At 33.3% G+C, this 55,888-nt stretch overlaps 3 protein-coding genes across 3 annotated transcripts; 1 reads left to right on the top strand and 2 right to left on the bottom strand.

The window, feature by feature from the left end:
- The first annotated feature begins 18,222 nt into the window (after nt 1-18,222).
- On the top strand, nt 18,223-31,699 carry LOC112521754. The gene is made up of 17 exons (XM_025130750.1): nt 18,223-18,514; nt 18,619-18,831; nt 18,934-19,134; nt 21,008-21,097; nt 21,197-21,361; nt 21,473-21,757; nt 21,842-22,190; nt 22,269-22,343; nt 22,628-22,911; nt 23,978-24,029; nt 24,283-24,421; nt 26,537-26,902; nt 27,744-27,898; nt 28,347-28,564; nt 29,130-29,739; nt 30,160-30,681; nt 31,226-31,699. The coding sequence occupies exons 1-17, from the start codon at nt 18,311-18,313 to the stop codon at nt 31,321-31,323; spliced, it is 4,026 nt and encodes a 1,341-aa protein (XP_024986518.1). The 5' UTR covers nt 18,223-18,310; the 3' UTR covers nt 31,324-31,699.
- A 622-nt stretch (nt 31,700-32,321) lies between these two features.
- Nucleotides 32,322-45,335, bottom strand: LOC112521459 (long chain acyl-CoA synthetase 4-like). The gene is made up of 19 exons (XM_025130335.1): nt 45,184-45,335; nt 43,470-43,533; nt 43,270-43,359; nt 42,523-42,579; nt 42,125-42,173; nt 41,911-41,987; nt 41,651-41,690; nt 41,489-41,583; nt 37,490-37,657; nt 37,232-37,342; nt 37,073-37,160; nt 36,195-36,261; nt 35,728-35,803; nt 35,520-35,637; nt 34,904-35,149; nt 34,682-34,821; nt 34,007-34,189; nt 33,339-33,458; nt 32,322-32,577 (listed from the first exon to the last, which is right to left on the bottom strand). Exons 1-19 carry the CDS (start codon nt 45,333-45,335, stop codon nt 32,539-32,541), a joined length of 1,980 nt encoding a protein of 659 aa, XP_024986103.1. The 3' UTR covers nt 32,322-32,538.
- Nucleotides 45,336-53,393: 8,058 nt separating this feature from the next.
- On the bottom strand, nt 53,394-55,519 carry LOC112521885 (RING-H2 finger protein ATL22-like). Its single transcript, XM_025130881.1, has 3 exons — nt 55,233-55,519; nt 54,760-55,159; nt 53,394-53,922 (listed from the first exon to the last, which is right to left on the bottom strand). The coding sequence occupies exons 1-3, from the start codon at nt 55,494-55,496 to the stop codon at nt 53,468-53,470; spliced, it is 1,119 nt and encodes a 372-aa protein (XP_024986649.1). The 5' UTR covers nt 55,497-55,519; the 3' UTR covers nt 53,394-53,467.
- Nucleotides 55,520-55,888: the final 369 nt, after the last annotated feature.

Genomic DNA, 55,888 nt, shown 5'->3' with positions numbered 1-55,888 from the left:
TATATTTTAGATTTTTTATATTTAAAATAAGATGTTTATCCTGTATTTGATTCTGTTTATATGCAGTTAGTTACACGAATTCAGTTATGGGATGAAATCAGATAGGGATGAACGGGTTTAAGAGTTTTAAGAGTTTAAGAGTTTTTAAGAGTTTTAGTCAAATGTATTATAATATAGTATAGATATATATATATATATAAAGGTAGAAATAAAATAAGGGTAAAGATGTCATTTGGTTAATAAAAAAATAATAATAACTATGCATGTCTAAAACTGTGTGAGATTTTGACTGTGGATACTTATTTTGAGACAAAGAGAGAATATAAAAAACTATGGTAACTGGATAGTGTACTCTTTGAATTCTGCTACATTGTCTATTTTTTAACCATGGGTGTCCGAACGACTGGACCAACTTGTGTGCACCTGGGTTAATCCTATGGCTTTGAAGAACAAACACATTAATATATCCAGTGGTTTTGCGAGACTGGAACCAGTGACCTTCTAATAGAATCACCATAGGTCCATAATTTTGTATTAAAGATTTATTGTTTATTGTAACACCCCTAAAATTATAAAATATGAGACAAACTAAAACTTCCAAAAAATCCTTTAAATAAACAACTTTAATAATAAAATACTTGAGTTTACAAAGGAAGGAAGACAAAAAAGTGTATCAAAGTTCTAACAGACAATCTAATCCTTCACATAATTAGAATAGTTCGGGGGTTATTACAACCATCAAGTCTACTATCTGGAAAACCGGATGATACCTCTAAAAAGCCATCCTATTAGAAACTCTATACAACTCTTGACACCACTCAGATCCCACTAAGACCTTATATACATATTGATAAGAAATAATGTTAAGCTTAACGCCTAATGTAATGAGTTCATGCAGCTTTATTATATAAAATATAAAATGGTTATAAGAATATTTTTCTTTAAACCACGACCAATCCTTTAGAACATAAATTATAAAAATGACATACTTACAAATCTCATTGCTTCCAAATCTTCGTTTTTGATAAATATTCAATATCCAGCTCACCTGAAATGTGTGTAAGGCGTAAACTCCAAAACATCAATTGTATAGATAAAACCATATATTCAAAACACTGAAAGCATGGGTAACGAGGTACCTTAAAACATCTTATTGGTGATGGGGAAGACCTGATTCTATCGAATGTGGCAGGAACACAAAGTTAAGCCACCTATCAATATTCTCGAGTTCCACCTCAAGTCATGGATCCTTGTGTATGGCTCCAATGAGTACCATCGCAAGTTTCCCCACAATGATCCTAGTGTCTACTCAACCTCCAAGATGCATCTCACCACAAAGTTACCGGTCTTTGTATACGGCTCCAATGAACACCACCGCAAGAACTAGCCCCATATACGACTCAACCGCAAGCTAATTGCTTCGTATACGACCCAATAAAGTATCACCGCAAGCTCATTACCCATGACTTGGGACCACTCACTAGACTTAAGCGTGGAACTCAAAACCCCATGCTTAACAACAAACAGACTGCTATACTTATGAATTCAATGCATTACAGTCTAAAATTACATTATTTCAATTAAATGACCAATGCACCCAAAGCGTGTAATATCAACAAATATGCAATAAACGCGTTATATGTCTAAACCTCCACATTGAGCTATTAAAACCCAAAGCTCATTTGGGTTAAAATCAAGTAAAAAAAACCTCGTAAAACATTTGACTATTTTAATAAAGCCAATGTAAACTACATAAGCCGAAAAGTCATATTTTCCAACATTTAACAATCTTATGACACCTATAACATGAATAGGTCCATAACCAACACTTTATTAAAGTTTGATAGCCAAAAGGTCCGAAACCATACGGTTCGTATTTCCAAAATCTCCATAAACCCAAAAGAGGGCAAACATCAAGGATTTGCATATTTATAACCAAAAGGGGCTCAAGTGCCAGTCGAGTAAAGTCCCAAAATAACACTTGACCCAAAACAGAGTTGAATGAACACTCTGACTTGTTCGACAATATCGTATGAAATCATTTATAACTCAAAGTACATTTCTCAAGAGTTAAAGTAATAATTTGTCTCGAATTATTAAAATATCCTAGAAATCTCTTTTTTATGAAGTAAACATCATTTAGTGTCTTAAAACACCCAATGAAACATCAAAAACGTTTTATAGAGATTTCATAACTAAATATGCACAAAATCATAATACTCATAAAACTCATCAAATGTTAAATAACTGATGGAAATGTGTTCAAAACTTAAAATAGAGATATTTTGACATGTATATAGTTTTACAAAGCAACTAGAACTCAATGTGGTATATTTATGCTAAATTTATGTTTTTAACCCTAAACTAGAATTTTCTTTGGTGAAGACTTGAAATCTTCAAGATGGACTCCCAAAACAAAGATACGAAGCTCCCAATAACTCTTCTTTTACTCCAAACCTGCAACAATTACCCTTGAAAATTACCAAGAAATGCTCTCCAAGGCTCAAGAATCGGATCTAGGTCCCCAAAAGTCTTCAAAATCAGCAGGAAAGGGCATGGAGAAAGTTCGGTTGGAAAGAAAATGAGAAAAATTCCAAAAAAACTAGAAGTTTTAGGGCAGGAACCTGACTCTTCTGACTCCAGGTCGCGTGGCAAGTCGCTCTTGCTGGACAACACCCTCACACATTCAGTACGGCCGCAACCTAGGTTGCACGCCAGGTCGCACAACTCACTGCCCAAATGCATTTTGGTTCCCCCCCCCCCCCCGGATTCAATCCTCGAAGGTTCCATTATAATACCCATGTAAAACTTCATTAAATTTTCTCATCTTAATGACCAAACGACTTCCTAAAATTTATAAATGAAACTTTCAAAATATGCAAGGTGTTACAGTCATATGGATAACACTTGTAAGATTTGCTTAAATTCCGTTTAATAATGTATTGTAAGATTTTTATATATGGCGTTTGATTATTGATGCTATAAACTTTAATTATCATTAAATATTGTACCAGATGTTTATCGACGTTTTAACACATTACTTCTCGCTGTAATTGTTTAAAATTTTAAGATACAAAAAGCTTTTAATTTCATTGTAGATAAATCATTATATTCGTAATGTGCTAATACGAGAGATTTTTATAATTGTATTTATAGTTTTATTTCAAAATAACCATAAAAAGTTGGATGAATTTTGGCAAGAAATGTAACGGATTCGAAACATCATACTACAATGCTACTATACATACAACAGAAAATTTGATGCTAATTAAACATTCTAATGTTAATATAAGAATTAATTATTTCAAGGCTGACAAACAAGACTATATTCTTATCTACTAAGATATATGCTTTAGAAGAACAAAACAATAGTTGGGTGTTGACGTACTGTTTAAAACAAAGAATTCACCAAATTCACGTGATTTCTTTTGTTATTCTGAAATTTGATGTTTTTGTTTATTTCACGTGCTTTTGCTTTTTGTGTACTTTAGCATCTATCGTTGTTATCGACTTCCAACCTCTAAGCTCAACGTGTACGATGGTTATTAATAGACAGACAACGGTAAGGTATCAGACAAACACAAGGTTTATGATTAAATATTTATTTGTTTCTGAAGTATACAGAATCACATCGGAAAATATTAAAATAAACCAATTAATGTCTGAACCAATGAAACTTATTGGGTGGGTATGCTTGTCAAGTGAATTCCACCAACTGCATACACCATTTGCTGTAATATAAACAAATTAAACTATAAACAGGTTCAAACTTGTTACATCTGTGATCTAAAAGCTTCAAACTATATATCAAATCAAATTGAAATCTAATTAAGAAATTGATATTTTAAAACCTTATTTACATATCTAGATTATGTAATTGCATCATAAGTAGAGAAATAAAGAGGTAATTGCATTAAAACTTCCATCAATTTCCAATGAACAATCCTATTAAACCTCATAACTTTTCGAAACACATATTATTTGTAAAAATGCTGACCTTGAACTATTCTAAAATACAGAAATTGAGTGTGTACCTGAGATGGAAAAGGGAACTGTGTGAGTGAACGGAGAAGTGAAGGGCGGTGGCTGTGCATGATGGAGGTTGGTCGCTGGTGGCTGTCTAAGGTAGAGCTTACATCGGAGAATCGATAGGGAGCGTAGAAATTGGGAGCTCATATCCGGAGGGAGCATGGAAGAGGGAAAAGGTGTTAAATAATGATCAACACAAAATATGTTTTTCCTATTTTTAATAAATAAGAATAATATTAAGACCACTCGTTTTTTTAATAAAAAATAATAACTTAAAATAAAATATGTTCTATTTTATGTATTTAATAAGAAAACTTATGTTTTCTTCTGTTTTGTAAGGAAATAATGATATTTAAAGCTAATCGGTAATCTTTGAGTAATTGTCAAGGGATTACCGAGGAATCCTTTACCAATCATGATATTTAGAGCTACTCAGTAATTAATGGGTAATTACCAAGGGATTTGTTGTAGACCCTTTATCCATAAAATCTATAACCTTGCGGTTTTTTATTTTGTTTTGTAAATGAAAGAATGATATACTGGGTAATCCTTGGGTATTCACCTAAAGATTACCTATAGAACTTTTAACAAATGTTTTTTTTTGAATTTTACCGAAACTATTGGTAATTTGTAGGTGATCTGTTGTTAATCACTGACGGAAATTTTCCTGAATAAAAGTTTTTTTTTTTGTAGTGTTAACTAATGACATAATGGATCAACATATTTCGTAGTCAAATATGCTTCGGAAATGCAGTCAACATATATATATATATATATATATATATGTGTGTGTGTATAAATATATGCATGTATGCATATTGATGGATGAATGTCTGAATGTGTGAATGTACATATCTGTATGTAGAAAATGACACGCACACACACACACACACACACATATTTATATATATATATGTGTGTGTGTGTGTGTGTGTGCAACATCTGTAATTTCCGAGAAAACGGTCGGAAAGAGGTCAAGAACGGCCGGGAAAAATAGGTAGAGGAATGGTCGGCACGCGGCATGGGAAGGCGCGATCGCAACCTGAGCTGTGGCTTAAACCGCAGGACTCTCTGTCCTGGACATGAGCGACTAGGTCGCGGGAATGATTTGGTACGTTTTAAATGTATGATTTTTAGGGTTTTGTCTCATTTTTCTCTCCCTCTCCATTTCTCTGTTCCTTGTTTAGGAGCTTAGGTATCAGTTATAAAGCATCTTGCGGTGGATCTACCTTAAAGAGTTCGAAGGTTTGGGGATTGGAAGCTTGGTTTTGAAAAGTATGAAAGATTTATTGGAAAAGTTTTGATAAGCTTCAAAGCGTGGTTGAGGTAAGTTTCTTGAAGAGTATCCATGTTTTCGTGTTGTTTTGGGTATGGAGAGCATCCACGGTTTAACGTTTCAAATGTTGTTTATTGTTCATATTTGGTTGTTTTGGGAAACTTGAGTTATATTCATGTTTCTGGTATTTGAAAGTCAAGCTTTAATTTTGGTTGTGTAAGTTTTGTGTTTTGGTTTCATATAAATGGTTGTTTTGACTAATGAGTTTTCATCACGAAAGTGGTGGGTTTCGGTAGATGTTTCTACAATAAAAACATTTGATTTGTGAGATTAAGATTTAAATAAGCAGTCTTCAATTTTAGCCTTTTATTATGATAAAAACTGTTTGAACTCAATAGGCGTTAAGCCTAACCCTTTTTTATTTATCGGCATGTGCAGCAGGTTCTCGTTGGAGACTGATACTAGCGACATTGTAATGAATTGAGAGTTTGTTAGAGACAAGAGAAAGATCTAGCTATTCAGTGACATCTTCTGCATTTGGAGATAGCGATTCTTTCTATGTTTTAGTAACCCCCAACATTGACTGGTTTTTGTGAAAGACTAGACTTATCAATTGTAAATGGTAAATCTGGATTTGCTATTCGAGGTAATCCAGGTATTTTGTTTATACAAAGGGATTTATCATATGTTTGATGTGTTTTTGAAAATATTAAATTAGTCACTATTTCCAGAATTTGAGGGTGTTACAATCAATCAATCAATATATATATATATATATATATATATATATATATATATATATATATATATATATATATATAGGGGAGCGATCAAATGCAAACCACTCAATTTGTACAAACCGTGCAAACCGCATTCAACCAATCATAATTTTTCATTTTGTTCATTTTTTTTGTAATTATGAGAGGTTGATTAATCATTTTTATTGTGGAGGGTGTTAATCATAGATATTATCATCTTCATTATTTTAATTTTAGAGAAATACATGAAACATTTTCATTAATGTTAGAGAAATACATGAAACAGTTTCATTAAGTATTATATGAAACAATTTCACAACCATATATGAAACAACTTCATGAAAAAAAGTATTATATGAAACAATTTCATGAAAAAATTTCATAAGATTAAACAATGAAATCGACAAATGAAGGTGGTTTGCACGGTTTATACAAATGAGGGCGGTTTTCATATGATCACTCCTATATATATATATATATATAGACTTGAGATCATGTGAGATCAAAGGTTTTTTGTGAGACCCGTAAGACCAATTCTTAATCCTTGGATTAGATCTACAATCTGAACATTCATAATCACAAAATTGCCACGAGACTTCTCAATAATCACAAAATTGCCACCATGCAACTTTAGACCATTAGATCATAAGCTTATAAAGTTGATCAACGAACATAAATTGATCTTTCGGGTCCCACGAAAAACCCTTAGTCTCACGTGAACCCGACCCTATATATGTATATGTATATTGATAATCATATGAGAAATTTTCATTTTCATAAGATGTTAAGCAAAAGTGACTGAACTTTTATATTGTGAGAATGATGTATTTGTTTCATTTTGTTGAATGTGGTAACTTTCACATGACCTAAAATATGTATTGGAATATTACTTTATATTTTGGGAAGGTCGTTACTGCACACGCCTTACACAATATAAGGTCATATTCATAAATTTCACGATAAATTTAAGTTATATTATGTGAAGGTTTACCATTCCGATCACATTCCCATGAAAAATAGGTTTTTCCCATTGAATCATATGCATACACACACACACACACTTGAGAATCCGTGAGAAATTTATCTTTTATTACAACTATGTTAACCACTTCGTAGTTTTTGGATGAGTTTTTGAGTTTGATTGGACCCCCCACAAAAATATGCAACGGTGAATTCTGCTGTTGCATTACAATACCTTGCTCCTTATACAGGAGCAACTCTAGCTGAAGGTGGCAAAATCGTAAACAAACAGATTTCATTGGCAATGATGTAAGGACGCAAAGCTTAAAATACCTTAACATACCTCACATATTTTTACATATATTAACATGTAATAACACTAAACCTTACCATACCTTAAATGACTCTAAGATCTAACAAACATGAATATACCTTAACATAATAACCTTAACGTACCATTGAAATAAAAATCTTAACATATATTAATAAGTTTTAACATACCTCACATATCGTAAAAAGAAAAGTATGATGTTAAGGTATGTTAATGTGCCTAGATACGAATGACGAAAAGACCAGACCCCCCCCCCCCCCCCCCCCGGAATCCCTTTCACAAATAAGAGAATCGATTTGCATCGTTGGATGAAATGTGTGAAAATTTAATCGACGGTCGGATGGTTCTCACAGTTTCCATGCATGGAATGTGGGAGTTCTCACCGGAGCCAACCCATATATACACCACAAATCAAATAGAAACCCGCTAAAAGTTAGAAATCATAAAAACCGATTTCACGTATGTTTTTGTAGGTGAAACAACAAACGTGAAAACCAAACTCGTGAAATCAACCTAAACCATCCAATGAGTTTGATTTACAAACTATGATCCATATTGTTTCACACATTTTCTTTTTGTGTTTGAGTTTTAGCATGTATAAACGTATTTTTGTGTTTTTTTTCTTTTTCACGAACAAAATGTTCTTTAACGTTTAATCCATGAAACAACACTGTATCAAATATCAACATTGCATAGACGAAGCAACACATACAACACATAAAAGAAAAAAAACGAAAAGATAAGTTATATATAATAAAAACCAAGGGGCTGTTTGGCAATTGCTGAATGGTTTGATGCAGAATGATTAAGATGCTCTCATTAAATAGTGCAAAATGAAATATAATTTTTTGATAATTGTGTACAATGAAATTACGGCTCTTAATGGTTAAGGGAGATCCATGATACAAAATCATTCAGAGGGTTTTAGAATCATTAAGAGGCAGATTTTTTTTTGTCAAACAAGATTCATCTCTTAAAAATTTAAAGGTTACTTCTTAATAGAACTATTAAAAGATAAATAAACAACCCTCAAATCATAAAACTCACCCAATCACTCAAAAATCCCATAGATTTCTTTAATTGGTATGAAAGGGAAGAAAGTCCAAATCATATTCTTTACCCACATCCACATTCAAGAAATGTTGTAAATATGAATACTTTTTCATATTTTGGTGTGTACCCAAATTTTCAAATGATGACCAAAAACCATTAACCAAGGGAAAAGGGGTTTTGTTTTAGGAGACAAATGCTCCTCCCTTTGACCACCCACTCAACTATGTATCTTCCTTTTATGCTTCTTTTTTTACTATTTTTCTATATTAAATCTATTATATTATTTATGCTTCTTTCTCTCTTATTTTTTTTTTATTAATCTGGAAATCCAATCCATTATGCGAGCCGACTAATCACAGGACGACCACCTATTTTACAGATAGCTTGGGCCCCGGAGTCACCGCATTTAAACCTCCGTGACCACAAGGGGATTTTTATTTCTCATTGGATTTGAACCCGAGACCTCCTAATACTTTTAACCTTTGGAGTTAAATTCAAACCAATCAGACACCACCCTTATAGTTTTCTCTTTTTACTATTTTTCTCTTCATGTGATGTGAATATGTTTGACACTTTCACTTATATTTTTTCTTATAAGTGAATCTAAATTATTTTAAATATAATTGATTTTTTATGTAATATTTTAATCTTTAGAATTTGATAGCGTTTTTAAAAATAAGGTTTTCTTCCATAATATCTTAAACCGATTTTCAAAATTTTAATCACAAATATATTTACATGTAAGTATATCTATTCACTATTTATATTTATATTACCTTGTAAACCATATTTATCAAAGATCTTAAAAATAATTTTTAATGAACAAAGTATTATTCATTTATGTACAAAGTCTTAAAAGTCTTAAAACAACTCATAATGCATTAAATACTACTACTTTATGCATTCAGTCTTAAAATCTCTTAATGCATAATTAAAATAATATATAATACAAGTTACCAATGCACATTATTACCTTTTTCTTTTCATGTTTCCAAGATACTTTTGATATCTTTCACTTATGTCTTCATCCTCTCATACTTTTATGTCTTCTCCTCATCCCCCAAGGTGGGATTCAAACTGATTATCTGCTCTTGGTATAAATCGAACACATTTATGAAGTCGTTTAAATATATTGGATTTTAAACTGTCATACAATTTTTTTCCATCGATATACTGTAATTGAGAACCATAACTCTTATTTATTCAAATTATATTAATATGTAACGACCAAGTGTAACTTATATCATCGTTAAATCTTCTCTAATAAAGACAGTGAAACTTCAAAATCGTTAAAAATTCACGGCTCCCGTTGCATTGCACAGATACACAACTAATTTTATTATCAATTGATTATCATTACATAAATACAACTTAGTGATACGTTTGAACTTTAAAAGTCAAACTCATAATCATTGATAATCATATTTTCTATTAATATAACAAAATAGTTCATAAAACTGATAAAATCACATAAATTAATATCAAATAATCCTTTGAATGAAAAAGCTATTGAAACTTAGGGGTTGTTTACTAACTCTTACCGGGTAAGTGTTGTCTGGGTAAGAGTACTGACCCGAGTAAGTCCTGATCCGGTAAGTGTTGTTCTTGGTAAGAGTGCTGACCCGAGTAAGTCCTGATCCGGTAAGTGTTGTTCCTGGTAAGAGTGCTGACCCGAGTAAGTCCTGACCCGATAAGTGTTGTCCCCGGTAAAAGTGTTTACCAAATGTTTTTGGTAAGTGTTTACCAACAATAAAATGACCATTATAACCCTATTTGTAATTATATGTTGAATAATATATAATTATTTTTGTTAATAATAGTTTAATATATATTTTTTAAATTTTAATTTTGACTTTTCATTTTAATTTAAAAGAAAATCTGTTAAAGTACTTTTAATAATTGATGTGACGGTTAAGGCTGCAAAATTAACTGGTGGGTTCCAACTCCAAGTGACAGAGAATGCACTCGGTTGACTGGCTTTGCCGGTAAACAGTTATTCCAGGCTGAGCAACCCGGTATCGGCGTTGGTGCCGTCGTCTTTTGTGATCTTTTTGACTGGTGGTCAATTTTAAAAGAATGAAAGATGAAGGGGTGTTTTGTACCAATTTGATTTTAACTTTAGTTTATAAGTATAAAGAGAATAAGAATGTGCACTTTAGGTCCTTCTATTTTGTTCTTTTCTTGGGGAAACCGTTGATTGCGCACCAAAGCTGACAAACTCATCCACATCCTTTTACCAATTTCTTCCTCAAAACCCTTTTTGCTTTTTTAAATAATAATTCCGCCAATCTTAATAAAAAATTTCAATTCTAGATATGAGTTTGAAAATATTAAAATCCAATATATTTTATCTGAGTATTGGATTTAAAATACAAAATATACGGTGATATTTGTTTTTTAAAAGGTGATGAAATCTGATTTTACTTCTGATTTATAAGAGGTGGTCCCTGAAGTCTGAACTTTAGATCAATGAGATTGTTTGTTTTTATGTATGAACTCTGAAATCTGAAACGGTCAAATTAATGCAAAAGATAAATAGTTTTTAATAATAATATAAAAGTTAAATAGGTTTTGCTAATAAATATCTTACAGCCGTTAAAATCATCTGCTTATAATTATGTAATTATATAGTAATTATTTGCATTTTTTTTACCTTTTTAGAAGAATAAAATATATTAAAGATGACAACCAACTACTTTTAACCATCGACTTGTTGACACTTGTTTTGCATTTTTAAAGCTATTGATCATATGATTCCATAATGTTTTTGATAATTTTATTTAGGGGGTGTTTGAGATTGTTTATAAAAATAACTTATTGATTTATTTCGGTATGACATCGATAATAAGTATTTTTGAATGTTTGGATAAACAACTTATATCAGTGTCAAACCGGTAATAAAAAGTTTTTGAAGATATTAAACTTTTCTGACTTATAATAAGTTGATAAAACTTTTATAGAAAAACATAAGTTGTTTCAAATAAGCAATACCAAACATACCTTTAATATTGATTTTTTTTTTCATTTCTTATAATCCAATAGCCAAATGTGTCATGACATTATACTTGACACAACCTAAGTTTTAGGTCTTTTTAACTCGTTACATCATTCTACACGTATCATGAATCTTTTGAAACATACAACCGAGGACTAGTTGAGTTTCTTAGAGATTGTTTGGTTCGCGGAATTCAAAGAAATTGAATTTCTTTGTTTGATTCACATATTGAAAATGTAGGAATCATTTGAATTCCGTTAAATTACACAAATGAATGAAATAATCATTCTTTGACATGAGTGAAAGAATTGAATTCCATCATTTGTATCCAATTTAACCGACACCGCTCACTCCCTGCCCTTACCACGACCATGCGATTACTGTTATTGTCATTGTGATTACCCCACCACCACACCAACTATGTCTTCGTCACAACTATCACCCACCACCACCTACCTCAACCCCAATCCACCACCATGCCATTACTCGGATCCTCCTAATGGAACTCTTGGAGACGGATTGGTGATGCAATGGGGTCAAATTAATGTCCAAGGTCGGGGAAGGGGTTGAGGACTTGAGGGTCAGGAACCGATGGTACAAGTCGAGCCAACATGCATGAGAGTTCATGCCCGGGGGGGGGGGGAGCCTTGTAAGCCTGTAACTCAAATAGATCAAGCTGGAACTGAGCTCGAGGGTCATTTAATAGATCACAATCGTGGAAAGGGAATAAGTTTGAAAATACCATTGGAGCTGGAGGTGTCATTACAAGAGAGTCCGACAAGTGGGAGAGGCCGAGGTGGTGCTAGAGGTTGTGGTCGAGCCGAGAATCAGACCTTTGCAACTAAAAACGACTTGACAGCTGAGATTGGTAAATTACAAACCACTTTACAAGCACTCCTAACCTAACAACAATGAACTGAGACGGATGAATAAACAAAAAATGAAGGTGGTGGAGCAATGAATTGTAATAATTCTCTATTGTGGAAGTTTTTAAAACAAATACAAGAATTTGTATAAAACTAAAATAATCTAAACATAATAATATAACGAGATAATTTAAAATTAAAATTTTTAAAACAAAATACATAAAAAACTAAAACAAAATTAAGAAATAAATTTTATAATAATTAGGCTTTTTCCACCTTATATCTTTTATTGATTTATTTAAATAAAATAAAATGGTTGAACAACAATCAATAATAAAAGACGAATGTAGCGAAAATTCGACACTTAAAATTTCTATTAAAACCTATAACTAAACAAAAACTTGTATCCAACCCCAACAAGAATCTGAGGACGGTCTAACGTGTAAGCAAAATTAACCGTAGCCATTAAAAACTCATATTTTCTTGAGTTTTTGACAACTACAATTTCTCTTTTTTATTTTTAGTAATGTCATTAATTCACATTGGCATTGCATTAAAAATAACAAACAGTAAACAATCATATTGGGAAAAAATGTTATGCATTATGAATTATTTAATAAATATTTTTATTTATAAGGTTATATATATTTTTATTTTTACTTATATATATATATATATATATGTATAGAGAGAGATGCGAGTTATTATACAACTTTTTACATTTGTACAACCAATACAACCCAATTTCAACCGTCCATTTAATTTGGTGAATATGTAATTTCATAAAAGTTTTGATTGTTTCCTAATATAAAATATCGATCATAATTAATGAATTTTATTCATCTTCCATAAATATTTAAATTATAATAAATATACTCTCATCATTTTCATAAATATTTCAATTTATTGTATTGCATTGGTTGTACAAATGTGATGAGTTGCATTTAAAACAAACTCTCTATATATAATATGGTCTTTTAATTATATAAAAAAAATGGTAAAATACACAATACTTTTTCAATAAAGAAAGATTTAAGTAAACTTGTAATGTTAAAAACCAAATTATATTCTAAAATTTATATAAAACTTATTATCATAAAAAAAGTAACTACTTTTTTAGAAATGCCATTAATATAGATTTAATGAAAGTTGCTCATATTTAAAACACATACTATTTACAAAAAACATGTCCTAAAATAAGTAATAAGGAAATTAATTAAAATAGTTATTTTCAGACTTTTAATTCATTTCTTAGTTATTTTTTTCAATAAAAATATACTACATCTGTTAGTGCCACCTCCTTAATTTATAGAGAGGTTAAAGTGTGAAAAAAAATCTAAACCAGGTCTGCAAGTATAGTGACCAAATCTGTAAATTAGTCCTGACACTTTCACAGTGATAGAGGTGTCAAACCTTTATCTAACTTACAGTTTGGTTCCTATACTTGCGGATCTGATTCATAAACCCCTTTTTTTTTCTTACATTTGATCCTTCCATAAATTGAGAATGTGGCACTTGCGGGTAGGAGTGTTAATGAGTTGTGTTGATTGGGTTGAAAACATTTGAACAATGCAACCCAATTCTTGTGGTTTGAAAAATCTTAACCTAAGCCAAAGTGCAACCCAACCCAACTCAAACCGTACGTTTTGGTCGGGTTGATACATTAAAATATTTTTCTAACATGAATATGTTATTTCTCTACTTATAATTTATTTTTCATCATCAACCATTTGATACAACTTATTCATATTTCTTACGTATATCACATTCAGTTAATTTTATCAATTTATGTTATATATATATTCATAGTTACTGAACATATATACGAATGAATTATATAGAAATATGAATAGATTGAAAATATATGTATATGAAGAGCTTACGTGATAGTATAATTGTCTAACGTATATATTAATAGAAATTCAATAATCATATTAAATCCAAGAAATAAATAAATATCGGGTTCATCGAGTTCAAATAATAGTAATCCAATATCAAGCCAATGCCTAAGTTTTGAAAATTTTATAACTCGATTAGACATCGAGTTATTTCAAGTTGAGTTAGTTCACGTTAGATTGTGTTAGGTTGGGTTGATCGGCTTTTTGAGCACCCCTACTTACACACCTAGTAATATTTTTGAAAATTACAATGAGAAATTACTTAAAGATAGTCTAAAAATGACAATTTCTATTAATATCCTTAAGTAATATTGTTATTAGAATTAAAGAAAAATACACTATCTCTATTGCATTTCAAAAGTCATCCTTAAATAAAAACATCTATTTTTATATTTTATTTAAAAATGCACTAAAAAGGAGAAAATATGGTTTTGTTGTCTGTGTTATTTAAAATCGAGAAACAAGTTAATGTTTTTATTTATATCCATCAATAAGATTGAATTATTGTTATTTTATATAAAACTAGAAAAGTATTCACGCAATGCAGTGAGATATATCTCAATTTTAATATTTCGTTTTCTTCATTCTCTGAATACATTATAATACGGTTTTTATATGGTTTTGAGAAAGGGATAATGTTTTTATTTTTGAATAAAATATAAATTTAAAAATATCATAAAAATTCGAAAATAAATATATCAAAATTAGTATCAAAGTAACAATTTAAAAGTTATTGTTGTTTTGTGTAAATTAGTTTAGATTTAATAACAAAGTAATTTGTTTATGATTTAATAATATGATTTTTTATAAGAATAATAATTAAGAATTCTGTTATAACTCAATAATTATTCTAATTATATTTTAAAAAATTTATATTTAAAATAAGATATTTATCCGGAATTTAATTATGTTTATCTGCAGTTAGTTATACAAATTCAAAAATGCATCTTTAATAAATCGTACTAACGCACAGTTTACTTGTAATCTTAAATTTTAAGTAATATGCATTAATAAACAGCACTTCATGCATAAATAATGGTTTTTAAGAGTTTTTGTCAAATGCTTTATAATATAGTATAGATATTTTTTAAAAGTCTATTGGAATGATAAATTTATAATTTTTTTAATAATATAATGGATGTTGAAATCTCTAAAATAGAAAATCTGCCAGGAGTTAAATGTTATTCCTTATTGAGATTTTGACTTTTGATTCTTTATTTAAAAAAATTACAGAAAATATGTTGGACTTAATTGCAATTCTTTAAAGAGATTTTTGACTTTTGTTTTGTATTTTAAAAAAATTAGAGTAAACTACAATTTTCGTATTTTGACTTTGATCTTCAATCGCTTGTTTTGATCCTCAATTTTCTTTTCTAGGGTTTTCATTTGTTCTTCCATCCCTACCGATTTTCTCGTTATCGGTGGAGCCAGAATTGCTTGTTCTACCGAAGAAACTAACAAAATATGGAATCAAGGCTCTGATACCGATGTTGCAGGAACTGAGCTCTCTGCTAATGAGAACATTGTGAGGAAAGATTAGAGGAGAAAATATAATAGAGAATTAAAGTTTATTGTATATTTTTGAATGAATCCATTACAAAACAGATGTCTCTATTTATAACAGATAAAGCCTCCCACTACTTACAATTAACTACTGAAAAGTAGTTATAACCAAAACTCTGTTACAAAACCAGCTCCATTATCAGTTTTGGAACCGTCATAAGTTAATCCAAACATTATAAAACTCCTATTTTTGACACCATGTAAGTTGATAAGCACTTTTACCAAAAAAAAAATTGTTAGATAAGCAATCCCATACACCCCCTTAAGGGTGCGTTTGGTACACTGGACAGAGACAAGACAAGGATCCATGTCCCATGTTTGGCATGAATTTTATGTGGAACAGACAGGAACATAGTGGAACAGGCTTGTTCCACCCCTACCCCATGGAACATGGTGGAACAGACTTATATTTTACCAATGTAACCTCCAAATAAAACTTAATTATCTTCTAAAATATCAAATAAGTCTCTATTTTACATTTTATTAATTCTTTAAATTTTATTTATTGTATTTTGTTTTTCTTAAACTTTCATTTTAATGTTCTCAAAATATTATTTTTATACGGTTTTTATATTTTTATTAATTTATGTAATTTATTATATATTAATAATAATAAAATAATGTAGAAAAGAGATAAAAATAAAAGTAGAAAACCACATAAACTTTTTATTTGGTGTCATTTCAATTGTTTTGACGAAAATTTCAAATGATATATTTTGTTATAAAAAATATTATTCTATTATAATTTAATAAATTACATAAATTGTTTTCTTGATTTTTCACCATCAAACGTATTGCGTAAGGTTCACGCATGCAATTTGTTGTTTTCGATGAGTTTTATATGTTTTCCTTGATCAGAGTAGTAAATATTTGATTTTGATCTTACAAGAGTGATTATACAGGTGAAAGGTGAATTACTTTGTTTTCTGGAATCCAAGTTTTGTGAATGTGATGATACTATATTGGATCACTAGCCAAATTGTTTTTTTTATGCTTATATTTTATTTACTATTTGATATTTAATCTATTTTAATTGATTTTGCACTTGCTGGTAGTAGTTTTTTTCTTAGTATGTAATGCATATAGATTTGCTTCGATAATGGATTCTTGATGCTTATATTATATTTACTTTTTTCATATATCATTAGTTGATTATGAAATCATGTATTTTTGCAAATATATTTTTGCAAATGTATTTTTGCAAGTAGTAGTGGTTTGATATAAGTTATACTTTGCACATTGTATTTGTTAACATTTATATTGATTAATTAGTGGGAAAAAAAACATTAAACAGCTCATTAAGGGTAAATTGGTCATGTTAACCAGTTCTGTATAGTCCTGTCATGTCTTACCAAACGCTGAACAATTGTCATGTCCTGTCCTGTTTGCGTACCAAACGCACCATAAGTACTAATCTTTATAGAGATTTTAACTTTTGGTTATGTACTGTAACATTTTTCTAAATCTGTTTGGACTTAAAATCAATTCCTTATACAGATTTTGACTTTTTGAACTCTGTCTTTAAAAAGATTATAAACAATCTATTGAACTTAAATACAATTCCTTATAAAGATTTTGACTTTCTGATCTATATTTAAAAAAATTATAAATAATACCTTGAATTCGAATTAAATTTCTCATAAAGATTTTGACATTCTATTCTCTATTTTTTAAATTTTTTGAAGATGTTTTTCACTGTCTAAAGAATCTATTAATTTAACAATGATCTGGTTTGTGTGACTTTTGCACGATCGGACCCAAATAATCAGTGTATTCATCGTCCCCTCCCTCGGGTCGAGCCAAACAGTATCTTTAAAAAGGCAAGCCGTAGGAGCAGGCTTTAAACTAATAAGAGATTTCCGACGGTCTTTACAATTTCAATCAGACTTATTAAAATACGGTATTTAATAATTAAAACATCATAAAAATGATTTTGAAAATTAAAAAATGGATATATTTGGAGAGTAATTTATTCTTCCGGATTTTGTGCAGCAATTAACTCCTACGATTTAATTGGAAATATAAAATTAAATTCTGTTCCAACACCGATCCTTCGCAGGAAATGAAATCAACCAAAACCCACATGCTTTTGTTCTGTCCCTTTCTATTTTCCTTATCTCATTAATTAAATTTAAAAATGTCAAAAACTTTAAATGTGATGACTCCAAACTATCTACAAAACAGATGATTATCCTAAGATTAGTCGGCTCGCATAACAAGTTGGATATCCAGGTTAATTAAAAAAATTTAAAATTAAAATAATAATAATTCAAAAACGGCCATCAAATAATTATTTGGTTTTTAACATTTTAAAACATTAATTATAACCGTTGAAATTTAATGAGTTTCATTTATTAATTAAATTTATATACAAATTATGGGTATGTGTTCATATGAGACACCTTCTCTTCCACTCTCCATATATACTCACTCTTTTCCTCTTCTTTCTTCACAAACTCTTCCCCTTTCCATCTCTCTTTCTGGAATTGGTTTATCAGACGATTTTAAACTGATAAACCAATCGAACATTGTCGAGTGAACGCATCCCATTGTGTTTTTTTTTGTTTCGAATTCAGTTTTAATGGAGAATTTCATAAGAATGGGAGCTACTCTGTTTCTGCTTATTGGGATTGTACCTCTGGCTTTAGCAGGTGGACATGATTATGGCCAAGCACTCACCAAGAGCATTCTCTTCTTTGAAGCTCAGAGATCTGGTTATCTCCCTGATAATCAAAGAGTCAAATGGAGAGGAAACTCTGGTCTCTATGATGGCAAGCCCAATGGGGTAATTCACCTTCTCCTGTTCTTCCTTATTCTTCAGAATTTTCAATGGAACGTGAAATTAGGGTTTTCTATGAACTAATGTGTTGATGATTTTTTGTTATGAAGGTGGATCTGGTCGGAGGTTATTATGATGCAGGTGATAATGTGAAGTTTGGGCTTCCAATGGCGTTCACCGTCACGATGATGTCTTGGAGCATTCTAGAGTATGGCTCGCAAATGGCGTCTAGTGGCGAACTCGGTCACGCCATGGATGCCGTTAAGTGGGGAACTGATTACCTCATAAAAGCTCACCCTCAACCTCATGTTCTATATGGAGAAGTAATTGTCACCCAAATTCGTTCAAATTATTGTTGGTTGAAACATGTTTTGAATCCATTTTTTAGGGGTTTGTGTTAACGAAATTGATGTTGATTGATTTAGGTAGGAGATGGTAACACAGACCATTATTGTTGGCAAAGGCCAGAGGATATGACCACTTCACGAAGTGCTTACAGAATTGACCAAAACAATCCTGGATCCGACCTTGCCGGAGAAACCGCTGCCGCCATGGCCGCCGCTTCCATCGTGTACCGCCACTCTAACCCCGCCTATTCCAGAGAACTCCTCACTCATGCCCACCAGGTCCGTTTGCTTTCTATCTTTCATGCTTTCCCATAGTTACCCCTTTTTGTCCCTTTCAGTTGAGATGGTACAAGTCATAATAGCACAAACGTACAACTAATTATTGCACTCTTTTCGATTATTTAAGGGGGTGTTTGGGATTGTTTATTTTAGGTGTTTTTTGACTTATTTCAGTTTTTTATCGGTGATAATCTAAATGCTAGTATTTGGATGAGGAAAAATAAAACTGTTTATATCGGTGCCAAACCGGTAATAAGCAGTTTTTGATAAGTTAATTATTTCTGACTTGTGAAAAACTGTTTATTACCATTTTAACCATGTTTTTATTAATGTTTGTTAATTTTTGATCTTATTGATATAAATTTTTGTCAATAATATGGAAGATTGTTTTTTTCCGTCATTTTATATATATAAGAAAAAATTTGTCAAACACTAAAAAACAACTTATCAGCTTATTTCTTTTTGGTACCGCTATAAGCTAATCCAAACATTTTTTTTACCAAACTTTGTTTTGATATCACATAAGTTATTAAGCATTTTTACAAAAAAAACATAAAGTTGTTTTAAATAAGCAATCCCAAACACCCCTTAAATACACCACTACTTATTAATTTTCAGTTCACATATCAACATCAAGATTTACTTTTGCATCTTAAAGCATGATTTAATATGATTCTAAAATAAAAAGAAATAATGTTATTTGCACCATTTTTAATGTCAGAATCAGATCAAGTCATACATGAAAAGGTTCAATTAGTCTTCCCATAAAAAAGAGATGCGCATGACATTCCCTATTTCTATCAAACTGGCTTATAACATAGCTGATAAACTAGTTATATTTGGTATAAAAAAATTACAGATAAACCATATAAAAATAAAATAAAAAAATATGCACAATTTTCTTTTGGCGTATGATAGAGAAGAAGGGTGGCGTAGATTAGTGAAGCGGTTTAAAAATAATAGAGACAGTCAATGTTTTATGAGTAAAGTGTCAGGGTGGTTGTTAAGGTTATTTAAGTGATTATGCTTTCATACTCGATGTACAAGTCTTTTGTGCATAAAATACAAGTATTTCAATTTACATTACAAATCCGTTATACACTCACATGTGCAGTGTCCATTTATGTGCTAAAAGTACATTTACTTACTGTATGGTCCCTGCAACTCTGTATTTTTGTTTCACATAATATATATATATATATATATATATATATATAATTTTGGATACATAGTGACAAAATAATGGTGTTTAAAAATATACTTAAAAAATTGAAATTAAATATCTTGATCTGTATTTGTTGTTGTATTTTTTTTGACTTTAAAACTTTATTTTTGTCATTATTAAGAAAATATATTTATTAAATTACACATCAAGTTAATATTATAATTTTTAAATTAAAACATAGTGATTTGAATAAAGTCAAAATGACACAATTAATAAAGAACACTCATGGTGTTGAATGTTTTAATTTTTTTAAGTTATAAAACAACAATTTTGGATTTAAATTGTATTATAATTTAAAAAAAAGCATTCTTGTTTTTGTCTGGCGAATATTAATAAAATATAAAAAATAGTAATAGAAAAAGATAAAATAATTAAATATTTTATTAGAAAGACATATTTCTGAAAATAAATAGGTGAAAAATGGAAAAAGGTAAAACTTGAAGTTATATTGAAAGGTGTTGGGTGTGGTTGCCGTGCCGTCTATCACGGATAGTGTGGGCTCACACAACCGATTTAAATTTATTCAGCTGAAAAGCAAATAAATACCGCTTGCCACGTGACACTCCTCCTGTCGGTGCTAGTAGCGTACAACCCATCAATGCATACTCTCATTAATTTCCAATCTTACCCCTGCATCTTTCTTTCCAGCTCTTCGAATTTGCCGACAAATACAGGGGCAAATATGACAGCAGCATCTCCGTGGCCCAGAAATACTACAGATCTGTCAGTGGATACGCCGTACGTCATCACACCACTTAACTTAACCCCTTTCCTTAATTACATATTTACCCTTCTCATTTTCTATTTTTGTTTTTGTTTTTTTTTTTGAAAAAACAGGATGAATTACTTTGGGCAGCTGCTTGGTTGTACAAGGCAACAAATGAACCGTATTACTTGAACTACCTTGGTGAAAATGGCGATGCTCTCGGCGGGACCGGGTGGGCCATGACCGAGTTCGGTTGGGACGTTAAGTACGCCGGCGTTCAGACCCTTGTTGCCAAGGTAAAAAAAAAAGTTACGGTTAATTTTTACTGTGTTATAAAACATTTAGGTAAAAGTCTTGAAAACATCGTAACACTTAAGTAAGTTTGCTAAATTACCTATTGTACGTAGTTTTTGATGGGAGGGAAAGCTGGCAGTAACTCGGCAGTGTTCGGGAAATACCAAGAAAAGGCGGAGATGTTCATGTGTTCATGCATGGGCAAGAGTAACCACAATGTTCAAAGGACTCCCGGAGGTCTCATTTTCCGGCAGCGATGGAACAACTTGCAGTTTGTCACAAGTGCGTCTTTCCTTCTCTCTGTGTATTCCGACTACCTGACTTCTGCCCGGAAAGACTTGCACTGTGCTTCCGGCAGTGTTGCCCCCTCCGAGCTTCTTGCATTTGCCAAGTCTCAGGTGAACAAAAGTTTGATTTATTTCGAGATTATTTATAGAATAAAAAAGATTACAAAATGTGACCTTTTTTTTATGTTATTTAAGGTGGATTATATTCTTGGAGACAACCCAAGAGCAACAAGCTATATGGTTGGATATGGAAACAACTTCCCTCAACAAGTTCACCACCGTGGTTCCTCCATTGTGTCGATTAAGGTTAACCCATCGTTCGTTAGCTGCAGAGGTGGCTATGCTACGTGGTTTAGCCGAAAAGCAAGCGACCCGAATCTTTTGACTGGTGCCATTGTTGGTGGTCCTGATGCCTATGACAACTTTGCGGACCAAAGGGACAATTACGAGCAGACTGAGCCTGCTACTTATAACAATGCACCACTTCTTGGTGTCTTGGCTCGGCTACACGGGGGTCATGGTGGTCATAACCAGCTCCTTCCAGGTAGATTTCATTGCGCTTGAAATGTCATCAATACCCTTTTTGTCTTTGAATTTTATAGCAACTTTGATATCTTTGCAGTTGAAGTTCCTCTAATTCATAAACCTGCTGTTCAACCAATGCCTACACCAAAAGCTAGAGTATCCCCATTTGCAGGTATCGTGTTTTTCTTAATAAAGTTTGAAAATTTCGGAATATTGGAGGTTACCCATTTTATCAAATACGGGTCTTTATGGAAACAACTACTATATTCTTTGAGGGTAGAGGTTGGGTGTACCGTGTACGTACATCTCACCCCAACTCCACCTTTGGGTGCGATATACTTGGCTTGTTTGGTTTAATTTACCAATAGTTCAAAGTTGTTGCAGCCTTCAATATGTTACGTAAATGGGCCTTACTTTACGAATGATTCTGACTCAAAAACTTTCTCTGTTTTGTAGCTCCAGTTGCAATCACACAAAAGGCTACAACTTCATGGGTAGCTAATGGAAAAACATACTACAGATACTCAGCTATAGTAACCAACAAATCAGGCAAGACCATCAAGAACCTGAACCTCTCAGTTTCCAAACTCTACGGTCCAATCTGGGGTCTCACCAAGACCACCGGAGGTTCCTACGGGTTCCCAACATGGGTAAGCTCATTAGCAGCAGGCAAAAGCATCGAGTTTGTGTACATCCATACTGCTCCTCAAGCAGAAGTCTCGGTCTCAAGCTACACATTGGCCTAAATCAAGATTGAAGTTCAAATGAGTGATAAACGCATTCAAACAAGCTACGATTTTATGGGGTTTGTGAGAATTGTGCAGGTATACTAAAAGCTAAAACTCCTCGAGAAGTCACTGAATTTAGGTGCAACTTTCGGGTTTTTTTTTCCGGTGTTTTAAATAAGGTCTGAAGAATGGAGGAAGAAAGGAGTGAAGAGAGTTTATTACAAGTGCTCATCCTCTTTCTCCTCCTCCTTCATTAGGTCTTTTTTTTCTAAATATGGAAAGTGAGTGACATTATGAAGTTGAGTAAGTATACAAGAAAATTATACCTCTCAACAGGGTAAACAGAGAGATTTCAGAGTCGTGTTTTTTGTTTTCAGTGCTTTGTTATGTCTTTTTTTTTTACTTCAAAACAGCTTTGAAGTTGTTTGTTTCTTTGTGTTATGCTGCTGTAAATTTGGCAACATCTCCTTAGTCTGCAATATGAATATAGATTGTGCAACATGACTTGATCGCCGTATCTATATTGTATTTTTGTTGTCTGGTTTGACCGGTCTGGACACTTCATTTCAAACCGCATGGTTTGGAAAAAAAAACTCGTTATGGACTTGTTATGGTGTCAGGGCTTGGGTTTGCCGCCATGTTAACCCTTGTGGCTCCATTGTAATGCGTTATGGTGAGTTACGACACTTTTACTTTGAGGTGAAATTTGGCTAGAGGAATGGGTGGACAAAAAGACTCCTTGAGGTGGAACTCTTTGGAGTAGACACTAAGGGTAAATGTGGGTTTGAAGTGACACCATGAATGAGACTAAAACTGAGTATAGTCCCAATAACATCATTATGTAGTAATGCTTTTGTGTTCCCGCCACATTGATGGAAACGGGTCTCCCCCATTATTGAGAGGTACTTTGTGTGTACAATGTCCAGGTAGGGACAACCTGTTGTGGTACACAGTATTGTACCATTATTGCGGATTAGGTAACACTTTTTATTTCTCTTATCTACCTTAAGAGTTATTTTTGTGGGTGATCTCACTAGGCGTTAAGCGTAATACTTGTTCTTGATTATGTGATTTCTAGGTCTTGCTAGTGAGTGGGCTAGTGGCGGATCTAAAACCGCCTAAGGGACTTGGTTGATGCTACTTAGAGGCATCAAGGGGTAGACGTTTCGGGAAGCACTCGAATGGATGCTGAATTTTTGGAACATATAATAACACCCGACTATAATCTAGTTCCTTTTGAAATTAGATTATTAGGTTGTTATTTATGTCTCAGTTCTTGAATTTGGTGCTATTTGGCGCACTTTCCCTTCATGGGTTTAAGCTGCTTTATGTTTGTTGAAATTTCAAGTGGTATGAAATGTTTTACCTCGTTTTAAGTTTTAGGGTGTTACATTCTGCTTGATCCATCAAACTTGGATCTCCGAATCTCATGGAGGGCAACGTATACGGCGGTGGATTTTGGGAACAATGGTCGGAGATGTTCTATATTAGAAAATCTGTTGGAGATACTCTTAAAATCTGTGTATGGATATTGCTGCGTGAAATCAGGATGCAACTTGATGCTCTCAAAGCTTGTTTAACTCGTTTACCCAAGGACCACTATGTCTTTAAGATCAAAATTGAAAGTAACAAAAGAAACACAAAGACTTTCTCCGTTTGTGCACAAATCCAAGGGAAATTACATCGACATTTTCTTCAATCACCATATACAGGGAACACGCTTGAGCCTAATCAACAAGAAGATGGTATTAGGATCTTGGTAACACAAATTATATCCACAAACCGTTTGTTCTATGATGCAGCAGGTTGCATTTCTTACACCCTAAACGTTTGGTTTCTTTGGTTATTGGTCGAGATATATATCTTATCCAAGTATAACAATATGACATATGTATATGGACTAAAAGTCTCACCGAAGAGATCTAACATTTGGTTTATTAATAATTGAAACAAAATTTTCTATAATCATCATGATTCTGGGTATAAGTTTTGGCTTAAGTGTGTGTAAAAAACAATCCACTGAGGTAAACATGGTATGATATGGTACCATGTTTTTTTTTCCTTCAAATACCGCTACCAACGAATCATAATTGATATACAAAATTTTGTACAATGTATTAACCAACTATACCCTTTTTTCTCCAATCGGTACATGTTGGTACTGGTTTATACCAATATCGTAAAAGTTGAAGTTACAATTTTTTATATGTTGACATCTTTACCAACTAGATCAAGATAAACTAAAACCATCGAGAATTCAATTAACATATTAATATGTGTTTAACCACTTATCATATCTATATAAGCATTCAAATAACTTTCATATATTACAACATTCATAAATACTTCAAGATTTTGGGCCATTGAGAAGGTACGATGGATTGTGAAGGTATGAAATAATTATTAAGGTTTTTAGTATTAGATGAATGAATATAATCAAGTTGAATATATATATATATATATATATATATATATATATATATATTACAATTAAGAAAAACTGAAAAGAGGATAATTAAAAATTTAAAAATCAAAATATATCATATTATTAAGTAAACTTTAATTAAAAATAAGTTGATACAGTATGATATTATTGTGGTATTAATAGGGGTGAGCAGCGGAACCTGGTACCCGCTCGCGAAACCGAAACTGTCTTGAAATTGTTGGTTTCAAAACCGGAACCGATATGAGTGGTTCTGGTTCCTAAAATACGGAACCGATTGAGAATGGTTCCGATTCCGGTTCTCAATTTTTCGGAACCGTTACCCTCTGGGACCGGGTACCCGGTATTTTTCAATTAAAAAAATTTAATTTGTGAAGTTTTTTATGTAATTTGTGTTGTTTTATGTTAAAAATATGTGCAGTTTTTTATATAAAATTTGTGTAGTTTTTTGTTAAAAATATGTGCATTTTTTAGTTAAAATATGTGCAGTTTTTTACAAGTTTGTGTAGTTTTTTTAGCACTCAATTATTCACAGGTACCGTACGAAGTTGAGGATGCGATGAGTATGCAAGAAGTTGAAACGAGATTCAGAATCTGAGATAAAATGATTAGTATTTTTTTAAATTGTGTGTTTAATTGGATTCATAGTTAAACTTTGAACATTTACAATTATAGTATGTAATCGTTAAACTTTCAACATTTACTATTAGTCTAATATGATTTGTAATCGTTAAACAATATTTGTAATCATTATTCCGTATAATTTGTATTCTTGTTTATTTATTTAGTGGTCTGACAATGTTTTATTTTTTATTTCTAAATAACAAAATTTTAATATTTTAGGAAGCATGTATCCAGAACCAGTTCCCTACAGTTCCAATTCCGGTTCCAAAAATTCAAGAACCGCTTTAACTGGTTCTGGTTCCTGTCAAATAGGACGAGTATCCGTCTATGCTTACCTCTAGTGGTATATGATTTATAATATCATATACCAATCAAATTTAAATAGTTGGTATGATACTATCAATCAATTAAATTGATACCAATTAAATTGATACTAATTAAATTACCCCGTTAATATTAAAATTGATTAGTTTATCTTCATTGGATAATAAATACCAAATTTTAATGTACCTTATTGGATTGGATATATATATATATATATATATATATACACGTTGTTTTTATTACCAGATTTAGTGTTACCCTAACCTGCAATTACCATTACCATTACGTCCGAGCAAGAATTGTCGGTCTTCCGATTGGGTTTCTTCATATAAAATCTTTGCAAATATACGAATACCTAATTGAAAATCTGTCTAGTGATCCGAGAAAGTTTCAATCTAGTGAAACAATGGCGGATCGGAGCTTGTTTATGGAAGGAGGGGAATTGGAGAGTCCTCTTGTTCGTCTGTGCATCGAAGCGGCCACACAAAGCGGTGACGCTGTCGAGACTTGGCGAAGACAGCGGCGGACTCTCGAGCGATTGCCATCTCAGCTCGCCGAAGCTCTACTCCACCGACTTCTAAGCCGCCGCCTCCTATATCCTTCTCTTCTAGAGTAAGTTTTTTCTCCATCACTATGTAGGAATTTTACCATCTGAACGGATTGTTACATGTGTACCAGCTATGAGAATGCTAATGATTTTCGAAAGCAAGTGATGTTAAGTAGGAATATAGTTATGGTTAAATCATTACTTGATTTGAAGATATGCGTGTTTAGATGCATAATTGCGTAAGTCTCATTAGTTATTTAGGTTTTAGATTGCTATCAGCAGATAACTTAGTTGGATATAGGTCTGTTGTTCACTTGATTTACTTGTGAGATATGATAAAAATGCTCTTTTGGTTGATATGCAAATTGTGATCTTGCGATGCTGACAATTAGAATAGGAAGATATCCTAGCGAGGCAGAATATTTACTTTCAAGATTTTCCAACTTGATTTAAAAGATCTTTTATACATGAGATATCTGAAATTGGAATATGTTATTAGAAACTTCTGAATTCTCATAAATCAGCTGAATCCCTATATCTCAAGCTTTGCTGCAGTCGTTTTTTTGATTGATTTGTTTGTGTGTTAATTATCCTGTTAGGGAATTCTTTATATTTTCTTATGACAACTTATGATGTACAGCTCTTTGATGTATATAATCTGTTACTAACTATTGATTTTTTGTTGGTTGTCTTCTGGTCAATAAATAAGCCATATTGTTGTTAATGCAAGTACTATTAGTTGTAAAGTAGATTCACTTGCAGTAATATCTTTTATATGTCATCATTCTTATATTACTTTTGAGTAGGATATACTGGGTTCGTTTGGTTTATTCTAATATTTATGTCACCCTGTATTCAAACCTAGTAAATTTATTGATTTAGGTAAAATTTCAATATTTTGTGTAGAGTGTTCAAATACAGTGTAGAGAAGGTTGATCTGAGAGGTGAGAGCTCTGTTGATGCAGAATGGATGGCATATCTGGGCGCCTTTCAATACTTGTACTCTTTAAATGTTTCTGATTGTCATAGAATCAACAGTTCTGCACTTTGGGCTCTCTCAGGTATGCCATATGCATTCTTTTGTCATCTTTTCAAACTTGATTCCTTGTAGTAACACACCATGGCATTAGTGGCCTTTCTTCTTTTATTAGTTCTCTTTGTACGATGATCTTTTATTGATTCTCTTTTCCTGTTTACTTTTATTGAATTTGAATTAAGTTTTCCCATAAACACCTACATTCCAAAGTATTACGATCCAGTCAGGATGTATGACATCTTATCATTATGCCTGCAATTTAAATCAGTTTACTAATTGTCCATACTCCGTAGAGGGTGAAGATTACTTATTTGCTCGTGTTTCAGCATACATGCTCTACAAAGCTTATTAGAGTACAAATGCATAATAGATTTAGCAAAATCTCTGAATCTATAAATATAAGTGGAGAGGGTGCTAATCCTTTGTTCAATACAAGTTTCATGAATACACTCTTTCTTCGGGTCTTCTTTCAGGTATGAATTATCTAATGGAGGTGGACCTTTCTAGATGCTCTAAAGTTAATGATGCCGGCATTAAACATCTTCTGTCTATACAAACTATTGAAAGGTTAAGCATATCAGAAACAAGTGTCACCACAAATGGAGTTACACTTCTCTCTTCGCTTAAGAAATTATCGAAGTTGGACTTGGGTGGCTTGTTTATTAATGACGTGGCCCTTGTATCTCTTCAGGTATTCTTTTTCTCTTCTGCATTAGTAAAACATATTATGTTCAATCCTTTCAGTGTGCGTCTTGATAGTATGTTTATGCTCTCCTTTTTCCCTTCGTGTCTCTACTTTTCTTTCTGTAAACGCGTTTTTAGTAACAAGTTATAATTTAGTACGCTTCTGACTTAAGTACTAAACATGTTTAATTACATTAAGCTCTTCACTAGTAAGATTTTGATTTTTAACTGGACAGCAATGTTTATAAGCAAACCACAAGGGTTGTGGCGTGGTTGAGGCCCAGGGGGGATGTGATGGAATGTCCCATCTGCCCTGGTTTAATTCCAGGCATCCACAACAATTGTGGCAACTGAGTTTATCAGGGCTGATGTCTTACAGCCGCAATTTGCCGGGATTAGTCTGGGCATAGCCCGGGACACCCTTCCAAATGAAAGATATTTATGAGCAACCACCATTTGATAACTCAACATGGCATTTTCCTTAAAGTTGTACCCTTTGTTTTACACCATGCAATTCCTGAAGATGTCGATAAGTATGCTTCTGTAACGCTCATCTATTGCATTCTTTTTAGGTTTTGACAAATCTACAGTACCTTGATGTCTGGGGAAGTGATATCTCCAATGATGGTGCAGCTATTCTTGTGACTTTTCCAAATCTGAACTTTCTAAACCTGGCTTGGACCAAGGTCGCGGTGTTGCCAAATGTGAGCTCCATTGCATGCCTAAACATGAGCAATTGTACTATACATTCTCTGTTTAAAGGAGAAGGCAATAAGGCTCGATTATCTAAGTTTATACTTGCCGGAGCTTTGTTCAAAGATATCACCAGAGCCTTTTCATACTTCGATTCCAGCTGCCTATCTTTCTTAGACCTATCTAACTCCTCTCTTCATGACCTCTCTTTTTTGTCTTGCATGCATTCCCTAGAATATTTGGATCTCAGTGGTAACCTTATTGGAGATGATTCACTCGAATTTGTAGCATCTGTAGGAGCAAATTTGAAAACTTTGAATCTGAGCAATACGAGAGTGAGCTCAGCTGGAGTTGCGATCTTACCTGGGCACGTTCCGAAACTTGAAACTATATCATTGTCTTCCACACCAACCGATGATCTTGCTATCTCATACATCGGCATGATCCCTTCCCTAAAAGTTGTCAACATGAAGGGTACAAATGTTAGAGGTATAATCTCATCGATTTTGGTCATTTGCATTTTTCAGTTTTCTGCAAGCAATCCAAAAAGAAGACCGAGGGATGCCAAAGCCCACATTTCATCAGTGTTCTAGTTTCTCTCATTCTCTCAGCAAAATGCATCAAAATGCAAAAAAGTTTAAAATTTTCCTATTTTGCACACCTTTGACTGGTAACGTTTTGATCTTTGTAACATTTAATGATGTGAATAAACTTGACATCCACGTAATCAAGTGTTACAAGATCAGCAGGGTACGGGTCAAAATGGGTAAAAAATAGGATTTTTTTTATCTTTGTTACATTGATTGAGAAAAAGAATTCTTTGTTATGCTAAATAGGAACCAAGTCAAGCTTTGTTGCATATTCCCCTATATATATACATGATATTTAACTGATTACTTTACTCACCAGGTCTGATTCAAGTCATTCAACCGAGTGGTAGGGATGCAGAATGTGATCTCTCATTGACAGCACTTGAAAATCTCAAGCAATTAGAGAAATTAGATTTGGAAGAAACCCCACTTAGGGATGAAGCTGTCACTCCGTTATCGAGCTTCAAAGAACTTAATCATCTCTCGCTCAGAAGCAGTTTCCTAACAGATGCATCATTGCACCACCTGTCATCTATTCCAAAGTTGATAACTCTCACCATGCGAGATGCTGTTCTAACAAATGCAGGAATTGATTCCTTCAATCCTCCATCATTGCTACAAGTGCTGGACTTAACTGGGTGTTGGCTATTAACCAAGGATGTTATCATGTCATTTCTTCAGCGCCATCCTGAGATTGAAGTAAGGCATGAACTTGTACACATGTTTCCATCTGACAGTGAAAACACCAAACATCCTTCTCCATTGCATACAACTACGAGGACTTCACAGCAGAGAAGATTTTCAGCTTCGCCACATAAATCTGAAATAACTACCATCATAGGTATGTCAACAATCCTTAAAAGTTGATATTTCTAGACCAGAAAACGATAAAAAATTAATGTTTTTAATTTTCCTGCTGAGCATCCACACTGGACTTTTTCATCAGAGCGTTTTCTAAATTTTTTCCAAAAAAAGTGGGACCCACAAGCAAAAAACAAGGTTATTGAAAGCTTGTAACTGCGCAAGCAAAAAAGAGGATTTTTCTTGTCAGGAGCTTTTTCACATGCTTAGGTGACCATTGAGACAATGAAATTAGCTACTTGGAAAACTATTGTTATCAAGTTAATATAGTAAAACTTCTTTGAATTCTCATATGCTTACATGATTTGAAAGATTATATTTTACATATCAAAAGGAATTGCATATTTGTTCACTTACAAAGTGTTAGAAGGCAACTGGACCACCTAGTTTGCCTTTTTAACACTTTTAGCATTATTTACTACAAGTCTATAACCCACACATGATTGGATGACAACCAAGTTTCTTCCTTACCATTAATCGTAAAATAATACCTTTTTACAAATTTTATCGATGATTTGTAACAGATGAGAGGTTGAAATATAGCAGAGCAGAGCTACTATCGCTGCAGTTTGCATCTACTTCAGTTGTTCCCCTCAGTGATTTGGCTACGCCACCCAATTAGAAATATGACAGGTAAAGTGATTGTTGTTGTTGTCGTTGTTGGATGTAAACCTATTCCTTTTCTGAATGACTGGTTTGTCAAACTAATTGTATTTCAGAAATTTGCAACTTTGAACAAAAGAGGTCGTAAACCATGCAAACTATAGTTTTTTGTTAGTATCGGACGGTTAGATTGTGATGGAAGATCAAGTACAGTTGTTTAAATGGTTAATCGCTTGTTACTCGAAACTTGTAGCAAGTAGATAACATTGTTCTTTTCGGTTCATAGTGGAATCACTTGTTTGTATGTCGGCAGTTTTGCTGCATCACTCGCCACCCAAAGTAGAAATTTTAAGGATAGAGTTGAAAAAAATTTCTTTCTGCAGTCGTCTTCTTGTAAATTGGTGCTAAGACACTAGCAATTTGATAAAAATTCGTCCATCTTTATAATGGAGTCAATATCCAATATATAGTCAAGAAATTAAAAAAGAATGTAGGGTCTAAGTAAGCGGCTTTTCTTTTAGCCTTTTTAATTGAAGCCCCCGAAAGAGAGACGCTTTCCCTGGCATAAGGTTTATGGTTGGTTTGGTGTGCCCTTTGAGAAAAATGGGTTTTTGGTTTACATTTCCTTCAACATTCCTATTTTATTTGAGAACTTTGTATGGATAAACAGTGGAGGATGAATCCATTATCGGCATATCTAAAAATTAAGAGAGAATTGTAAACGTTATTGTGGTTTGATGAATGATTTCTATATGATGCAAAAATCAAGTGACCTGTCAAATTTGAATTTAATGGAATAACAAATTCGAACAAGAACAAAATCAAAACAAGAGAATAGTCAAATCACATCTAACTACGAAACACAGTAAATGCAAAGGCATGCAGGCTACAAACTAGGTCGTGCCATAATCAAGTTTGATTTGGTCGTCATTCTTGTTTGAGCCAACTCGCTTTCAAAACTAAAATATCATTCGTTTGAATGTTTCAAGGTGGTTGTTAGTATTAAATATATGTAGAATCCACAACTACTTATTCTAATAAAGATAAACTTGTAAAAATGTTGATTACAACTTCGATTCTGAAAATTCTAACACCGTTCTTTTTCTGACAAAGAAATTATAATCCACTAACTAAAACGTGTGTGGGAAGGATCTAATGCGAAAACATAATGACCAAAAGAATTTGCAAAAACAAAGAAATGGAGGTGTTATTTGAATGCGAGGAAAGAAGGCCTTCACTTCTTAATACTCTTGTACATATCATCAATTCTACTCTGCAACAAATACGTCTTTTATTAGTCATTCAACCATCTCACTTAACATAAATAATAACATTGCAAATGTAAATTGAAAATAAACAAGATTCTTCAAAATGGATAAACCGAGTGGTTGAGGAGCTGTTTGATAATTGCCGAATGGTTTGGTGCAAAATGATTAAGATGCTCTCATGATAAAATACAAAATGAAATATAATTATTTGGTAATTGTGTACAATGAAATTATGGCGCTTAATGGTTAAGGGAGATCCAGGATACAAAATCATTCAGAGGGTTTTAGAACCATTAAGAGGCAGACTTTTCTTTTGCCAAACAAGATTCACCTCTTAACGATTCAGAAATTGCATCTTAATGGAACTATTAAGAGGTAAACAAACAACCCAGACATTCCCCAAATTTGGAAACTTCCATCACCATTTTGAAATTAAATGTTTAGCAAAAAAATAAAATATATTATTAAATGTATAGAATACTTAAATAACATAACATAATCGACATGGAGAAGTTTTTAAAGATTTTGACTTTTTATTCTTCATTATAGTGAAATTTTGAAGAACTTGTTGGAGATGATATGACAAATGCATATATATCTTGAGGCCTTTTTGAGGTGTACCAGCAATCCGGGTACCGTTGGCCAATACCCTTTGATTATAATAGAACGACGATAGACCGATCAACAGGTAATGAAGTTTTGACAAATACGAATGACATGAACAATTAATATCCTGAGTCATCTTCCTAAAAAGGATATTACGTACCTGGTAATATTTGAGCAACTGGGGCCTTTTCTTCTTCAATGTCGGCGTGACAAGGTCCCGATCGATGTCAAAAGGTACAGGGTCGAGGTGCATCGCTTTAATGAACTCAAACCCTTTTAGCTGCAACACAATTGTTACATTTGCGAAAGATTCATAAGATATTAATTACTGTTTATTTATGAAACGACACTACAAATCAACGCACCCAAAGTGATCCACATTGCACTTGCGGTGTGTTAGAAGCAAAAACAATTATTTGCCTCTCTGCAAAAAGCAATTATTAATCGATCTTAGTTCTTCTTAACTTTTCGCTTACACCTTTTTAAGGTTTTTACGAAATGATAGTTCTAATCTTTGGAGTAGAGGGCAGGGCAAGTCTGCTTACATACCACTCAACTACACCCTACTTCCGAGTGGGATATACCAGGTTTGTTTTGTTTAAAGGTAATAATTGTTAAAAGTAACATAAGACTTGGGATCATGTGAGATCAGATTGTTTTCGTGTGATCCGTTGGACCACATTCACAGCAAAAACACAGTAAAGGACCTTTACAGTGTTTTTGCTGTGAAGTTTCGGTGTTTTTCATACATTCACAATGTTCTCCTGTGAAGTTTCAATGTTATTTTGTGGTCTCACGTGAACCCAACCAAGAAGTATAGAGGATAACCTTTTTCTCTTTTCCGATCCTATTTAGCTCTCCAAGTATGTAGTCTTTAGCCTTGGGATTTTCACACAAAGAAGCAAAATCTCCAGATATATCATATGCATGCGCCCAGCTTTCAATTGCGTGCTTATTTGGGTGTACCACAGCAACCAGACAAGACTCAAAGCTATTTCCGTATATCCATATCTGAAAATCAGAACCAAATAGTACTTCATGTCGCTTGATAGAAACATTACAACCGTTAGCAACAGTTCAATTCAATATAATTAACCACATGAAGTTGAATTGTCCCCAACAAGGTCTCAGGTTCAGATATGGCATTGCCCACCTGCCTCAAGACATTGCGATTTACCTCTCCACAATGACCAGTAAAGTGGGGGCTTGGAGGGTCGTGCAAAACCTTTTCCGGCAACAACACAATGTAATTATAATCGAGAAAACGATATACTAAAGACAATATTTAGTAGTCACATGACTAGTTCATGATGTATATTAAGACAAAATTCGGTTAAAGTCCCACATCGGCTAAACTTGGACCATTTCTCCTCCATATATGTTGAAATCTCCCATCTTTCCTAAAGGGCTGTTTTCAAGAGCAATCTAATGGGGTTGTTCCACATATTATCACACAATATGAATTTGCATGGATGATATGATAGTATTAAATGGCGTACTTACTTCATCGACGGCAGGAACAAGTCCATAAATATTTTCCAAGTTTTCAACTGCTACATATTCTCCTTGTGAGAGCTTAAATATGTTTTTCTTGCGGTCGATAACTTTCATGCTTCCATCTGGTTGCCACTCACCAATATCACCTGAAACATGGTACAGATGAGAGATACATTTTCTTGGTGTACTGAAACTAATATTCAATCTATGACAACTCTAATGAAATACCTGTATGGAACCAGCCATTAACCAAGACCTCTTTTGTAAGGTCCTCACGCTTGTGATACCCTGAAAACACAGTACCCCCCCTAATGCATATTTCTCCACGTGGCATGCTTGAAAGAGCATCATAATTCATTTCAGGGACAGACTCCAAACGAGCATCCAAATTTGGTACTGGAGGTCCAACTGTACCCACCATACTCATTTCATTTGGCAGCGAAACAAATGATCCCGCACAAGTTTCAGTCAGACCTACATTGTGGTTTACAGAAATAAATTGCATGGATCAGTCACAATAAGAAGCCAAAAGGTTCAAATCTTAAAGTCCGTCTGCATCCTGAAAAAAATATGGATGATTATAGAAACTTGTTAGGATGCCCAAAACCGTCCTATCAACTTATGGTAACACTTCTACATAGGACGCACAATTGGTTGGTATTCTATTAGGACATTTAGATATATTTGGTGTCCTATAAAGCCAATTTTAGTGTAGTATAAAAAGAACACTTCATGATACCAGAAATTACTTACTAATCTATAAACATAATAGGGAAACAGTAGGCTGAAACTTGTTCCTGGTGACCTAGTCTTAGTAAAGAAATAACTTCGGAAGGGGAAGTACCATATCCTTGAAGGACGTGACTGCATGCAACCACTTTCAGAAAACTTTCTACATGTGGAGCAAGTGGGGCAGCCCCTGATAGAATAATGCGTACTCTTCCACCTAGCCCCTGCTTAACCTGCAGAAATGAGGAACACAATAAGACTCGTGCCACAATTAACACATTAAAAACTGATGATATAGGAGCTCTTTTATGTTGATATCCAACCTTACTGAAAACAAGTCTGTCACTTAATAGAGATGCCTCTGAATGTTTACTCCCACCCTTCATATGATGCAACTTACTGCATATGTTTCCAATAGCAAATCCAAAACAATGATAAGGAAAGAAAGCTCTAGAACATGTGCAAGGAAATACTTTAAAGCAATATATTTATATATACAATATATTGGTGGATGAAACTTGAAAGTATTGTTTGAAGTGGGAAAGCCTCAAATATGTCATAAATGAATTAAGGTGCATGACTCCTATATAAATGATAGAAACAAAAAACAAAAACATTAGAAGCTGCACATATGCGCTTATTTCTTACAACCTTCTGTCCTGAAATAGTATGTAATTAAAAGATGTTCATAAAAGCAGTTAAGCATATTCCCAAAGGAAATTATCAAATCCAAATATTCAATCTTGTTCCATAAGAAAAAGAAGAAAAGGCTTGTTATAGGAAAACTCACTATGAATAGGCTATATCAAACAATTTATGTTTGAAATAGCTACCAGAAGAAATCTTCTGTTGCAAACCTGATTAAAAGAAAGCAATTAGTAATAGTAATAGCAGGTAAAAATTCACATGGGAAGAAAATGAACCAATATGATGAGGCATAAATGATTCTCTGACATCATTCATCGTATGAGCAAAAAGAGTTCTGTGTGTGTAATTAAATTTCTTTCCTTGTTCCTCTCATTCAAGAACATTTAGCATTAGAATTTTTCAAGTGACCATGGATTCTTTGAGCAACATATTGGGAAATTACCTTAGTTATCTAATGTTCTATTGTACCATCGTTTATTAAAGGTCACGCTCCCTTCTATTTCAGCTTCTTATGCATATATGAGCAAGCATAAAAAATGTGTCTCATCCTCTCACCTCTTAGCTTTCCAAGATTTTTTTCTCCAATTTTGAACGGTGTTAAGAATACCATCCAATATGTAAATCTTACCATACCTCATATCAAACGTCATTTTATATGTAACTTGTCACAAAAGACAAACAAATCCAGTTTCAGTCATAACAATTCCAGGATTACTCTTGGTTAGCTAAACTTTATCATGTAATTGTTTCTCTCTCTGAAATCTATGGGTCTAGAACTCTTGATAACCATAGAAAATGGAAAACGGAAACACAGCATAGCAATACGGAGATTCGGTTTGACGTCTTATGTTAGTTCTTTTTTCTTTCTTGTACCATTTAACAACATTATTAACCATCAAGGAAAAAGAAAGAAGTCCATGCCAACTCTCAATCCTAATTTTATGTCAAATTCAGTTCCCAAAAGATGAAATTTACCAATGAATAATATATGAAGGAACCTTATCATTAAAAGCAAAATACCTGAATAAATTCTATCCAAGACCCGCGGAACAGCGCAGAAAATAGTAGGTTTCAGCACCCCAATGTCTTCAATCAGTAATTTGACATCCTGGATATGTCATGGGACAAATTATAACATGATGCATCTGCTAACAAATACAAAACACCTTGTGATCTTACCCCTCGCCAAAATCCTATTGAAGCCCCATGATTTATAAAACATTCTTCAATCACCCGATCAAATATATGTGCTAGAGGTAGAAATGAGAGATATACATCATACGTAGTCAACTGTAAAATGGCAAGTATAGAAGAGCATGAAAATGTGTTCTTTTTTCCTTCATGTAAGCATCCAAAAGACCAAACTTTGAGCATCATTTGTTAGCTATGTTTTACATTGAACAAGTACTGAATCAACTAAAAGGGTATGGAACTCACTGACTCATTAGCACACTCTAGCAGACGCTGGACACCAGATATTAGTGTAACAATGTTGTTATTGGAAATCAGAACACCCTTAGGATCACCAGTCGTTCCACTCGTGTACATGATCGTACAGATGTCAGATTTGTTCTTCACTGGCAGATCAAACTGTTTGTTGTTGCCCTGCAAACCAACAAAATGTGTCGAACTAAATTTATGACAAACACATCACTTAATCAAATATTAGATAATTGGAAAATCCCAATAAGTGCTTTCCTTGAAAATGTCATGGAGATCAACATAACCGAGCCGGATCTGGTGTATCATAAAAGATTTGCCTTTTCTATTGATTCCTATGGATTGTATCTCTTTAGATTATTTCTATTAACCTCCCTTGGTTTCTGTCCAATTGCCACATGACCACAACAATATGAAAAATTACTATATGCCATTTGACTACTGACTTTCATCAGATGTTTACTTTCACATCAATTGCTTTGAATACCTTCATCACATTTCTTTATATTTAATGAAAATTTGAAACCAACTTAATAGGCGTTGGTTTATATCATTCTCTTGAGTGCATGGATAGGTTTATGTTATGTTACATTCGGAATTCCTGTATGCATTATGGCCTAACAAGTTCACTTTATGTACTCTATTTAAAGATGATTCTACCTCATAGCAAAGTATTCATCCAAACCTACATAGTGTCACAGCTAAAGCTTTGATAATCAAGACCTAGGCCCTTAATTGTTTGTGGAGTCACCAAACAGCTTAAATGTTGCCAATGCTGCCTCTTTCAGCTGTCAGTTGCCACCATTGCCAAATGCCTGGTGGGTCAGAACTATCCAAAGTGCGGTTTGAGTCTGCCAATCACCAAGGCCATCTATTGGGCTCTTGCCATCCTTAGGCGTTTTAACCAGGCTTTTGCTGCCCCTCCCACTGCATGTCAGTATTTGTCCCTGTTTGTGAAAAACATTGGCTTCTGCAACCTGAAAAGCTGGAAAGGTCCCCTCGGCCAGAACCTTTCCTGATAGGCAGTAGCCAGTAATATATACTTGTCCTGCGATTCCTCTTCACCAACAATTCCAAGTCCTGGCCCAATCCCAACCAGCCATGCAACCTTGGGAGGTTTTATCTGCTTCTGTTATATAGATTGTCTGACCCTCTACATGGGTAATCAGACATCAAATTCTCAACCCCAGTTTATGTGTTCCTGATCTATTCCAGTTCTTACCATAATTGATCTCCATATTTATTTTATTTATAGTGATTAATAATCAAGTAGAAGTTAAGGGATTTACCGGACTGGCAAGTCAACTAACCTTTCCCCTATTTTGAATCCCAATCAAACTCAATGGCTCAATTAGGTTCAGTGGTCCATCTTTGTCGAAACTGGACTAAAAGACCTGTGAAATGATAGTTAGAACCCACCAGACCCTGCAACTCATAATTGTGGTGTTCTTATGGCTCTATGGAAAGCAACAAAGCCTGATGTTTCAGTCAATGCTCTCACAAAGGAACTCCAATAGCATGTTTCTTTGTCATTTTATGCGAAGTCATCAACATGTAATGCCTACTGTATGTCACAAGCTTATTCATGGTTTCAACATGGTGGTTCCTCTTTTACTGGATACTTAACTTGGTTCAAAGAAATATACAGTGAGCTCCAGGAGATTTCCCACAAAATCCTGATCCCACAGTTCATTGGGAAGGTGAGGACTAGCTTCTTCTCCTTGCTATAAAGGAGGACAAACACTCCGTATTATGGGTTCTCTCACATCGGGTCCTGCTCAGTCATTTGGTCATCCGATCTGTTTCTTCTACATGTCACCTCCTCACCTGAAGATGTTTCCATCCAAGTGAAATCATTAGGTTCTGGACCATGAAACTCAGCTAGGAAAGAAGGGTCCTCTTCAGCTACATTAATGCCTCATATCAGAAAGCAAATATTTTGATTGGCTTTAAACTGAACAAGTATAGGAACCATGGTCAGTTGCTTAGGGGATACGGTGGCATGGACCACCGCTTCATGGTTCCATCACAGTGGGAAAAAATTATGTTCATGAAGGGTGCCACCATGATGTTTCGTTGTGTGCTCCTATATCTTTTAAAACTATAATAATGACAAAATTTTGAGGCAGCCGAGATGGTTTTAGGCGTTCAATTGAAGTGTTCCCTTCAAGAGAGCTCGAGTTCGAATCCTGCACTTAACAAGATTCCATTTTTTAGCTTTTAATGATAAGTTTTCTTATAGCTTTTGTTTATAGAAAAAAATTGGTCCAAATCAGAGTTGCAAGGAATCGAACCGTGACCTTTCTTTGGAAATACGAGCAACTAAGCTATAAAGATTTTGCTAAAAATTTCTTTAGCTTTCACCCTTAAGGTTAAACGGTGCCACCGTTTAAAAAAAATTATGGGTCCGCTTCTGGGCATAAGGTTCTTGCTATGTGGTTTGATCCTAATCAGAGGTGGTTAATGCCATGCAAAGTCATTCATAGCTTGGAAGCCCAAAGAAAAGTCGGACCAAGAGTGTATTTGTGGTAAAACAAGCCAAAGTCTTTATGAAGAATAACTGGTTAAAGAGTTGAAGTGATTCCAAAAGGACATGTGAAAATGCTACCAAAGGTATTGGAACAACCGGCTAAAGATCACCCAAAGCAGTTATATTATCCTTGATGTCCCAAAGCAGTTAAATTCAAGTGGAAAGAAGCTGCACACTGGGGTTGTGACTGCCATAGTTGATGGACTTTAAAGCAATGGTAAGCTGCATAGCAGGTTTGAGAAAGTTGCTGCAAGAAGCCAACACATTCATTTACTCTGTAACTGTGTTAGATAAAGAAGGGTTGGGAAAGAGTTCCATCATCTTGATGCATGGACTTCAATTTGTGTAACGTGTTAGTTCACTATATTATGTGTCTGTTCTTGCACTAAATCTTAACTCATCCCATCAAGGGTGACCAGTTTTATTGCAAAAATCATCCATGTGACAACATAATAACATTTGCGAGCTTGAGTATTGGGGAGCAAACTGTATTAAGAAATAAGCCAAGATCACTAGAAAATATGGTTCACAGTTCCTTAGTTATCCTTCCTTAGGTTGTAGTTTTATGCCATGGGGCTATTGGCAGTCGTAAATATCTTCAAAAGGAGCATACTATATATTGGAAAATAGTAATAATAGGATTATACAAACTGATAGGGGATTAATTAAAGCGAGCTTTGGATGATATTGGCTCCCACACTGTTGCTGCCTTTACAAGGCTAAGTTACTTCCATAACTTAGGATGCAAAGCATGGTAGATAATTCATCCTCCATGAACATCTTATACAGAAGAATTGATGATTTAGTACAAAATAAAGACAGTTTAATGGCAGTTAAAAATAACTGTCATTGTTATTATCTGAAAAATAATTAAATAAAATATGCATTTATCATAAAAGAATCCGGACACTGTGAAAAATGTCAATTTTAATCAAGTGTTAAGTCTATGATGTAAAGATGATTATACTTGGTCCAATCAAAGCATTGCAAAGCCCAAATTTAATTGTCCCCTCTACTAACCCATTCAACAGAAATATGGGATATGTAAAGTCACTACATATTTCTTCTTCTTCCTACATGGGGGACAATCATACCCACATTGAAGACTACTTTCGAGTTTCAACAGTATATTGGTGATAGATGTCTTCGAGTATGCAAAGCATGGAGAAATAATTATAGTGCAAGAATTGAGTGCTTGTTGGTAGTCATTGCAGCGCAAGTTTTTACATAAAAATGATAGATTAACTTCTTTAGCAGAAAGGATGCAGAAGAACTGTTGAAGTTCCATAAAACTAACAATTAGATTAGGAATAAGACATATGCACGATATTGAGTCATGTGTAAACATAGAGAAAACAAAGATTGCCCTTTATCCACACAAAAAAGAAGACAACACTTTATCCAAAAAAAGAAGAGTGCACATGATAATAATTCAATTACACTCAGTCCGAGTGGTAAAAGCTTACCAAAGACAAGAACTCATCCCATGAATGTATTGTCAAACCAAATTTGTTGAATTGTTCCCTTTGCTCAGGAGTAACTTTTCCGAAGCTCACAATAGCTAAAGGAGATATGTGTATTAGTAGATGTGGTGAATTTTTGAAAAATGGACAGTATAAGTAACTTACTTTTCAGATATTCTCCAGCTTTCGGAAATGCTTTTAGTACCTGAAATTCCAAAAAGATATTATTGATAAAAATGAAATTTCTTCTAAGATATAAAGATTTTGTATTCTAGAGACTATAAAAGCTTCATTTGTACAAAAATATACCCCAAGCATTTGGGGACAGATGACCTCCTATTTATGAAACACACCAAAATGCGGAGGTAAATTCAATGAGAATCTTAACAAATGCAGATGAAGGGTGAATGAACATCACCAATTACCTCAGGGATCTTTTTTTCTTCTACAAAAGCAATTGTAACCTCGGCATGGCATATGATGAATTCTACTGCATCAGCACCTACATGAAACAAATCATTGGAAAAGTACATAAGCCTCGGTCCTATAATGTATGCATGAGATAAAACTAAATAGACAGGGCTTGATTGAAACTAGAAATCTTAAGAACCATTGGGCTCAAAAAGATCCAGCACTTACCTAAGGTATCATATAATGGCACACAGTATAAGCCATGAGCATTACATGCCTGCATCAATTTATGGGTATTAGAACATGATTCTAGAAAGGTTATAATCATGAAAAAGTTAACTAGTTGACTTCTAAGGACCTAATATTCAACTGATAGCAGAATTAGGGGTTTAATGATGATCAGTATGAGCAAAGGAAACATCAATTACCGCAACTAGGCTATCAACATGATGAATTTCAGAACAACATAAATGATATACAATGCTAGATGCGTAAATATATATATATATATATATATATATGTGTGTGTGTGTGTGTGTGTGTGTGTATGATTAGCTGAAATGTTGCTAATAGCTTGGTTTTTAGCAAGCAGTGATTCTTAGCAACCTATAAGGATAATAAAGTACCTCCATGCTCATAATCCATTCAGGGCAATTGACACCATAGATACCACACTTTCCTCCCTAACATCACCAATCGATTGTGAGTAAATAAAAATACCTGTCAACCAAGTAATCAAAAGCAAATACATATCCGACAATGTGAAACAGAAAAGCATTCAACTGTGTCCATCAAATAGTCTAGCAAGTATAACATAGAAAAGATGTTATACCATGGAAACTGCTATTGGGTACGTATGCTAGGAGTTAGGGTAGTAGTTATAATAAATAGCAATGCTGTGATAACAGAAGATATAAAGGAGGTGCAAGGGCTGTGCAGGGGAAGTATAGTAATTCAGGGTATTCTGTTACGAAGGGGTAAACAGGGAACTGTAGCAGTGACTATTTTGTTAAATAGGTGAGAGGGGGAGAGGGCAAAGGCATCCGATTTGTAAACACAGAAAGGGCGAGAGCCTTGGGAGATCATGGCTTCTCGAAGTGCTGGACCCTCTTAATCATTTGATTAAGAGTAGAAAATCATATGCAATCTTGCAATTCTGTTATTAGAATGATAAATGTGTATCAAAAGAGAGCAATGGTCATGGCCAAGGAAGGTTAAGACTTCTATGCATTGAGTGATGGGAAGAAAAGAAGAGAATTCAGGCTTGAATTTGGTCGCTCTTTAGGAGCTATTGATACAGGGCTGATACACACGGTACAAGCAATAAAATGGATGTCACATGCTATACTAATTATAATAGGAAGGTCACTTACTGGCTCAACTCCACAAGCACGGATAGAATTTCCAACCAGTATCACTTTGTTATATACTTGTTTGTACGTCAACCACACATACTTCCCATGCTGCAGAGCACAGAAGTACTTATAACTGTAGTCAAATGGAAGACAGAAACCACACTACCACAAACACAAAAATAAAAGGACATTCTCATCCAAAGCAGGCATCATTATACCTTTCCATCCACAAATTCACGGGTCCCAAGCATTTTGTTATCTGGATATTTCTCCACTGACAAGCTGTAACATGACCAAACAAACATTTTAAAACATGCCACAGCAGTAAGAAATATATACAACTTCCAACACCTGTGGAACAAACTTGTGTTTCTTATCTAGTCAATGGATGACAGAGTATGTAAAAATTCAAGCACTCTATCTAGAATTCCAATATTATCTATACAAGTAACAACATCAAGTCACAAACATTTCAGCAAATTTCTTCTTTAGTTTTTGGGGAAATATTCTTGAACTACAAGATAAAGTTCCGGCAAACAGATCAAGGATCATCAAATGAGCAACCTTTGATACCATCCTTCATGTTAAAAATTGTGCAACCGTCATATACAAAGTGAGGGTGCAAGGAAGGAAGCAACTCTCTGGGAAAATACTATGATATTCTCATACTAGTGATGGTTAACAAAATCAAACTTCACTAGTCATAAGAAACTGCTTTACATGACCTCCCAAACTGAAAACAACCTCCGCTTTTAAGCTCTTATATCTTCTCTGCTTTATAATATATCCACTTCTTTAGAAAATCTGAATAAGTTCATTCAACATGCAGGCACATACAGACACATAAGAGGAAGGAACCCGAACAAAAGCAGATAGCATGTATGCATGTGGACATGCATGTTACGTTCTAGCTTATTATCTCAGAAAGACGATAATTTATTCCAATAAAAAATCCAACTTGAACATCTGAAGCATTTTCAAGCAAAATAAAACTGTGGATTTTGTTTTAGTAGTCCAGTAAACAAGATTTTACATAACACAATTGTAACAGCTGAAAACAGTTCACTATGAATCTCGGGAGTAGGGTCAAGGTAAAATAGATCCTCTTAACACTTCAATGGCCCAGATTTAACCGTTGAGAAAGAAAAACAAGTGATTGACTTTTTGAACCATTCTACTTGGTTTTTTGTGCAAACAACTTAAACAAAACATTGTTCTTGGGGGCAAAAGACAGGTTACTTTGAAAGAAAGAGCGATTTTGGAAAAAAAATGTCTAAGTATCATGGTTCCTTTTGCATTTATATTGTCTCCAATCTCTTATATCAATCACTAAAGACAGCATGAATACTGATTGCAACTCATTCTTTTAGCAACATTTAGCAAATTCCTTGTTTCAAATTGATAGATTTGGAAGTGTATTAAGTTAAAAATAATACCGAGTCACAGCCTACTTAAACAAAGTTCACCTAAATGCACGTCAGACAACTGGAGTTGAAGAAAAGCGGACCAAATTTTGAATTAAAGGGCTCCAATTGCAATTTCAAATATCGAATGCCATGATCCTTAACATTATCAATTGCAAACAAATCATAGTTCTTGTCAAAATGCAATGGATACATTAGATTACGAGGAATGAACTTGTGCAAAAGATGCTAAGTATGCCTTTTTCGCATTTATATCTCCACGGTTTATCCAAAATTACTCGACTTAATGTTCTTTTGACATCTTCACAAGCCGCTTGAAGGTTTGCATTTTGCAAGGAAAACCAGGGTATATGCATCGAAAGATGAGCACTCAGATATAATAACATAATAACAATCATAATAAAACGACATGCATTATCACATTGGTCCTTCCATTCAAATCGAAATGTTAATCAGTTTAAACAAATGCAGAATTTAAAGTAGGGTGCAAATCTAAACAAACACTCACCGGAAAATATCCCAACAGGAATTTAAATCATCTATCGGAGGTGGAAAGCCGTCTTTAGCGAACACACTACGGTAAACAGGTCCCATTGATGGCTTTCCATCTTTCTCCTCTATGGCCGGTTCAACCTCTACTATAAATTTCTTCGACTCCATAATCTAATCTCACTTTTCCACGTATGTGTATGGAAAACTTAATATGAAGGAGAGTGGCTTATTGGTAATCGGCGGCGGCGGAGAGAGTTGATGCGGGGACGTTGTTGGTGGCTAGTGGTGGAGGAAAGTGGCGGAGAGAAAATTTCTGATCATAACAACTTCTTCTGAGAATTCTGATCGTAACAAACTGGTGACACCACTGAAAATCCACATAAATTTCCCGTAAAAAATATTTAATTAATCCATATAAAATAATGATAGTTTAAAATTTTAACCTATTTGACTTTATCAATTTTATAAAATTAGAAGGGGATTTTAATGTTTTTCTTTATATTTTGGGTTTATCAATGTTATAATACGATTTCATATGGTTTTGAAAAAAATAAAATATTTTTATTTTTAAATAAATATAAATTTGAAGATGTTATAAAAAAATTTAAAAAATAATCGATATTATTATCAAATTTTTAATTCAATTTTTAATTATAATTTAATTGAAGTTCAATAACGAACTAATTTATTTTTGGTTTAAAAAAGTTATTTCTTTTAAGATAATAATTAAGTATCCGATTAGAATTCAATGATTATACTAATTATATTTTAGATTTTTTATATTTAAAATGAGATGTTTATTCTCTGACTATGTTTATTTACAATTAGTTACACGAATTCAAACATTAAGCTTTAATAAGTTGTATTTACGCATAATTTACTTGTAATCTTGAATTTTAAGAAATTTCATCAATAAACAATACTTCATGCATAAAAAATGGTTTTTAAGAGTTTTCGTCAAATGCTTTATAATAATAATACAGATAAACATAGAGGGGAGAGGGATAATTTGCGGATAAGTTTGACACTGATTTAATAAGTTGTATCGATGATTAAGATTGGTTTGTAAGGTATTTAACATTTATATGGTTTATATTTAAACGGCTTCTTCTTTATTAAAATATTTATAAATAAGATGGTTTAACCGTGACAACAAATATATGATTGTTTATTTGGGGTCGTTTACTATACACTTATCTTGGTAAACGCTTACCGATTACTTTAGCGAGTAAATGTAACAAGGACTAAGAATCTTATCCGTTAAAGGGAAGACAAGTAGGGGTGCCTAAAATACCGACCAACCCAACCCGAAAAAATCCAAAAACTTAACCCGGATTAACCCGATACATAGTTGATATAAAATTAGGTCAAATCTATGACATCCCCTCTTCTATAACATCATAATCTTTTTATATGACTCGACATATCTTTTTCATTATATTCAAATCACCACCTCTTACTGATCCATCTGACTACCAATATGAAATAGTCAGGTCTGTATCATGGGAAGCCAGGATCCGTTCAGAGCAGATATAATTTGCGACCTTTTGGAAGTCCACAACTTAGTTGTTTCAACTTTTTTGGACATCATCTCATATGGTTATATCGACCATGATAAATAATTAGCAGAATAATCGAATTGAGCTTAGATATAAGTTGGTGCATAAATAACAATTCAATACACTTCTCATAATCATGCATAACATTTATACATAAACACATTTCTGTAAAAAAAATATCATCTTCTTTTAGTGTTCGAGATCTCATATGTGTAAGTATGCCAAACATTCTCCAGATCCCTAGATTCTCGAGGTCAGTTTGCATGACGTGCTTCGTTCTTGTTCCCCATGCACAAAAATTTTCATACCCCGCATGTAAACACATGCTTTTATTAAAACACGTCAAAATATCTTTGCTATTGTTTCATACCTTGTTAGGATTTAACATATAGCATAAAAAATTTCATACACCACAGATAAAACACGTGCTTTTGTCAAAATATTATTTCATGCAGAATGACTATAGAATATTTTGTCATAACATTTTGTTTTGAACAGATTAACAGCTAAAAATTTGGTAAAATAATATATTATTTTAAACAGAATAACAACTAAAAATATTTAATTGAAATGTATAAAAAAATATTTATATAATATATACATATTCTAATAAATATCATAACATACTCACCTGGATTGTTGACTGCTTAATCTTAACGTTATTGTGACGTAAGTTTGATGATATTTGTGTTTGTATGTTGCATAAACCTTGTCTTATGTATTTATATAGAAAATTTTGAGACGGTTACTTCATGATATGAATGATCTTCAAAAGTAAATCTTGATGGTTGCTACGTGCTTTTGATATCATCATTTTTTTCTTCTTTTTCTAAATCTTAATTAAGAAGATACCGTATATGTGTGTGTGTGTATATATATATATATTATAATATTTTATATTATCTATACTATATTATAAAGTATTTGACAAAAACTCTTAAAAACCACATTTTATGCGTAAAGTATTGTTTATTAATGCATATTACTTAAAACTCAATATTGCAAGTAGATTGTGCGTAAGTACAACTTATTAAAGTTGCACATCTGAATTCGTGTAACTAATTGCAGATAAACATAATCAAATACAAGATAAACATATTATTTTAAATATAAAAAAATCTAAAATATAGGCTATAGATATGTCATTGTTACATATTTTTTTTGAGTTGTATATATTTTCGTAGTCGTAATTCTAACCATTTAACATTTATGGTAATATGATATTTTAACGTATATAAATATGAAATTTGGTATTTATATGATATTTCTATAATCCATAAATGATATATTTATATCATCGTATTCAAATCATACTAAAAAATTAAAAAAATTATTCTTTTTTCGAATCTGAAAGCGTTATTAGAATCTATGTTAAACGTTGAGTCCAAAGATATATGCGTTGCATAACTTATAAATCCATTTAAGCATTAAAATTGACAATAACAATATATTTGGTATCAAATCAGTCCTGTAAATAAAACTTTGTCGGTTTTCAAATCTTAAAGTTTCATTGTAATCGTCGTAAATCGCTGATCTTAAAAGTATTTTAGTTGCATTATATAAAATTTCATACAATAAAACAATAAAATATTTTAAATAGAAATAACATCAAGGAAAATCAAAGGATGTTTATGATTTATTTCAAAATATAAACGTATCAACTAATGCCTTTTCATGTAAAAGTATTTTTTATTCTCATCCATTCCCTGCTATTAATAGTCATATCTTGTTGCTGTGATTTGAATTCCTTTACGCACTCATGAAAAAGGATATATACCTGACAAAGGTCTTTCTTTCTCGGGCTATTTTTTGGAACTTCCGGAAATTTCCAAACAAAATCTACCAGACATAAGCTAGCTAGTTGCAGAAAGACTTGGTTGAATCGGCTTGATGTAGCTGTAGGATAGCAGGATAAATGATATGCCATGGACCACCATTTGTGTATTAATATGTTCAAATAATTATCTATCAGTACCAAAAAGGATCAGAAGCAACACAAATTCGTTAAGTACCCTGCTTTTTTTTTTCCAAATATATTGCATTTTTGTTCATATTCATGATCATGATAAAGAGAGTACGAAGAATTTAAGAGGCAGGTTTTAATCCCTTGTAGCTAAAGTACAAAGATGCCAGAAGAAGGTTAGGAATGCAGTATGGAATTCTTGACCTGAAATTAACCCCAGGGAAAGGGGTCATCCGAGAAGGATCCAGGTGAATAATATATTTTTTTGTTGGATTAACCTGGATATCCAACCCGTTATACGAGCTGACTAGTTCCAGGGCAACCACTTGCTTTGCAGATAGCCCGGAGTCACCGCATTTGAACCTCCGTGGCCACAAGGGGATTTTTATTTCTCCTTGGATTTGAACCTGAGACCTTCTGGTACTTTTGACCTTTGGAGTCAAGCTCAAACCAATCAGGCACCACCCTTGTGGTTCCAGGTGAATAATATTCATGTTAATAAGTATATTTGAAAAATCATTTTCTTATAAAGTTGAGGGTCTTTACGAAAATAACTTCTTAAATCCACCCTCATGAGTCTACGTGTATTGGTGGATCATAGTCGTTAGGGATTTTAGATTACAAAAGGTGGCGATGGATTAATTGATGTGATAATGGTATAAAACAAAAAGTGAAAAGGGAATGGAAATAAATTAAAATTGTTAAAGTCTTTGAAAGGTTAAAAAATGTAACTAATTTCCAACCATCATCCTCAAGTTTTTTGGATGGTGGACTGTTTATTTTTCTTAATTTTCATTTAAACTCCCCAAAGGTTTTAATGTTTATGGTTTCGCCCTGAAAAATCTCATGTTTTCATCCCAAAGAACTTATGATTTCACAGTTATATGCCTTAAAAATTTACAGTTAAGCCCTACACTTTTATGGCTTCACGACAACCATATCCTAAAGGGTAGGTCCGCCTCTGTAGGTGTCCCTCCGCCATCTAAAACCATCTTCCTTAATGCTCTTCTTTATAGATATCGATTTCAACTGTATGGCAAATAATGCATATGTGTTACTGCTTGTTACTAAAAAATATGGGAAAAAATTATGCCTATGAATAAAATTATGGAAGATGCTTATTACCCACCATTCTGATCAAATAACATTACAGGTTCAGGTCATCGTCTTTGCTAATTCATTACTTATTGATGTATTATTGTTATAAACACTAGCTTAACTCCATTTCACATAATAGACCACAAATGAACGATGGTGAATGATATTTCTTTTCACCTTGATATCAAGCATCCATTAATAGTAATAAACCCAACCGAAGAGCCGGTTGTGGGCATTGGAAAGGGACGGGATCCGACAAATCCATCATGGATGATATAGGTGTAAATATAGGTGAAAAGAAGTATTTGACGTTTTTATCAAGGACTTCTTCCAAAATTGTTAAATCTCTCTCTCTCGATACATACATATATATATATATATGTACATATATACATATATATATATATGTACATATATACATATATATATATATATATATATATATATATATATATATATATATATATAGGGGATTAATCAAATGAGAACTGATTAGTTTGTGGTAACTGTGAGATCCAATCTCAACCACAAATCAACTGATAAATTAGAAAATTAATAATTATGATAGTTTGGGTTAAGATTGTAATTATAGGACATTTTAGGTATTTTTAAAAAACTCTTCTCTCCTCTCTTCTCTCTCATCTCTCCGACTTCCAATCTCCGGCCTCCGGTGGACAAAAATACGGCAGATACCAAGTAATCATAAAAATACACAATGTGATACTCATTGTGATATACAGTGGTACTCAAGTGGTATCACAATATATCACAATGGATATCACAATATATCACAATGGGTATCACAATATATCACAATGAGTATCACATTGTGTATCTTTGTACTTGGTATCTGCCGGATTTTTGTTCACCGGAGGCCGGAGATTGGAGGTCGGAGAGATGAGAGAGGAGTTTTTTAAATATGCCTAAAATGCTCTCTAATTATAATTTTTAACTCAAGCTACTATAATGATTAATTTCCTAATTTATCCGTTGATTTGTGGTTGAGATTGGATCTCACAGTTACCACAAACTAATCAATTCTCTCTTGAATGGGCCCCTACATATATATACATACATATATATATATATATATATATANACATACATATATATATATATATATATATATACATACATATATATATACATACATACATATATATATACATACATATATATATATATACATACATATATATATATATATATATATATGATAAGATAAGATAGGTTTAAAGCCGGGTGAAAAGAAGTATTTGACGTTTTACTGGAAATAATGATTTGAAGCTTGATCAGTGGATGTTGTGTTGAATGTTCAAATGGAAGGATTCCTGAGATGTGGTTATAATTCCCCTACCAAATAGTTCGAATGAGTTGGTACCGGTACAAACACCATTAAACGACTGTCCCAGTGTACCACCATGTCTGAATCTTTATTGGATGATTGGAGCATGTCGACTATTGCTTTATACTAATCTTAGGATGACATTGACGTTCAATAACTGAGTCGTTTTCATGTTAGGAATTGCTCTTTCGTTTTGGTATTTGTTGAAAGCATGTTTGTAATTTTTCGAATCTTGTCATGGTAGTTATTTGTATTTTGCAGGTACTGTTATGAGCTGATTGATATTAACAAAAGAATATCATAATAATATTAACTCAATCAAATTAATTCCCTGAAAATAACAGATAAACCAAATAAGCCCAAGATTGATAAACAACGGTAGTTTTAACAATAGAAAATCTAGCTTTTCATATGTGCATAAACTATCTGAGTTTTAACAATATTTGGAGAAGTCCCTTGATAAAAAGTCCAATACTTATTTTCACTCGGCTTTAAATCTGTATCATCATCCATGATCTATTTCCTGGATCTCGTCCCTTTCCAATACCCACAATCGGCTCTTCAGTTGGGTCTATTACTATTAATGGAGATTCGGTATCTAAGTGAAAAGAAACACGATTTACCATCGTTCATTTATCGTTTATTAACTGAAATAGAATTAAACTAATGTTACAAAAACTAATACATCAATGAGTAATGAATTAGCAAAGACGATGACCTGAACCTCTAATATGATCTGCTCGGAATAAAACATCCACTTCCATGATTTTATTCATAGGTAGAATTTTTTCCCGTGTTTTTGGTGACAAAAGATGGTTGAAATCGATATCCAATAGGGATGATGGCTTCAGGCGGCAGAGGGACCCCATGGCTATGATATCATTGGTAATTGTCCACGGTTAATAAGCATGAATACACACTATTGAATCATAATAATACGAAGAGTAAGGTGCCGTTTACCAAACACTTACCCGTTAAGTGCATAACGGTAGAATTTAACACTATTATTTACGTATCGGGTAAGATTTTAGTCCACCAAAACGATATTGTATGCAACAATTTACCCGATAAGCGTTTATCGTGGTAAGAGTCGTCGCCCGCACATACCCGGTAAGATTCATGGTCTTTGTTTCGCTCTGACCGGGTAAGATTTTGGTTCTTACAATATTCATCCAGTAAGTTAACATGACTTGGTAAGCACCTACATGAGTAAGTGTTCGGTAAATAGCCTCTAACCCATTCTATCTATTAAACACATATACGTGTTTTAACCTTGGTTAGTTGAATCTTCTTTCAGAAAAAGCGACAAGGAGTGCAAAAGTGCAAACAGTGGGTCCCAATCAAACAATTCATAAATAGATTAAACGTGCACTTCTAATTAATGGTTATATGCATTTATTGACTTGGATACTAATAATTGGAAACATAGCACGTCCAAAGCATCAAAACTACCAGAAAATTGTTTTCATTAAACAGATATGCATATATATATATATACACACACTAGATGTGTATCTGTGTAATGCAGCGGGAGCCGTGAATTTTAATGATTTTGAAGTTTCACTGGTTTTATTAGATAAAATTTAATGATGATATAAATTACAATTGGTCTTTACATATTAATACAATTTGTATAAATAAGAGTTATAGTTCCAATTAGAGTCTATCAACAGAAAATTTTGTATGACAATTTAAAATCAAATATATTTAAAATCCAACATATTTAAACGACTCCACAAATGTGTTCGATTTACACCAAGGGCAAAAAATCAAGAGATCGAGAGCAAGACCGAGAGTTCTAGAGCAATTGAATGAGAGATGAATGAGAAAACTTTTAATAACTCATGATGAATATTAGTTTGAATCTGACCTTGCGGGATGAGGAGAAGACATGAGTGAAATGTGTCAAAGGTATCTTGGGAACAAGAAAAGAAAATGTAATAATGTGCATTGGTAACTTGTACTATATGTTATTTTAACACTGAATGCATAAAGTAGTAGTACTTAATGTATTATAAGTTGTTTTTAAGACTTTGTATATAAATATATAGTACTTTGTGCATTAAAATTTGTTTTTAAAACTTTTGATAAATCTGATTATAAGGTAGTATAGATGTATATATCTTCACTCCCATAAAGCAAAGCCCTAATAATGCTAATAAGATGGTAATTCTTAGGGGAAAAATATTCCTTCAAAGTTGTAACCATTGTACACCCTATAAATCTTGTGTTGGTATTCTCTATGAATCTGTAAGAGTTTATCATACAATATTGTTTTTATACATACAACTATATGTGTAACAGGTATCAAAACTCAAGATTGTTGATTGGTTTTCTACGATGAATCTACAGAAGTTGATGATGCCGAAGAACACGTTGTAATCATCAAACTTTCAGGTGAATTCCTGCACACGGGACAAGTTGCATTCAACTTGAGCCACTCGTCTATACAGTCTGCGTGAAAGTAGTGATTACATTCTGGGATTGTTCTTAAGGACTCTTTAGGCTTATAGTCTGAAAGACATATGGCACAAGTACCATCGTCATTAGGCAATCTACAACTCTCACCGAGCACGGTCTTTGGGTAAGACTCGATCGTGGGCCCATCCAAGCCCCTCACAGAGGGTGGTTGTGGGATGATTGTGATAGAGAAAAGGTCGATGCTTTGATGGTGAGTATGGTTATAGTCCCTCGCTCTAGAAGCTGTGAAGCATACAAGCCCAATGAGGCATACTAACGCAGGAACACCGATGCCTATGCTTAATCCATACTTGGCGCGCCTTGGAATACCTGTATGTGAAAAATCAATCATCAATAAGTAAAAGTCGAAGTCAAAGTGGCATATTCTGCTAAAATCATGACAGGGATTTTTTTTCTTCATATTATTTACCTAAAATTGACGAAACTAAAAGCATTGTGCTATTGTGTTTTTTTTCCAGTGTTCAATGTGTTCGATAAAAATTGAACTAAAATACGTTGTTACCATAAACAGATAACTCAAATCTTAAAACCAATGATGAAAATGAAATAGAACTTGCCCTAAAATCTCTCCAATCCAACATCAATTCACATGTGAATATAATGTTCCTAAATGGTAAAACACCAAATTTGGTTTTGAACCCTTCATTTATACCACTTCAGTGTTCAGCATTGAACTAATTTTATTCACAAATTGATACTTTAAGTTTAATATTTATATATTTTTGGTTTAGTTGATTGTAACATTTGTTAATTGTTAATCTATATGGTTAACGCTTACCAAGTAAATTATTGTACATGATGTCGTTTTTGTTGACTAAATTCTTACCCGGTAAATAAATGACAATGTTGAAAGTAGAGGAGTAAAAAATTTATAATATAAAAAGAAAAGGAGTAAAAATTGAAACATTTTCTAAAACAAAAACCTTGTGACATAACGAAATCCTGCTTAAAAAGGTGAGATTGGAGGAGTAGGAATTAGAAGTCAAAACTCAAAAAGGTAAAGTGAAAGCGTCTTCAACAAGAAGCACTGTAGCTTAAACGGGTAGTACCTTGTGCAGAAAAATGTGTACTAAGAGGAACCTCTAGCTTTACTGGTAGTACTCTGTGCATTGAAATGTGTACTGTGAGTTCAGGTAGAAAACTTACCGCGGGAAGAACCAAGGCAAACTGTCTGATCATCATCGGACTTCAATCCACATGCTCTACCTTCCATCTCACAAGATCTGCAATACGGTGTGAACCACATCAACTCCAGTTCCTCTCTGATATCGCCGTCCCACCGGACCGGCACCGCGATCGTCTTCATTTCGTGACAACTTGAAGGCATGTTTCCCGGAGGAAACAATCCGGCTCGCACGGAGATTACCGAATAATTACCGCTGCTAAGGCAAGGAAATGGCACCGCCGGGTACATGAAACCGAAGTTCTGTAAGGAGCAGTTGTAAAAAGTGTAGCTCCGTACGCTACTGAAATCGAATGGTGTGTCGGTTAGATTGACATCGACGATACGGTTAGGGCGGCAGAATTGCGGATCTATGTAGATGACCTGTGAATCGTGTACCCGTTCTGATTAGCGACATGATTAAACTCCTTTTTTCCTGAATTTTTTAGAGACAAACCTGTGAAACGTAGGAGATTCTGGTGACGATGTATGAGCGCGATGACTGAAGTCGGAGGATTGTTCTGTTTCGTTTGTTACAGGAGATGTGGAAACCGGGGAAACCGCACCGGGACGGTTGTTGGCCGATGATACGAAAAGGAAAGCGTACTTGTGGTTCGGTGGGACCGCAGGAGGCTGGCCAGCAGTCGTCGTCGGCGCCTGATATGGGTTTGAGTAAGAAGAAGGAGAAGAAGATTAACGGCAGAATATGATCCTTCTCCATGTGTTGGCTGCCGGTGTACCCAATCGCGTCTTAAAGAAATAGCCTATTTTTATGCTGGTGATTGGCGATTTGAGATTTTCAAAATATTCTATGATTAATATATATTGATCTATTTTCTCTTTCAAATATATATATATATATATATAGACACATATATATACAAGTTCCAAACGATAACATAATAATTTTAGGGGTGGCTAATCACATCCCTATCATGTGTTAATGTCATCTTTAAGTAGCTTTTCATCATTTATGTTTTATGATTTTTTGTGTTTTTTTGTTTTTTTGTGATTATTACTTTTTATTTTATTATTAATTAAAGAAAATTTTAATTAATATATATTATTTATTTTATTTTCTGTTTTATTTATTTATATTATATTTTAATTAAT

Source organism: Cynara cardunculus (genome assembly GCF_001531365.2).
Source record: "Cynara cardunculus var. scolymus isolate 2C chromosome LG 11, CcrdV1, whole genome shotgun sequence".
Classification (NCBI taxonomy): domain Eukaryota; kingdom Viridiplantae; phylum Streptophyta; class Magnoliopsida; order Asterales; family Asteraceae; genus Cynara; species Cynara cardunculus.
This window is presented reverse-complemented; position numbering and strand designations above follow the sequence as displayed.

Coding starts and splice junctions, on each gene's coding strand:
- LOC112521754 (XM_025130750.1), top strand. CDS start 18,311: ATGGAGAATTTCATAAGAATGGGAGCTACTCTGTTTCTGCTTATTGGG. Junction 18,832..18,933: donor CTCATGTTCTATATGGAGAA/GTAATTGTCACC, acceptor TGATTGATTTAG/GTAGGAGATGGTAACACAGA. Junction 19,135..21,007: donor TCCTCACTCATGCCCACCAG/GTCCGTTTGCTT, acceptor CTTTCTTTCCAG/CTCTTCGAATTTGCCGACAA.
- LOC112521459 (XM_025130335.1), bottom strand. CDS start 45,335: ATGGAGTCGAAGAAATTTATAGTAGAGGTTGAACCGGCCATAGAGGAG. Junction 35,804..36,194: donor TTTGATATAGCCTATTCATA/GTGAGTTTTCCT, acceptor AAACATATGCAG/TAAGTTGCATCATATGAAGG. Junction 35,638..35,727: donor ACAGACTTGTTTTCAGTAAG/GTTGGATATCAA, acceptor TCATTTCTGCAG/GTTAAGCAGGGGCTAGGTGG.
- LOC112521885 (XM_025130881.1), bottom strand. CDS start 55,496: ATGGAGAAGGATCATATTCTGCCGTTAATCTTCTTCTCCTTCTTCTTA. Junction 55,160..55,232: donor GAATCTCCTACGTTTCACAG/GTTTGTCTCTAA, acceptor CACGATTCACAG/GTCATCTACATAGATCCGCA. Junction 53,923..54,759: donor TTGCCTTGGTTCTTCCCGCG/GTAAGTTTTCTA, acceptor TTTCACATACAG/GTATTCCAAGGCGCGCCAAG.